The sequence below is a fragment of the Cannabis sativa genome, unplaced genomic scaffold (assembly GCF_029168945.1).
Source record: "Cannabis sativa cultivar Pink pepper isolate KNU-18-1 unplaced genomic scaffold, ASM2916894v1 Contig2, whole genome shotgun sequence".
NCBI classification, from domain to species: Eukaryota; Viridiplantae; Streptophyta; class Magnoliopsida; order Rosales; family Cannabaceae; genus Cannabis; species Cannabis sativa.
Genome location: NW_026870038.1, coordinates 814,214 through 885,975, shown reverse-complemented (window position 1 = coordinate 885,975; position 71,762 = coordinate 814,214). Strand labels below are relative to the sequence as shown.

The 71,762-nt window shown below is 30.8% G+C and overlaps 8 protein-coding genes across 13 annotated transcripts in view; 5 read left to right on the top strand and 3 right to left on the bottom strand.

Annotated features, from left to right (window-relative positions):
• LOC133033007 (IAA-amino acid hydrolase ILR1-like 3) overlaps positions 1-1,988 on the top strand; it is a 3,909-nt gene extending 1,921 nt beyond the window's left edge. Inside the window, exons 3-5 of the mRNA XM_061107520.1 lie at positions 1-237; positions 327-455; positions 1,290-1,988. The exon at positions 1-237 is cut by the window's left edge and continues 78 nt beyond it. Coding sequence (XP_060963503.1) covers positions 1-237; positions 327-455; positions 1,290-1,679 — 756 coding nt within the window. The 3' untranslated portion in view covers positions 1,680-1,988. The remainder of the gene's footprint in view (positions 238-326; positions 456-1,289) is intronic.
• A 17,843-nt stretch (positions 1,989-19,831) lies between these two features.
• On the top strand, positions 19,832-21,735 carry LOC133033035 (heavy metal-associated isoprenylated plant protein 9-like). Its single transcript, XM_061107569.1, has 5 exons — positions 19,832-20,166; positions 20,275-20,473; positions 20,566-20,738; positions 20,971-21,061; positions 21,213-21,735. The coding sequence occupies exons 1-5, from the start codon at positions 20,143-20,145 to the stop codon at positions 21,698-21,700; spliced, it is 975 nt and encodes a 324-aa protein (XP_060963552.1). The 5' UTR covers positions 19,832-20,142; the 3' UTR covers positions 21,701-21,735.
• A 6,535-nt stretch (positions 21,736-28,270) lies between these two features.
• LOC115717247 (heavy metal-associated isoprenylated plant protein 28) lies at positions 28,271-30,156 on the top strand. Its single transcript, XM_030646218.2, has 2 exons — positions 28,271-28,511; positions 29,702-30,156. The coding sequence occupies exons 1-2, from the start codon at positions 28,385-28,387 to the stop codon at positions 30,007-30,009; spliced, it is 435 nt and encodes a 144-aa protein (XP_030502078.1). The 5' UTR covers positions 28,271-28,384; the 3' UTR covers positions 30,010-30,156.
• A 14,829-nt stretch (positions 30,157-44,985) lies between these two features.
• Positions 44,986-49,909, top strand: LOC133033014 (uncharacterized). Of its 6 annotated transcripts, none has more exons than XM_061107527.1 (6): positions 44,986-45,104; positions 45,506-46,254; positions 46,728-48,196; positions 48,292-48,471; positions 48,642-48,822; positions 48,890-49,909. In XM_061107527.1, exons 2-6 carry the CDS (start codon positions 45,525-45,527, stop codon positions 49,687-49,689), a joined length of 3,360 nt encoding a protein of 1,119 aa, XP_060963510.1. In that variant the 5' UTR covers positions 44,986-45,104; positions 45,506-45,524; the 3' UTR covers positions 49,690-49,909. The 6 variants fall into 6 exon arrangements, with proteins under 6 accessions (XP_060963510.1, XP_060963512.1, XP_060963514.1 ...); XM_061107529.1 differs by having other exon boundaries at positions 45,022-45,104; positions 45,506-46,248; XM_061107531.1 differs by having other exon boundaries at positions 45,025-45,104; positions 45,506-46,248; positions 48,896-49,909.
• Positions 49,910-53,315: 3,406 nt separating this feature from the next.
• On the bottom strand, positions 53,316-55,567 carry LOC133033013 (constitutive photomorphogenesis protein 10-like). Its single transcript, XM_061107526.1, has 4 exons — positions 55,326-55,567; positions 54,501-54,574; positions 53,996-54,143; positions 53,316-53,827 (listed from the first exon to the last, which is right to left on the bottom strand). Exons 1-4 carry the CDS (start codon positions 55,537-55,539, stop codon positions 53,727-53,729), a joined length of 537 nt encoding a protein of 178 aa, XP_060963509.1. The 5' UTR covers positions 55,540-55,567; the 3' UTR covers positions 53,316-53,726.
• A 9,541-nt stretch (positions 55,568-65,108) lies between these two features.
• Positions 65,109-67,135, top strand: LOC133033010 (peroxidase 5-like). The gene is made up of 4 exons (XM_061107523.1): positions 65,109-65,495; positions 65,577-65,768; positions 65,855-66,020; positions 66,086-67,135. Exons 1-4 carry the CDS (start codon positions 65,280-65,282, stop codon positions 66,496-66,498), a joined length of 987 nt encoding a protein of 328 aa, XP_060963506.1. The 5' UTR covers positions 65,109-65,279; the 3' UTR covers positions 66,499-67,135.
• LOC133033011 (nascent polypeptide-associated complex subunit alpha-like protein 2) lies at positions 66,691-68,441 on the bottom strand. The gene is made up of 4 exons (XM_061107524.1): positions 68,231-68,441; positions 67,993-68,098; positions 67,303-67,421; positions 66,691-67,197 (listed from the first exon to the last, which is right to left on the bottom strand). Exons 1-4 carry the CDS (start codon positions 68,324-68,326, stop codon positions 66,847-66,849), a joined length of 672 nt encoding a protein of 223 aa, XP_060963507.1. The 5' UTR covers positions 68,327-68,441; the 3' UTR covers positions 66,691-66,846.
• Positions 68,442-70,083: 1,642 nt separating this feature from the next.
• On the bottom strand, positions 70,084-71,090 carry LOC133033012 (RPM1 interacting protein 13-like). Its single transcript, XM_061107525.1, has 3 exons — positions 70,732-71,090; positions 70,503-70,589; positions 70,084-70,418 (listed from the first exon to the last, which is right to left on the bottom strand). The coding sequence occupies exons 1-3, from the start codon at positions 71,041-71,043 to the stop codon at positions 70,263-70,265; spliced, it is 555 nt and encodes a 184-aa protein (XP_060963508.1). The 5' UTR covers positions 71,044-71,090; the 3' UTR covers positions 70,084-70,262.
• Between the last annotated feature and the right edge of the window lie 672 nt (positions 71,091-71,762).

Here is a 71,762-nt window from a genome sequence, read left to right as displayed (position 1 = left end):
GGTGTTGCTGAAGCAATATTTGGAATGCATGTCGATTTCACATCACCAACTGGAACCATAAGATCTAAGTCAGGACCTCTCTTAGCTGCTGTAAGTTCATTTGAAGCAAAAATAATAGGAAGAGGAGGCCATGCCGCCGAACCCCATCAAAATATAGATCCGATCATTGCTGTTTCGTTTTCAATTTTGGCATTACAACAGCTTGTGTCAAGGGAACTCGATCCCCTCAGCAGTCAGGTACATATTTGGTTTCTCTCCAAACTCGAAAGCATGTGTATGTATGTTTTTTTTTGTTCATGTTGTTTTGATACATTGTTTTGATGAAGGTTCTATCAGTCACCTTTGTTAGAGGTGGGACTGCAAACAATGTAAGTCCATCATATGTTGAATTCGGAGGTACACTCAGAAGCCGCACAACTGATGGTTTGCACCAACTCATTCGTCGGTTGAAAGAGGTACAACACATCCTTAATTCTTCAAGTACTTTAAGGCCCCGTTTGGCTCGGCTTTTAAAAGCTGCTTTTGGGCTTCTTAAGCTCCAAAAACACTTCTTTTGCTTTTAGCTTTTAGCTCGAAAAAGATTTTTCAACAGAAACCAACTTAAGTAGTTTTCTCAGGACCTAATTCATACGATTCATCGTTAACTCAGGCCCGGCGGGTTAGGTCTGTGCTTAGGCCCACTCAAAGCCAAGGCCCAAAATTTTTAGGGATAATTACATAAGACACTATTTTTTTGTAAAAAAATTATATTTTTACGGTTTTTCATAGAAACAACAACAAAACTACATAAAAATAACATGAAAATAATATTTAAATAACATTAAAACAACAACAAATTAACAAGAGTATAACATAAAATGACTGTATTTTCTGTAAATAAAATAAAAAAAATCGTGAAAATATTTAAAATTCCGTGAAACTGTATTTTTGTAATTTTTTTTTATTGTTTTTGTGTATTTGTGAAATAATCTCAAATTTTTATGTAGAATATTTTTTCATTATAAAAATGATATTTTTGAAATTTTTTGTAAAAATAGGTCCAATAATACTCGCATTTTACTTCAGATAAAACACACACTCAACAAATTTTTTGAGCCCATTATTACTCTGGGCCGGCCCTGCGTTTACTCAACTCATTGTCGAAATTGGTTTTGAATTAATAACAAGGCGAGCGAGTTTACTCATTTTCGAAACCCAAATTGCATCTGCTGGCCAAGCATGTCTAAGAAATCATGGTCAGTTTGAAGAGTTGTTGTCTCATACATTTGTTCCGTTTTTCGCTCTTGTAGGTTATGGAAGGGCAGGCTGCGGTGCATAGATGCACCGCGTTTGTCAGCACTAGAGAAGAAGAACATCTATTGTTACCTGCTGTTGTGAACGATGAACGGCTACACGAGCATGTCAAGAGAGTTGGAAGCCTTTTGCTTGGTTCCGAGAATGTGAAAGATGACAAGGAAGTTATGGCGGGTGAGGATTTCGCCTTCTACCAAGAATCAATCCCGGGAACCATGCTTAGCATTGGAATCAGAAATGAGGAAGTGGGTTCGGTACACTCGCCCCACTCGCCTTTTTTCTTTCTTGATGAAGATGTTCTTCCAATTGGAGCTGCATTGCATACTGCCCTGGCTGAGCTTTACTTGAATGATCACCTTCATCAACCATTAAAGGAGGTTCAGTAAATATTTGAGTGAGATTTGTTTTACCAGTGAGGTTCCATGTTTGATTTTTAATGGTGTTTCTTTCTAGTATTACTATAAACAAATATATATAATATATATAAGTCAGTATTCAATAATGATGTTATTATTTTTAGATCTTAAAAAAAGAAATTAGAATAAAGTTATATTATTAAAAAATATTTAATGAGTCATTAAAAAATAATCTATAAAATTAATAATGGTTTTTAGAATAGTTAATTAGGATTTTTTTCTCTCGAACTTTGATATGTATTAAATTATGTTTTTTTTGAACTTTTCAAATCGTTAAAATTTTTTCTCTAACTATTTAGATTGTTAGATTTAAGAAAGTTCAAGAGACACGATATGGTACACGTAGAGATAAAATTTAATAAATATCAAAGTTTAGAAAGTACAATTTAGTATATAGACAATCATCGCATTAGTAAAATTAAATAAAATTAAACAAAAGTCTTTTAATCTAATTATTTCAATAATTCGAGGAGAATTTTTAAAAGCTTGAAAAGTTCGAAAATACATAATTTAGTACATATCATAATTTACAGAATAAAAATTCTAATTATCTTAATAAAAAAAAATAATCTCTATTTTGCTTAATGGGAATATATAATCTCAATAAATCTAATTATAAATAAATAAATAATTTGTAATATATTGTTTCTGATTTTATATAATAAAGTGGTAACGACAAAATTGATGAGGAAAACGACAACAACTATAAAATTGCACACGAAAAAAAACAACAAAGGTCAGAAAAAAGATAAAATATTTATTTATGTTTGAAAACGACATTTTCTGAATAAACGACAAATTTTAAGTGAAACGACATTGTATGAAAAAGACAAAATCATAGGAAAACGGCATTAAGTATAAACACAACAAAATATTGGGAAAACGATAAAATCACAGAGAACAATGTATTGTGGATGTTGTAATACTAATGAGTTAGATCAATAAATTGTGATTAAAAGTTTAAGTTAGATATAAAAAATTGTGATTTAAAAATGAATAACATACATTCCAAGTCAAAAGTTAACAAATTACTTAAATTATTGGGTTTGTTTTCATTAATTTTTCAACATAAATACTTAAATTATTAAATTTGTTATCAGAGCAAGTTTAATGGACGTTATCCTTAAAATAACTGTCAGAAAAAATTCAAAATTAATCTAATGTGAAAGAAAGAAAAATCTATCATATCTATTCATTTTAATCAGTATGGCTACTATCCAACCACGATACTCTTTTTTTTTTTAAGAAATTCAAAATAGTGTACAATATAAAAAGTAAGGTTCAAACTGTATATTTCATACTCTTATAAAATAAAAAAAAAAGCACATATGCAACATACATTTTTTATACTTTATTTTTGACATGTTAAATTATTTTACAGAATATCATAAATAACTACGATATACACTGTTATATAAAATAAAATTAAAATTAAAATAGAAAACACAAAACACAAAGTACACCATTTTTTTAGAATTTCCCTAAATCATATATATGCATTGAACCAAGTCATCACTTTGTAAATCATCCTTCACCTAACCCTTACTCCTTCCCATACACCCAAATGATCAATGTTTCATTTAGAAGGTACAAATAATATGTTAGACATATTAATTCTTGACCAAGATGAGAAATATTTTATTTGACCAAAAAAGACCCATCAAGAAACAACTCTTTATGTCTCTATAGCAAAAAGCCAAAAATAAAAATAAAATCATGTCATATTCAACTTATACATGAAAAGATAACATATACAAAGCCATATTCATGCATGAATGTATACCCTTTTTATTAGATAACACACCAAGTATCACAACTACAACCCTTTTTATCATGTTGCCTTTGAATTATAACCAACCCATCCATGTCTTTTTGCTCTCTATTTTCAATCTCATTATCTCTCAAATATATAAAATCAAATCTTTCATTTCTGCTAAGTTCCTTGTATTGTTCCAAAAGAGAAAAGGAAAAAAAGCATATAGTAAAATTTCAGACTAGATACTTGCATGGGGGACCCTTTTATTCAATTTCACAAAGGTAATGAAGAAGCTAGCTAGTACTTGATAAAGTAATATCACTAACTAGTATATATATTATAAAATTAAGTTAGCTGAATAATGCTAGATAGTAATAGTTTTATTGAGAGCATTGTTATTGGACATCAATATGTCTAGTAATATTATGAGGTGATGACTTATAATTAGTATTAGTTAGCAGTTTTCTATAATCTTTATTAAAGTAAAATAAGTGAAACTCTTACACCAACATCGATATTACATCTCACAAGGGTCTTAGATAATATGAGTGTCCTTTAGCATTTTTCTTTTATTTATTATGGGTTAAAAAAATGACTGTTTTTACTAATAATTTTTTTTGGATAGTTTTTAATCGCAAAAAACATTTTATTGTAATATTACTTTCACCCACAAATGTTTTTGATGTGTACAATAATTTACATATTTTTAATATCTTTAATCATATATTATTTTATTGTGATTAGATGTAAGTTTTTTGTATTATTGTGAAAACCAAAAACAATGGAGAGAGACAGAGAGAATCACTCAATCTAAATTAGATTGGCACTAAGTTTTATTTATATTGCTGAATTACAAGAAGAGAAAGACTAACAAATACAATAGAAAGTTGTTACAAACTAGCTGAGCAAAAACAAACTAAAATTAACCAACTGGTGTGCTCTTCTTGTATTCCAATAACATCCCCCCTCAAGTTGCACATATCAAGACCATGTGTTAACTTGTTCTTAAAGTGATGAAAAGGAGTTTCAGCCAGTGATTTTTGTGAAAATATCAGCAAGCTGATGTGTGGTGTCCACATACCGTACATCCAATTCTTGAGCTAGAACTTTGTCTCTTACAAAATGAAGATCCACTTCAATATGTTTAGTACGAGCATGAAATACAGGATTGGAGGCTAGAGATCCAACTCTTAAGTTATCACACCAGAGTATGGGACAATGCTGACTTTGGAAACCAATTTCTTTGAGCAGGGATTAGATCCATACTAGTTTAGTTGTGGCTAGAGCAAGAGCACGATACTCAAATTCAAACTGCTTCTAGCCACTACTATTTGTTTCTTAGAGCACCAACTCACCAAGTTTTCACCAAAGTAAATGTAATACCCTAATGTAGACTTTCGATCATCATAGCAGCCAGCCCAGTCTGCATCAATAAACTCTTGTAAATCAAGTGTTGTGGCTGGTTTGAATTGCAATCCTCCATCAAGAGTGCCTAAGAGATACCTCAGAATTATTTTACACGCACTCCAATGATCTGAGGTAGGGGTCTACTAGAATTAGCTTAATCAATTTACTGCAAAAGCAATATCGGATCTGGTCATGGTGAGATATTGAAGTGCTCCTAACACATTTCGATACATTGTGGGATTCTTCATTGGAGTACCAGTGTGTTGAGACAATTTTGTGGTCGAGCACATAGGAGTAGGTTGTGACTTATTTGATTATCAACAAAAAGAATTTTGGTAGAAAATTGCAGGCATTTTTTTGGTTTTGTCCAGCCCTAAAATCGATTCCCTCACCCTCTCTATTTCTCATCTCTTCCAAATTGTTAATTCTTAAAAATTCATGTTGAATAAAGTTTGGATTTGTGATTGTTGGTGCAAGTTTGTTGGAAAAGCTTGAGGTAATTGTCTCATCTGAATTTCTAAGTTTAAATGCAAATTATTGTGATAATTTCTTGTGCTCTTGATGTTCAAGGTGATTGAATGTATGTTGTAGTGGATTGAAGTGAAATTGATGATTCTTATGCTGTTTGAACTTGTAAAACTATGGGTTATGCATCTAGAGTCTAGCCTACCTTAGTGAGTTTTTAAAGTTGTGATTGTATTAAAAATCTGAATATTGGTTCTATTTTGGTTGTTTTCAAGCATGAGTTTTAGTTTTGGTGTTCAAGCTCTTGAATGGAGAATTTTGATGATGCAGCTCAAGTTTTGAGCTTATCTTGATTGTTGTTATAATCTGATTTTTGGATGCATAGTTTGTTGAGGATTAAAAGCTTGATTTATGTGTTCTAATGCCCTGCTATGATAATTATAATCCATGGAGTATGAATTTGAAGTGTATGCAAGTTTTAGTTGGGATCCTTATGCATGTTGGGCTAAAAATTTGAAATTGGAATGGAGATTTCTGGGTTTGGAAACTAGGCACCACGGCCCCACTCATTGGGCGTCGCGGCCCGCCTTGTGGTTTCTGGGCAAATTGATGTCGAATCTTGTTTCGAGCATAACTTTTTGATCCGGACTCCGATTTGGGTGTTCCGTATATTGTTGGAAAGCTCGTTTCGAGCTCTATATGTTTGGCTAAATTTAAATGCCAATTTTATAATTATGTGAGAGTGGATTTAGGGATTAACCCTATTTTATGAATCTCGAAAATTGTGACTGGGATTACCAGCACTTGGTCAGGAGCACCCAGAGATTTGGAATCTCCGTAAGCAGGCGCCTCCAGTTTTTTGGGAGGTTCGGATGCCATGAAGGTCGAAGGGTTCACTGCAAAAGAAAGAATCTTGAATTACATGGGCGTTGTCAAAAATGACTGCGTGACTTGCGCCACCTTTCAGTTCTAGAAAGACGCACTCATGTGGTGGAAGTTAGTATCCCTCACCCAAGACATCACTACAATGACCTGGGAAGAGTTTCAGGATTTGTTCAACGCTAAAATTACGATAAGGCAGTCCGCAGTGCTAAGCGGAAAGAGTTCACTGAATTGGTTCAGGGAGAAAATATGTCAACAATAGATTACACAACAAAGTTTGACTGTTTAGCCAAGTTGGCTTCGAGTATAGTACCCACAGACTTCAGTAAGAAAGAGAGATGCCTGGCTGGTTAAATGCAAAGATAAAACATGATCGTGTAATTACTACAAGTGATACAATGACTTATGTAAAATGGTTGTGAAGGCTCTTCGAGCCGAGGGTGCCGTGAAATTTCTTCAGGAGTTTGAGAGACTCCAAATATTGGTGGGACCACCACTCTTCCTACTTCTAGATATGGTAAGGATGGTGGTGTTTCCACTGTTGATCAAAAGAGGAAGACTTTTCAACATATGATGGTTTGGGAAAAAAATTAAGAGGTTCTGAGAGAACTAAGGTAGAGGTTGATGTCAGGGTTATTCTTATCCTGAGTGTCCTCGTTATAAGAAACACTATCCTGGAGAGTGTAACCGGAAAACATGTTTCCAGTGTGGCATGGTTGGACATTTTAGAAAATATTACCCTTAGATAAAGCGGGAGGAACTAAAGCTAGAAGCAAAACTCGTACTTGCTCGAGTGTTTTCCATCAGAACATGTGAATAGATATGATACCAATACGAACTACCCATTTCAATTGTTGTGCTTTCTTAAATTGCAGTCGAAATCAACTTGGGAGCTCTTCCTTCTTCTTCTGAAACCATAACTTACGCTTGCTTTTTGCTCTTGACCGATCTTGACTTCAGACAAAGGAATCTTTTCATGTTGGTTCTTCCTTCTAATGACTAGCTTATCTATGATTCTTTGTTGCCAGATGAAGCAGCAGGCATCGGTCCATAGAACCTATAAAAAAGAGATGGTTGTAGTGCAAAGTATTGTGCATCTAGGTCACTCAACTCGCTCACAACCCCGTCCCGTTGTGGTATGGAATAATTGAATTATAGATCCACTTGAGTAGATTTGACGTCTATGTTTTCTTACCCATGTTGAAGCATACTTGGTAATTTTCGTTGGAATTAAAATCCTATTGTGGGCACATATGTATAATATATATGCTATTATAAAGTATGATACAAAATTAAGTGACCAATTATGTTATGGGTATCAAAAGAGTATTAAATTATTATGAAAATAATGTGTAAATACCATAAGTTAATTTATAATTTATTGAGGACTCAAATTATAAATACCCAAAAATCATTCTAAGATGAGTCTATAATAGGTAGTGGTCCCTTAAGAAACACTAGGGTTTCTGTATTGTCTCATTCCCCATCAGAGAAAATACCTAAGAAATAGTGTTTTCATTTTCTTCTTTTTTAATTTAGCAAAGGATGTATAGATTTATGATTTAAGGGCTCGTTTGGAACGTCGTATTGTATTGTATTATATTGAATTAGATTATATATTATATTTTTATATAATATTATGTTAAACTTTAATTTATACGAAAATATATATTATATATTTAGGTGTCCATAAAAGTTAATACTTCATATAGTTTTACATAAAAATATTACATAAAATACAATTCGATATAATGTAATACAATACAATACGACCTAATACAACGTTCCAAACGAGCCCTAAGAGTTTTCTATATATTAAAGCACTTTTAAAAACTGTAGGAATTTTAAGATAGGATTTTACTATCTTGCCCCCTACACCAACAAACAAAACCAATCAAGTATAAGGTCAATTTCGACCTTTCCCTGTTCAATGACTTTTCAAAGTCAGAGAACCCAAAACGACAGCGTTTTGTGATTGAACAAAACCCAAGGCTCGAGAATCTTCTCAGCCACTTTCTCTCTTTCTCTGTCTTCACTTCGAAACCCTAGCAGAGAGTTTCTCTCTGAGAAACTCGAAGCTAGGTTTCAATCTACCCAGAAAAACAAGCCCCAAACACTATACACAGATCAGATCTACAATGATCTGATCTGTACACACCCACACACACAAATAGAAAAGGATTAGGGATAGAAAACACCAGAAATTTCCCGAAGTTCACCAATAAAATTGGCTACGTCTCCGTTTGAGCTGCTCCTCGAATTTGAGAGCTCGATTCCACTATCAAGATGTTTCAATCATACAACCATGAAGATTCCAAGTCACAGGTAATAATTTTTTGACTGGTAATCTCCTTTAATACATGTATTTTGTGTTTAATCCCTCTCTCTCTCTAGATCTAACTCTCTTTTGTGTTTCTGTGCATGTACGAGCTTGGATTCTTCCTTCTTCAAGTGTTCTTACTCTGGATCTTGAAGAACTCACTCAACCACACAGATCTGGTTGTTGCTTGAGGTATATATAGATCTAGGGTTTTATTTGTTGCTTCTGAATGTGTTAGTTAGGTAGTTACAGAATGTAGTTAGAAGTGGATTTAGCCAAATCCACTCTAACTACTTTCTGTTAGGTTTATTAGAGACCGAAGGTCAACTTAGGGATTTGCATGTATTTCCTTTTCTGTCCTTTGTGTTTATGTTGTATTTGGACTTAATATCAGTGTAAGTGGAGGATTATTTTTTAACAATTTCCACCTAATCCTTCACTGAGCTGATATTATAGTGGTCGAGTCAATTCAGAGGGTCATAGCTCTGTGATCCAAAGGATCACCTTATCCCTGATCCAACCCTATTAAGTTTAAACAATGTTTAAACTTAGATAGGGTGATCACTTTAGTTCCCATGTCTGCAGGGTTCTCTTCTGTAGGCACCTTGTCAATGTTTATGTGTCCCTGTGTCACTTTATCTCTGATGAAGTGGTACTTTATTTCTATGTGCTTGGTTCTGTCATGGAACATAGGGTTTCTGCATAGGTGTACACAACTCTGGCTATCAGAGTAAATTACTGGTTTTGTGTCTAGTAATCTTAGCTCTTCTAGGACTCCTTTAACCCATATGCTTTCTTTAATGGCCTCTGTAGTTGCAATGTACTCTGATTCAGTTGTGGATAATGCCACAACAGGTTGTAATTGGACTTTCCAACTTACACAATTCCCCCCTAGTAGTAATATATAGGCTGATGTAGATTTCCTACTGTCTCTATCTCCAGCATAGTCTGCATCACTGAAGCATTCTATTGCTGTGCTTCCTTGTTGCTTTCTGTACTTGAGTCCCAATTTAGTTGTCCCAATTAGGTACCTTAGTAACCATTTCATAGCAAGCCAGTGTGTCTTACCAGGATTTGTCATGAATCTGCTAAGTACACTAATAGCATAAGCAAGATCAGGTCTAGTGCTTACCATTAGGTACATAACAGATCCAATAGCATTAGCATAAGGAATTTTACTCATTTCCTCCTTCTCAGCTTTGCTCTCAGGGCATTGCTTCTTAGATAGTGTGAACTGTGTAGTTATAGGTTGGCTAGCAATTTTAGATCCCTTCATTGAGAATTTCTCAATAATCTTGTGTATGTAGTCTTCCTGATTTAGAATAAGTGTCCCTTCTGCTCTGTTTCTCTTAATAGAGATTCCCAAAATCTTAGTAGCTTCCCCTAGGTCTTTCATTTCAAACTCAGTCTTGAGTAGGCCCTTCATTGTGTTTACTCTTGCCCTTTCTTTACTGATTATAAGCATATCATCTACATACAGAAGTAGATATATGACTTTATTAATATCAGTACCTTTGTAGTACAAACAGTGATCATAGTAACTCCTAGAAAACCCCAGTTTTAGCATAAATCCATCAAACCTTTTATTCCATTGCCTAGGAGACTGTTTTAACCCATACAGTGACTTAACTAGCTTGCATACATAGTTTTCCTTCCCTTTTTCAATATATCCTTTAGGTTGTCTCATGTAGATCTCTTCTTCTAGTTCACCATGTAGGAAAGCAGTAGTAACATCCATTTGGTCAATTTCTAGGTTGAATTGAGTAGCTAGACTTAGCATTATCCTTATAGTCTTGTATTTTGCAACTGGTGCAAATACTTCATTAAAATCTATACCCTCTTTCTGTGTAAACCCTTTGGCCACTAACCTGGCCTTGTATCTTATAGGTTCATCCTTAGTTCTGCCTTCTTTCTCCTTAAATAGCCATTTACAGTCCACTATGCTCTTATCTTTAGGTTTAGGCACTACAATCCAGGTTCTGTTCTTCTTAAGAGATTCCATCTCTTCATCCATTGCACCTTTCCATTTCCTGGAATTTGGTCCTTTAATGGCCTCTTCATATGATTGAGGTTCATTATTGGCCATTTCCAATTCACTCATAAAGGCATATGCAATGTCTTCATCCCAAATATTAAAACTGTACTTAGGATTAGGTCTTGGTACCCTTCTGCCCCTGTCCCTGACTAATTGATAATCCCCCAAGTCTTCTTGAGTGCCTTCATCAACAATGTCAGTGTTGTCTTCATCAGGTTCCACTCGAACACGGTTCCTGTGTTCCACTCGATCTCGATCTCCCCGGTTCTCGTTCTGTGTGTTCACTGTTTGTTCCACCTGAATAGATCCAGTTCTTTCATTTTCACTATTACCTGCATTGTTAGTGTCTTTTGTACCTGCATTAGGGTTAGAAGAAATAGGCAAACATGGAAATACATCTTCTTTAAATATTACATCCCTGCTATTAATAGTTTTAAAACCTTTTTGTTCCCAAACCCAAAGTCTATATCCCTTAACCCCTTCTGGATATCCCAGAAAAACACATTTCATAGCCCTAGGTTCTAATTTCCCAACACTTTGATGTGCATATGCTGCACAACCAAACACTCTAAGATTTGAAAGATTAGGAGGTTTACCAGACCATTTTTCCTCAGGAGTTTTGAATCCATTTGCACTGGATGGACTCCTGTTAATTAAGTACACAGCTGTTAAGGCTGCTTCTCCCCAGAAACCTTGTGATAGTCCAGATTGCAACAGTAAGCATCTCACTTTGTTGAGAATGGTTCTGTTCATTCTCTCTGCAACTCCATTCTGTTGGGGTGTTATTCTAACTGTCCTGTGTCTCTGTATGCCATGTTCTTTACAGTAATTGTTAAATTCATCATTACAAAATTCTAATCCATTGTCAGTCCTTAGAGTTTTTAATTTTTCATTTGTTAAATTTTCCACAAGTGTTTTCCACTGTGTAAATTTAGAAAAAGCCTCATTTTTATGTTTTAACAGAAAAATCCAAACTTTCCTTGAAAAATCATCAACAATAGATAAAAAATAGACACAGCCACCATGAGTACTTGTTTTCTCTGGTCCCCACAGATCAGAGTGAACATACTCTAGTATTTTCTTAGTGTTGTGTGTGCCAGTGGAAAATTTCAGTCTATGATGTTTTCCAAGTACACAACACTCACAAAAATCAAGTTTACATACCTTGTCTTTACCTAGTAAGTTCTGTTCACTCATTAGTTGCAGTCCTTTCTCACTGATGTGTCCTAGCCTCTTGTGCCATAGCATTGCATTTGAGTTATCAGTGTTGCTGTGAGCAGTGTAATTGCAAGGTACAACTGGTTGTCCTTTTAAGTAGTATAAGCCTCCATCTTTGTGTCCTTTCATGATAGTTAGAGCCCCTTTACTTATTTTCATTTGGCCAGATTCAATTTTGCTAACAATGCCTTGGTCATCTAGAACACTTAGTGAAATTAGATTCCTGGCCAGATTAGGAACATATCTAATTTCACTTAGAGTTCTGACCATTCCATCATGCATTTTAAAACTGATAGATCCAGAACCTTGTATATCACAAGTTTGATTGTTTCCAAGTATAACTCTGCCCCCATTTGTTTTCCTGAAATCAAACATGAAAGCTTTATTATTAGTCATGTGGAAAGTGCAACCAGAGTCAAGGATCCATTCATCTTTGATGGATGGTCCAACTTGGTACACTTCACCACTTTCATATCCAGCAGTAACATTAGCATCATGCATATCAGATTTAGGTTTAGAATTTGAGTATTTAGAATCTCCCTGTCCATGTGGTTTTTGTTTGTTATTTCTTTTCAAGAAATAACAATCTCTTTTAAAGTGCCCAGGTTTACCACAATTGTAACAACCATTAGTTTCATCAGTATTTCTTGTGTTTGAATTTGATCTGCCTCTTTGATATCCTCCTGGTTTGTTTGAGTTTCTTCCTTGACTTCTGCCCCTGTTATTCCAAGGCTTTCTTGGACCTGGTTTGCCTCTACTCAGGTTGACTTCACCATTTGAATGTCCTCCTTTCTCTGTTCTCATTTCTAAGTCTTTAGATTTGAGTGCAGAGATTACCTCTTCTAGGGTTATAGATGTCCTTCCATACTTAATAGCAGTTTTGACTTCTCTGTAGGATTCAGGTAATGAATTTAGAATAATAATGGCCTGGTTTTCATCACTTAGTGCCTCATTTTCCCCAGAATTTGCAAGTTCAATATGCATCCTTAAGAATTCATCCAAATTTTGATCAAGAGATTTGGATGAACTCATTTTAAACCCAAAAATCCTTTCCTTCAAGAAAATCTTGTTGGTTAGGGATTTCTGTTGAAACTGTTCTTCCAGTTTCTTCCAAATCAAGCGTGGGTTTCTTCCTTGTCAATTAGCCTGATAATGGCATCTGATAAATTGAATATCATGATTCCTGTTGCAGTTTCCAAGTATTCTTCTTGCTGAATCTTGGTAGTCCCTTCTGGCCATTCTATAGGGTCATTAAGTACTCTCAATAGTTTCTGTTGAGCCAAGAGTGACTTAATCTTTCTCCTCCAAATCCTATAATCACCAGAACCATCAAATTTGTCAATGTCAACCTTTAAATTGCTCATAATTAATGAAATTAAGTAAAATCAGATGAAATAGATAATAATAGGCAATTCAATTGTAAAGATAATTATAATGTGTCCCAGAAATCTTGTGTTAAAGATTTTAAGTTGATCTGGTTGAGTTCTTGAATTTCTTGATTGAGTTTCTTGCTTCCTTGCTTGAGTTTTTCCTTCCTTCTTGATTAGTTTGAGTGTTGATCTTTTCCAGCTTTAACCAAGCTCTGATACCATTGTAGGAATTTTAAGATAGGATTTTACTATCTTGCCCCCTACACCAACAAACAAAACCAATCAAGTATAAGGTCAATTTCGACCTTTCCCTGTTCAATGACTTTTCAAAGTCAGAGAACCCAAAACGACAGCGTTTTGTGTTTGAACAAAACCCAAGGCTCGAGAATCTTCTCAGCCACTTTCTCTCTTTCTCTGTCTTCACTTCGAAACCCTAGCAGAGAGTTTCTCTCTGAGAAACTCGAAGCTAGGTTTCAATCTACCCAGAAAAACAAGCCCCAAACACTATACACAGATCAGATCTACAATGATCTGATCTGTACACACCCACACACACAAATAGAAAAGGATTAGGGATAGAAAACACCAGAAATTTCCCGAAGTTCACCAATAAAATTGGCTACGTCTCCGTTTGAGCTGCTCCTCGAATTTGAGAGCTCGATTCCACTATCAAGATGTTTCAATCATACAACCATGAAGATTCCAAGTCACAGGTAATAATTTTTTGACTGGTAATCTCCTTTAATACATGTATTTTGTGTTTAATCCCTCTCTCTCTCTAGATCTAACTCTCTTTTGTGTTTCTGTGCATGTACGAGCTTGGATTCTTCATTCTTCAAGTGTTCTTACTCTGGATCTTGAAGAACTCACTCAACCACTCAGATCTGGTTGTTGCTTGAGGTATATATAGATCTAGGGTTTTATTTGTTGCTTCTGAATGTGTTAGTTAGGTAGTTACAGAATGTAGTTAGAAGTGGATTTAGCCAAATCCACTCTAACTACTTTCTGTTAGGTTTATTAGAGACCGAAGGTCAACTTAGGGATTTGCATGTATTTCCTTTCCTGTCCTTTGTGTTTATGTTGTATTTGGACTTAATATCAGTGTAAGTGGAGGATTATTTTTTAACAAAAACATATATTTCTGGAGGGTTTTATAAATCTTAACAACTTGCAAGTATTCTCACTGCAAATACAATAAATTTCAAATATTTATATATGAATCTAAATTAATCATGTATTCACTATTGAGTAATTATTAGGGCAGGACAGTGCGAGATGTGTCTTTTGCCCCATTTACATCTCTATTAATGTATTCCAACATTGAACACTTTTGTTTAGTGTATTTTGATTATTAACAAATGTCAAACTAGCTAACAGCCTAATTAATATAATATACAATTACAAGAGTTTTGTTTAAGGTATCTCATAACATATATATTTTCTTTATAATATATAAAAGATGAATCTTTGTACCTTGGTTTGTAGTATTAGGAGACAAATTACAAAAAGTGAAATTCTAGCTAATAATTAATTTTCTCTCATGTGCTCTCCACATTACATTTTTTGTTCCTTAAATGCTAATATCTTCTTTCCTAATATAAACTATAAAGAATATAAATTAATTGAATCTGCAAAAACATTCTGTCTACTACATAATTATTCAATCAATCAATTTTTTTCTTTAAAAAATATATAGATTTGAGGAGATCTCTCCACCCCAATTATAATTTATGGTTGTTCCATACATATATAATATATAAAAGAACAATTTCATAGAAAAAAAGTAGCCAATAAAGGTACCACCTATGCATATATAAAGAATCAAGATATATATATGATATATATAAATACAAATCTTACAAGATCACCATGTTCTTCTACCTTCCAAAGCTCAAAATTTGATCATATATTTCTATTTAAATTCTTTTTTGGAAATATGATAATTCTACCACAAATGACATGTCATTTTCTATTATAGACCTATATTATACTTGATGATTCTTCTAATTAGAAAAAGAAGCCAACAAGAGCAAGACATATGTCCTTATATACTTTTTTTTGCTATTATGACATAATAATACATTTCTTTTAATTTCAAATATCATTCATGATCTTTAGTATTAGGGAAGAAAAAAAAGGCCAATAATAAAGTAATGGGTGGTTGAGTATGATTACTTAACTTATATAACAAAGCCAAGTAATTATGATCTAGATTCTCATTAGTCTCTTAACCGCCCATACTAACAATAGTAGGGACCTCATTCTTTGATTAGAATCTCTATTAATAAGCTTAACTACCTTTTTGAGAAAGAAAATAATTAATTACTACTATTAATATTCCTCAAAAGATAGAAAGATATATATAACCAATATATACTAATAGTCAACCTATATGTATGCATATTGATATTCTCTTGTGGTGTGTTTGAGTTGTATTATTGTTACTTTTTGGCTAGACTTTGGTTTTAACCTTTGCAAATATACAAGGGTATATAGTAAATAATAATTGTTGAGTTGGTGAAAATTGTTTGTCTGAAAAGAAAAAAGAGATCAAAAATAGTGGTTGAGAATTGAGTTTGAGATTATATATATTTTGGACCAAAACTTTTAGAGCAATGAGCACCATTGGTGGTGTTACCGGGTGTCACAGAGCCGGCCCTGAAATATAATGGGTCAAGAAAAAAATATTTTTAAATTTTTATTTAAAAAAAAGTGTGATACTTATTAAAAGTAATAAAAAAAAATATGTAATTTTAGAAGGAAATCTTTACCTTAGGTAAAGACCTAGCATGTCTATGCCCAAGATTGGGCCTGAGATGCTCGATACTATTACGAGGTGACATCTCGTGAAGGATTAGCGATATTGTTATTAGACACTAGTAGTACCTATCATCACTTAAATATGATACATTACAATTAATTAGTAATATTTCATAAAAATTATTATAGTAAATTATATGAGATTCAATACTTAATTACATCAATAGCGATATGATATATTGAAGAATGTTAGACACAACTGGTACCTTCAATATGTCTTTATAATATGAGAAATGTTAAAAAGTATCACTGTGCTTAGTACCTTTCTCGGTGTCATACTATTATTAGTGTAATTCAGTATCAGATTTCATATAATTTAAGAAAATAATTTTTAAAAAATATCACTAACTAATCGTAAAATACTTATGAAAATATTTAGCACCACTAATATTTAATAACAACACTCTTATAATATTTATCAAATTAAAATAAATGAAACTTCATTTTTAATTGAACTAATTGTATTGATGCCACTAATATCCATATATATAGGGAAATTTGATTTTCTATACTTACATATACCTAATATTTTATTTCTAAATTAATACATATCACCATTGAAAATATATGATCACTTTATCTAAAACCCAAAAATACCCCTCTCAAATTTCCATACTTTTTTTTAGTGCAAAAACATAAAATAAAAAAAAAATTGGTAGTCCGATGGGGTCCGATGGTGGTCCGATAGTCACCTGATGCTATTTTTGTATGTACAAAAACATAAAAAAAAAAAAGAAATTGGTAGCAAATCTGGTCCGATGGGTACGATGGGTGGCCCGATGGGTGGCCCGATGGGTGGTTCGATGGGTGGTCCGATGGGTGATCCGATAGGTGGTCCGATGGTGTAAATGGAGTGATGTAAATGGGAGTATTTTAAAGATATCATAAAAATTGTCATATCCTACAAATATTAGTTATTATTTGTTTAGAAATTTTTTTTTAACCAAATGTAAGCATAAAAAATCAATTTTCCCTATATATATATATATTTTATTTTAATACTTTTCATTTAATAATGTCCCTTCAAGCTGAGTCATTCTCACGTGTAATGACCATAGTAAATTGGGCCATCTGCCTCTCCTCCTTTTTCCAAATTTACACTAAAGGATAAATCTTTTTAGTTCAAAATTAGTTTATTATATAATATCAAAACTTGGGAAAAGCAAAAACCTAATAAAGGATGATTTATCTTCTTTAGTTTTCTTTATTGGGACTATGGTTAGGCTTTGAGATTGAATTGACAGAAAGAAATGAGATATATATACTTGTATATTATCTTATTGTTAAGTTGGATAAGTAACATATTCAAGGAAAAAATAAAGAATAAAAATAGAAAAAGACCATTTGAAGCTTTTATGATGCCCTAAAAAACAACAAAAGGAAAAGGGTTTTTTAGCATGTTTAACCTTTCTAAAATTAACTTTTGTTTTTGACATGTTCAAAGATTATTTCACAATTGATTGATGAGAGGGAAGATTTGTTATTGTATTTATATTTTGGGTTTTTCTCTTTCTTCTTTTTTACAACTTGTAAATTCTACATGTCATGTTAACTATATCATCTTTTTATCCACCATGAGGACTTTTAGTAAATTTGAAAATAATTACAAAAATTCTTATTTTTAAGTGAAAACATTGTTCCCATAAATTTTATATATTTTTATTATTATTCTACATAGTTTTATTTTGACCTTAATGCTTTTTTTTCATCTCTATAAAATTTATATTTTTTATTATTATCTTATATAATTTTATTTTTATATCTCATTAATATCTTTTTAATAATTTTTTTTTTGTTGCCACTAAAAATGTGACTACACCTCAAGAAGGAAAGAGAAAAATCATTCTATATTTAAAATATTTTGTCACTATTTTGCATATTCAAGAAGTTACTTGATAGATTTTCTTTTTAAAATGACTGTATAAAGAAAAGACATAGCTATAATAATTGAAAAGAAAATTATTGAAGGGAAAAGAAAAAAGAAGAGAGAGATTATTATTATTAAGCTTTGTAAATATGTGGTTGCAAACCCATGTGAGTATCTTTTGTAAATGTGTGGATCTCCACCTTTCATCTATCCCAAAACTTGGTTGGTTTTGCAATGTGAACTCCTTTGCTTAATTAACGATTTTACTTATTAAAACTACTTTTCCAATAGGGCTGTACAGAAATTTTCGTAAACCGCCCAACCCGAATAACCCGACTAAACCAAACCGACAAAACCGAAAAAAAATACAAACCGACATAACTTGACAAAATTCTAAACCGCCCAATTAAATTCTAAATTGATTGACCCCAAAATGCCCAATGAACGCCCAAACCGATTTAACCCGATTAAGAGTTTTTTTTTTTTTTTTATATATATATTATATAATATATAATAATATATAATATATATTAAAAAAAACCCAATCCCTAAATTGAATTTAGATTTGGAATATTATGTATTTAATGTTATTAATTTTTATTTTAGTTGAATGCGAAAAAAAAAAAAAAATCCTAATTCGGTTTGGGCGGGTTAACCCGCCCAACCCGCCCAACCCGTCGGTCGGGTCCAGAAATTTTTTTTTTTAAATTGGGCAGTTTGCATGCAGAATTTTATAACCCGATCTTTATATTGGGTTGGAAAATATATAGTATAAACCGACTAAACCGACCGATGTACAGCCCTATTTTCCAATAGTTTGTTTAAAAACAAAATACATTTATAATATTATTATTTTACTTATTGAAAATTAATCGTACATATATATATATCTAAATATATATAATCCTCATTCTATATACAAAGAAGAGAATTAAATTGGTACTTGGGAATTCTCAAAATTGAGGATAGAACTCAAGGTAGCTTGAATAACAAGTAAACTTTGAACAACTTATATATGAGAAATGCTATTTAGTACTTTGCTGGTTATCATATCACTATTTGTAATTAAGTATTGAGTTTCATATAATTTAATATAATAACTTTTAGAAAATATCGCTAATTATCAATAGCAAAATGCCATTTCTAAAAGGTATTAGATAATCGGTACCTTATAGCATTAATTGCTATCGAATACTAATAGTGCCCAACACCTTCAGGGGTGTCCTACAATTAATTAGTTAGTTATATTTTTTAAAAGCTATTTTTTTAAATTATATAGACCCGATACTTAATTACACCAATAGCAGTATAATTTGTTAAAATTCATGCATGCATTATAGCATTTCTCATTTGAGAATTACTAAAAGGCACTATTAGTACCCAACAAAGCACATTCAATGACGTCTTACGATTAGCTAATTATATTTCCTAAAAGCTATTTTCTTAAATTATATATATATATACCCGATACTTAATTACACCAATAACAGTATGACACTGAAAAGAGTATTAAATACCATGCATGCATTATAGCATTTCTCATATGAGAATTAGTGTTTACTGTCTAGCACCATCTTCAGTGTCATGCCATATTGGTGTAATTAAGTATCGAGTTTTATATAATTTAAGAAAATAATTTTTAAGAAAATTGTTAACTAATCATAAGACATTACTTATAAAAAAATATTAGGCACTACTAATACCTAATGACAATATTCTTCCATATATATATTCAATGTCATCTATATGTGGCAAAACAACAACTACTTACCAATATAAACAAATTACTAATTAATGAATTGATTAAAAAATTAGTCATAATTTTTTACTTTCTCCCTTTTTTTCTTTCCTTGGAACTAAAGGTATCCAGGTTGTCCACATAGGAGAGGATCTTACACATGTGTGAACACTCTCCAAACCCCTTTTCAATCTCTCTCTCTCTCTCTTTCTATAAATTTGCCACCCCTAACTCCATTTCTTTCTCCCTCTCTTTTTTTACTAGCTAATTCAGCTTTTTGGAACTTGAAATAATATCCTCAAAAAAAATATAGTAATAATAAAATAATAAACTTTTCTTTTGTATGCTTATTAGTGGCAACACATGTGATCAAGAAGAGGAATAATTTCACATAGTTTTCCTTTTCATGTGAAGAGAAAAACCTCTCTAGTAGTATAGTACACTCCATATATATATATATCCATATCATTACATATATAATTCTCTCATACATTTTTTGTGTTCAAGTTTGATCAGTTATAAAAGGTTATTACATTATTATTGAAGAAAAAAATAATGGGTGAAGAAGCTAAGCAACAAGTTAGTGTTTTTTTTTTTTTTTTTTTTTGCATATATTTACCATTTTTTAGAATTTTCTTTTTACTAATACCAAAATTATAATTTCTTTAATTTTGAATATATTTTCAGGAACAAGCTAAAGAAGAAGCTAAGCCAATTGAAGTAATTGAAGAGAAGAAAGAAGATAAAGAAGAAAAGAAAGTAGAAGAAGAAGAGGCTAAACCACAACCACAACCACCACCACCACCATCTCCTTTTATTTTGTTTATTGACTTACATTGTGTAGGTTGTGCTAAGAAAATTGAAAGGTCTTTAATGAAAATTAGAGGTAATTAATTAATTAATTAAAATTAACATAATTTTTTTAGTTAATTAATTTTTGATATAATTATTATTTATAATATATTTTGGCTATATTAGGAGTGGAGGCAGTTGGTATAGATTTTGGTAAAAATGAAGTGAGTATAAAGGGAATAGTGGAGCCTCAAGCAGTGTGCAACAAAATCATGAAAAAGACTAAAAGAAGAGCTAAAGTGTTGTCCCCATTACCAACTGCTGAGGGTGAACCTATGCCTCAACTTGTCACTTCACAGGTATATAAATATATATAATAGGGCCGACCTTGAAATTAAATGGATCATTGAAAAAAAAATACTAGCTCTTATTTAGGGTAAAATTAATGGGTCGTTTTAATTTTATTTTTGGATTAAGTAGATTTTAGATACAGGCCTAACCTGTATATGTCTAAAACCGAGCTTGTATATATTTATATATTAATTTTATGGAAATTAATTTATTAATTTACAATATTAATTATTACTACAGGTTGATGGACCAGTTACTGTTGAACTTAGTGTAAATATGCACTGTGAGGCTTGTGCAAACCAACTTAAGAGCAAGATACTCAAAATGAGAGGTAAAAACAACAACAACAAAGTTTATTGTTTTTTTTTTAAAAAAAAAATTAAGAGTATATTGTGATAGTGATTTTTTAAAATTGCAAGTGTGTAATGTTTTAGTGCATATTTTATGTATAACGATATAATTTTTTAATTATAATAATGTAGGAGTTCAAACAGCTGTAACTGAGCTGAGTAGTGGGAAAGTCATAGTAACAGGAACAATGGACGCAACCAAATTAGTGGAATATGTTTACCGACGCACAAAGAAACAAGCCACTATTATCCCACAGCCTCAGCCTGAACCCGAACCTGAACCTGAACCTGAAAAGAAAGAAGAAGAGGCTGAAAAACCACCACCATCGAAAGAAGAAGAAAATAAACCACCACCACCACCGCCGGAAGAAGAAGTAAAGAAAGAGGAGGAAAAACCACAAGAAGATCAAGATCAAGCAAGTAAAGAAGAAAATAAGGAAAATAATAATGGTGAAGATATGATGATGATGATGAACCATAATAATGGTGGGTATGGAAGTGTTGATGAAGAGAATATGAAGAGAATGATTCACTATTATCAACCTCTTTATGTTATTGAAAGAATCCCAGCTCCTCAGTTGTTTAGTGATGAGAATCCTAATGCATGTTGCATTTCATAATAATAATAATAATAATTATATATAATAATAATAACAAAAAAAAATAATTAAGATGTACAATGTATGATGAATATTATTACTACCACTAATTAATTATAATTATAACCAGTACTTGTGATGATAGTATTTTTAATGTCAACAAGTTTGGTGGGTAGTAATGAATAATGGTTAATTATTAATTAATTGATTTAATGATTAATTAGAGCTATTATGATTATTGTTATTATTAATTATGAGTGTTATTTTGTATATTTATTAAATATATTTTCTTTCTCTATTAATTTGCAAAGAGTATACGTACCAATTAATATTGTCTTTGTTTGTTTGATTCATGTTAATTAAGAGAATTTAATTTGAATATTATTAAAGTTTAAATTAATTTGAATATTTTATATTTCGACCAATTGATTCATACTACTAAATTTAAAATGTGATAATAATGAATCTTTGGGTATACATGTGTAGTGTAATTATATAAAATAATAATAATAATATGAAATATTAAATACCAAACTTTTTCTTTATATATTCTCTTCTTCAATTTTTTAGTTTTAATGGTTTCTTTATATTTTCAAAAGAGATATATATGCATGCAATGCACTTTTGGAGAGAAAAAATTGTTTTTGCATAGTCAATATGAAAAATTAATACTATATCCAAATTAATAAATAAGAACCAAATTGTAAACATTATTATACCTTATTCTATAATAATAATAATAATAATAATAATAATAATAATAATAATAATAATAAATAGATGAAATTTTCAAAGCCCGAAGATTTTTTTTTTTTTACAGATAATTAATTTTTATTAACTTTCAAATTTTGCTACTAAACAGAAAAGTGTAATTTAATTGGAACATCTCTCGTACTAAACATACGGTATGGATACAAATTAAAAACTTTTGTAAATGAATGAGTATACTAATGTTTAATAAAAGAAATGGAAACATTTTCCAAACAAGCAAGGATTTACACTTTAATAATTTGACAAAATAAAGAAATCATATTAATGAGGCTTTATATCGCTTGTACGTACCACGACCAAACAGTCAGTTTCAAGGGTCACAAACTAGTAACTACTATCTTTTTTGTTTGATCTAACTTAGCGCCTCCCAAACTTTAATTACCTCAACGAGCTCAGATCGGGGGCAACCCTACGGAAGAAGCGAGTGATGCCTTCAAACAAGAAACCAAGCTAGCTCATTTCTAGCTATCAAAGAATTTGAACAAAGTATATATATATATATATGTACAATTACAAATGCACATTACATAATTAATCAATATAATAAAGTAAATTAATGACTGATCCTTCATGAAAGCCTTGTAATAAATTACATGTAGTCCTATATGATATAAAAGAGTTTAATACGAAAATTGAATCAATTATAGCATATATTTTCAGGTGTATTAATATTCAAATTTTACTATATATAATATTCGTAAATGTATATATATATTATGGCGGTGATTGTGAATGAGACATTTCGTACGTACACTGAATTAATATTAATATCTATACATCAAGTATATAGTTGTAAATATTTGGCAAAACGTATTATCGTGTTGTGTTTGTGTTATATTTTATGTAATTCATTTCTATATTTCGTGTTAAGCATATGTCGAACTGTTTTTTGACCCATATCTAGTTTTCTCAATCCAAACTCAACTTGTAAAAAATTATATCGTGTTTGTGTTGACCCACTTTAACTTATTTCGCTATTATTAAAGTTAAAGGAGAAAAAAAAAATGATAAATTTATGTTCTATTAAAAAACTTACATACAATATATATAATTTTTTTATATATATATATATAATAAAAATAAAAAAAATTAAAATATTAAGTTTTATTTCATTTTAAAGAAAATTTAATTTTTTTTTAAAAAAAAAATAAATCACTAAATATATATTTGGGAAATTTTCTCAAATATTATTTTTTAACTTTTTTTTCTTCAAATTTACAGTTTGGGTTTTTCAGGTAGTTTTCCCGGTAGTTTCTATGTGGGTTGTTATACGGATTTTGGTTGCGATTTAGGTTGCTTCGTTAGTTGTTATAGGAGTTTCTATGTAGAATTTTGTATTATTTATAATTTTTATTATGTTTAAAAAATGTTTTTTATTGAAAAAAAATCACATTAAATTACGTGTCAAATTCATATTAAGCGGGTTGTGTAATGTTTGATCTATTTTTATTTGGGAAACTTACAAAAATACTGAAATTTGGATTAACTTTTACAAAAATACTATCACACGGAATTTTTTTTTAAAAATACTGTGTTTTTATAAAACACCAGTAAAACACAAAACAGAACAACTCAAAACAATAGTATAACAACTAATTAAAAACACCAGTAGAACAACAGTGAAAACTTAACACAGTATACTGTAGTATGAAACTTATAAAAAAAACACAGTAAAAAAGTAAAAAAATACTGCCTGCACAGTATAAAGTCGTGTCGCTTCATTTTTAAGCAACGTCTAATTTTCCCAACCCCAACTCATAAAATTTATGTCGTATTCGTATTCATATTTGTGTATTGTGTTGATATCCATTTTGCCACTCTTATAGATGAGGCTAATGTTGATGGGTGATCCTATTAATCATCAATCTTTTTTTATTATTAAATTTATGTTAGGTTGAAATTAAATGAATACAATTTAAGTACACAAAAGTTAATGATCTTCAATTCTATATGACAATTTCCTATTATATATAATATTTTTTTTAATTATTGTATCCGAAAATACATGTTAATACTAAATATTTTTTTTTTAAAAAAAAATATGACGATATTTGTTATAGTTGTAACATTATCTTAATTAAATTTTTAAAATTTAATTTACCACGCACATGTTTAAAAAATTTCAAATATATTTTCGACACTATAAATTATTTAAATTTTTTAAAAAAATTTACGGATATAATAATATTATAACTATAACACAACGTGGTAAAATAAATTAAAAAAAAAAAAAAAACACTCTACAAGGTACCAAGCAAGTGACCACTGCCACTATCACACTGTTGATTCTATTATTATTATTATTATTATTATTATTATTATTATTATTATGGTGTATATATATATAATGTATTAATGAGTAGAAATGAAATGAGGCCAAACCGACCTATATTATAAGCTTGTTGGTACACCATATCCATAACAAGCCCCTTTCATACCTAACAACACATAAAAATATGCTGAAGGGTCTCTAGCTGTACTGTGTTGTGTTCCAATAAATATATAAAGACATAAAAAATTTACAAAAGTTTTATTTATCTTTTCTTTGCAGTGTCATATAATATATATATCTATTATAAAGTTTTCTGCATGCATGCACTTTTTTATATCTTATCTTTTTCTTATACTAACAAAAGCATCTAGCTAATTTAACAATTTTATTTTATTTTTTATCATCCAACTAAGTAATCTTAACAGTGTTGTGATATGACAAATATATATAATAATTAATATATACGTATATATATATATATACACGTAGAGGTGGTTTAATATTATTGTTATTGGTTAGAGAAAAGTCAAAAGGTAAAGTGAAGAGATTTCTTCTATTTATAAAAGTTTATTAATTGTCATGCCCTGGAAAGTTATTGAAGTGTATTTTGTCCTCTAATATATTTGCAAACAAGAAATTTATTAGTGTCAAATTAATGATCAAGTAAATATGGTAACGAATTTAAGAAAAAAATTATTATAAAACTTATCTTTTCTAACTTCTTGTATCTTAGATGAAATAAATAAAATAATAATGAATGGTGTTAGATGAAAATAATAATAGGTTTTTGTTGATTTATTTTGAGTGTAAAAATTAAATAGCAGATATATATTAGTATAATAATATAGTAAGAGAATTACTAGTATATTTTTTAAAAATATAAATATATGATGATATAAAAGAGTATATATGTTTGTGGTTGTGGATGTCACATGTGAGAATTAAAGACAGGATTAAAATCTGACGTAATTGGTGTGGGACTGATATATATATATATTTATATAATTCGATTCTTTGGAAGAAAGAAAGAAATAATAATATGTTATATATGTAATGGTGTGGGTTTCACATGGGAATAATTATATAAGACCCTATATATATACCCTACACCTTCTTCTTCTTCTTCTTCTATTTAAATTAATTCAGTTGAGATCTGACTCATCCATATATATAAAAGCCAAACAGAGACCATATTATATAAATATATATATATATATATATATATATATATATAATAAGTCGGCAGAGTTACTATATGACATCTTCACTTGTCTTTTTGTCTCTCATAATTAATCATGCATCAAAACCTTCTTATATATCTATATATATTTATATTTTTGTATAATTAAAGATCACAGTGACGAGGTTGTGAATCGGAAGAAAAAGATGGAAGCTATATGTGTATATATATATATTATATATATATATACTTAATTTGTAAGTTTATATATGTGTGTGTAACATGTCAAAAAGAGATAATATATATGAATGTAACTCGTCAACTACCTTTTTTCCTTGATCTTTTCTTTTTTAAAAAAGAAACCATACATATTATGCCAAATTCTTTGATTTAATATATCCAAATCAAATAGATACTTTTTTTTTGTATGAAAAAATAGAGATATTATCTATATATGTATAGTTTAGTTTGACTAGATTGAAATCTACATATATATACAAGTATCATATTTGTGGATCAAGTTTTAATTAGCTCCCTCAAAAACTAATTTTAATTAGTTCATGAAAACATTCATATTGTAATAGAATTAACCTATCTATACACAATATGGTATAACATATATTCACACCATGCCATTATTAGTCATGTAATACTTTTAATTAAGTCATGACATCCTCAAATATTAATTTATAGTGTGTAAAATTTGGGATTATGTCTATTTTTATAATAGTTTCTTCTAATTTAAGTGTGTAATATTTTGGTACATAATTTAATAAGTGCAAATATTATTACTCTATAATATATGCTTGAGTGGGTCATAATAAAACAGTTAAAGCAGTTTCAATAGGAGCACAAAAAAAAAGAGTATTGTTATTAAGTATTAGTAGTGTCTAATATCTTTCATAAATTATATCTTGCACTTGGGTAATGATATATTTCTTAAAAATTATTTTTTTAAGTTACATAAGATCTGTTATTTAATTACACCAATAGTGATAAAATACTAAAAAAAAATATTAATACTATACTTTTAGGAAGCTCCTATCAATAACAATTTGAAAAAATATATATTTATTTAGCATTAATCTAACCACAATATTAATTACTTCAATTACGATGACACATAATTATCTTTCTCTCTCTTCCACCTCGTCTCATTTGGACATAAGCATCTCTTTGTGGCAAATGCTCTTATATAGTAATGAAATTTATAGTAATTAATTAGTTAAGTGATGAAAAAGATGGTTCTAGCTAAGAGAATAGGGAACCAAACTATATATACATGATGATATTAATATAACTTTGTAGTTTGTATAGTATTAATAATACAAATTTAATTGGTCTCTATGTTGAAAGTTATTATGCATGCATGTGCATGTTGGGTTCACCAATGGTAGCCTATATATGTAATAAAATGATAATTATGCTTTGAGTACCAAATGAGTATAATATTAAACAAAATTTTGAATATTTATTGTACATCACTATGGGAAACATCATCATCATCTTACATTCATACTTTAAAATTCTAAATTAAATTATATATATAAACTCATCAAGTTCCAATGTTTTAATTGATAAAGATCTAACTTCTTTAATAAGGAAAGGGTGAAAAACAGCCCACATGGGATCCAAAATCAACATCTATTAGTTTATCCAAATCCCATGAAAATGACATTGATTAAATATACACTAATTAATTAGAGAAATGTTAAAAAGTTTCCTCGACGTCATATTATTATTGGTGTAATTAAGTATCAAATCTTATATAAAAAAATAACTTTTAGAGAATATCGCTAACTAATTGTAGGGTGTCACCTATAAAAGGTATTGGATACTACTGGTGTCCAATAGTAATGCTCAATTAATTATTTTGTTATGAGTATTGATATTAGGCATCACTAGTATTGTCTAGCACCTTCTAGACGTATAATTAATTTATATGAGACCTGATAATTAATTACACTAATATGATATTAATATGTAGGAGAATAATAAGCACCAATACTGCCTTAAATAAATAAAGTCTTGCTGACACAACTATGCACTTTGCCAAGTCACAACCCTCAACCCTAAACCCTCTTTTGATTATTAACAAATTAAATCAAACATTAATTATAGCTATAACATCCTCAAATTAAGCTTTAAGTAAATAATTAGTGTAGATATTATTAAATTGAGAAAAAATATCAATAATATTGGTCAATATACATGCATGCCAATGTGGTACTTAATAAAGTTATCAACTTTTTTCTTCAAAGGATTCCTATAGATCAAAGTGACTTAAGTTCTCATTCAATATTGCCTAGCCACACAACTCTATATAAAGCCATGAAAATAATCCATTACCACAATGACAATACAAAAACCTAGCTAATAACAAGAACTAGAAGAGTGAATTTTCAAATATTGATTTTTTATATGCTATAATTACTAGTTGAGAAATTATAATATTAGATATATTTATATATTTATATATATTATGGCAAATTTGCAAATAGTTCCAGCTTACAAAAATAATGTGGAGGCTCAGTATGTGGAGATGTTGGTGCCACTTTATTCTTATGGATGTGAGAGGAAAATTAAGAAGTCTTTATCTCATCTCAAAGGTATTTTTTCTTTCTCATAATAACTTATTATGATTAAAATAATTTTTAATATATACTTTTGAATGATCATATATATATATATATGATGCCAAAAAAAAAAAAAATCTAAATTTTACATATTTTGTGTCAATTCTACTACTACATTTTTATTATGAAAATTACACTACTTATGCTTTTTTTTATCACTTAAGTTTTTTCATGGGAATTATATTAATTTACATTTTTTTTATTGTTTCTCTATGCCTTTTTCTTCAATTTGAGAATTTTCATACATTATTATTTTATTAAGCTTGATGAGTAAAAGAATATGATTTTTCAGAAATTAAGTTTGAAAAATTTAGGTATGATTAAACTTAAATTTTATTTATTAAAAAAATCATATTTTTATAAAAGATCCTTTTTTTTTTAAAAAAAAAATTCTTCCTTTGTTTTAATCACCCAAATTGAGGAAATTACACTGTATACCTATTTTACTTTATTTTTTTTAATTCTTACCTTTATTTTCATAATTTTTAAGATATACCCACTTTTATAGATGATGTCTCCATTATACCTTTTAGGTTAATGTAAATTATGTGCTAGACTTAAGAAATCAAGCCTTTTTTTTTTTATTGGGAAACTTATAAAAATACTGAAATTTTGGTTAACTTTTACAATAATATTGTCACACAAAAATCTTTTTAAAAATATTTTGTTTTTATAAAACAACAGTGGAACACAAAATAGAATAACTAAAAAACAACCATAAAATAATAGTGAAAACTTAACATAGTACACAGTATTTTTGAAAAAAAATTCCGCCCCACAGTATAAAAGTGAAAAAATTAGAAATTTCAATATGTGGTGTAATTATCTCTTTTTTATTTTTCTGATTATTGATCTTGATGAAATAGGCCCAACATCTAAAATGAGACCCTTAAAGAGCAGCTATATATTGGGCCAGAAGAAAAAGTTATTTGATTTATCCACTTTTTAATGTATATAATTGGTTTATACCATAATTATTTTCTTTTATCATTTTATAAGATTTATTACTAATAAACCACACCACCATATATTTCATAGAAAAGTTGGTATAATAAACTTTTAATTATAAATCTATTGGTATGATTCATAGTTTAAAAATAAAATGGCATTTATGAGATTGAATTATTTTTTATTTAATTAATAATTAATATTAATGATGACAGGAATATACTCAGTGAATGTGGATTATCATCAACAGAAAGTAACTGTTTGGGGAATATGTAACAAATATGATGTGTTAACAACTGTAAAGAGCAAGAGAAAAGATGCAAGATTTTGGAACCCTAGCGAAAACGTTGACTTTTCGGAAGAGTCAAAGTTGGAACCAATTTCTTCACAATCTCCTTCTTCAAATAATCATGACTACATCTCTACTATTTCAATGTCCAAACCTTCTTTGGCTCTCACTAGGGTTAAATCTTTTAGTTGGAAAGCAATGAAGAAAGTTTTCACAAGATCTCACTCCTTTTAATCATAATAGTAATTTAAGTGTTGTTTAATGACAAAAGAGAGTTTTTCAAAGACTAAGAAATGAGTGTAAATTTGGCCTATTAATGGACTTCATCTCAATCTTAGTTTGTACATATTTTGTCTCAATTCAAGTATTAATTTATAGCGAGTTTTGTCAGGCATTTTGTTACAAAATGTATTGTAAGCTTTGTTTTATGTAATTTGGTTTTTATTTACTCTATTTTCTATTTATGAAATGTAACGTTCCTGATTCAAGTCTCCATTGAGTCCTCACACCCACGGAATGAATGACTCTTATACACGAGTACGTCCCTCTGGCTGCTTCGTGGACTGACGACTGACCCTACAAACCAACACGAGTATTTCCAACGTGCTTTGTCCTCACTCGCACGCTTACTGGGAAAACTTCCCAGGAGGTCACCTATCTTAAAGTTGCCCCAAGCTAAGCACGCTTAACTGTGGAGTTCTTTCGAGAAGGGCTACCGAAAAACAAGATGTACCTTGTTTTGATATAGGTAGTATCAATCAATCCATTTAAGCTCTCTTCAACTGTGTAGTTCCATACCTATACAGTCTCAGAATCATCCCACTTGACATTTCCCAGGCGGTGTGGGATTGTACAGCTTATCCGGTATTTCCCCTTTACGGATCACGGGACTACTGACTGTTACATGAAAACATCTGATCAATCTAATTATTGATTCAACGATTATAATTGAACAAAAAATTTTATTGTAATTTACTGAAGAGTTATAATGAATTTGATCAAGTGTTTTTTTTATCCCGAACATCTATCATTTATTTATTTTTATAGCATATCATATGGTAAGTTATAGATTAAGAAATTTGCACCCACTCTAAGTATTTGAGTATTAGCTTCTTAAATTAATTAATCACTAATAATAACAAGAAGGAAAACTATTCACATAATTCATACATGTGATTTGGTTATATGAAGAATTAGGTAGGATTTGACCTATTGAAAAATCACATTGGATTCTTTTAAAGACCATATTATATGGTTGATCAATATAAATCTTATAAGACAAGTCTATAAAATTAGTTATATATTTTTATAAAAAGTGGAGCAATCCTTTCTTAGAATCTTCCCTTTATATTACTCTCTTAAGTATAAGAAATACATTGTTCAAACGTACAAAATTGAAGTTGTTGTGTTTGAAAATGTTGCCATAAGTGCTCCCTTACCAATTATCTTTACTTTTTTCTCTAATGTCAATCACTAAATTATTATTATTATTATTATTATAAATTATAATAATATTATTATTTGTAAGAATTATTATGATTATTATTATTAAAGCTAAAGCTATATAGCTAAGTAATGTGAACCACAAAAAACAGATCACATGGCACAGTTACAAGTGAACAGTATCTAACTTCATTGTTTTGTTTTTTTTTTTTTGGGAAGCCGCCAAAATATATAATAATAATACCTATAAATATCCAATAGTTTTGTGCCACATAAATGTTAAAATAATAATATAAAACAATAGGGTGATTCTACAATACACTCCCTTAAAAGAGATATATGCACTCTCTACTTATTTCGGCATCTAAAAAAAAATTTAGTCTATTTTTTTTTTCATATTCTTGCACTCCCTTAAAAGAGATATACTGATGCACTCTCTACTTATTTCGGCATCTAGAAAAAAAATTTAGTCTATTTTTTTTTTCATATTCATGTACGTTATAGCTATTTAAGATATCCTACAAAATTTTGAGAAATTCGGAATAATTTACAATATAGAAAACAATGTTCAAACAGTCTATTTTACACGCATATAAAATAAAATAGTCACGCGTGCAACACATTACTTGAACGTAATTTTCAGCGTGTTAAACTTTTCCAAATTTCTTAAAATTTTGCAGGATGTCTTAAATAAGTATAAGTTACATGACCATGAGAAAAAATTTGACTAAAAAATTATTTCGGATACTAAAACAGATAGAGATGTATCGGTGTATCCCTTTTAAAATGGGTGCATTATAGAATTTCCCAAAATAATATTACCTTTCAATATAAGTAGGATATAATTTTCAGGAATGTGACCGTTAATTTTCTATTATAATTTCTTAGTTATTTTTTATGTTTGAAAATATATGTCGGAATATTTTTTTTTTCAAATTTTTATATGACGGTGTTCGTTATGGTTACAACATCATAAATTTTTTTAAATTTTTGAAAAGTTTCAAATAGTTAATTTACAGTACTGAAAATAAGTTTAAAGTTTTTTGAACATACATGGTAGACTAAAATATTAGGAACTCCATTATCGGTACTGTAAACTATGTGAAAATTTTAAAAATTTTACAAAAGTGATATTGTAACTATAACGAATATTACTATGAAAAAAAATTGAAAAAACATATTTTGACATGTAATTTCGAACATAAATATTGACTAAAAAATTATAATTAATACTCATCTATAATATTTTGGACACTATAATAGGACTTTTATTTTAAAAAAATAATTATAATTATTTCTTAATATTTTTATTAATTGTATAAATTGAAGAGAGAGAGAGAGGAGTGTGCATAAATCAATCCAATTCAATGACAGTCGGTCAATTCAATTACAACCGACCACTAAATATTAAATGTCTAATTATGATCAGATCGGATTGGATGTTATTTTTCAATATCCAATTGGATCGGATCGGATATTAGATAGGGTGTCCAAATATTCAATACATCCAACATCCAATCGAACTAATTAATATTTTTATTTAGTTTGGATGAGTAATTTAATTTTATGTTGTTATACGTTAAAAAAATAAATTTATATATGATAATTAACATTAAAATTTTATTTTTTTTTTTGGGATTGAATGGATCCAATCTAATCCAATAAATATTGGATCTAAAATATTGGATGGATCAAATCCGATTTAAAAAAATACTAGGTCTAAAATACTAGATAAATTTAAATTAAACCAATAGATATACATGAAATATATCCAATGAATAGAACCGATCAAATCTAACATCCAATGGATGTTGTATCGATTGGATGACTGAAATAAATTTGATCGGGTCAGATAGTAAAAGCTAACATCCAATATATAATTGGATCAAATTTGAATAAACTTAAAAACATTGGATATGGTCCAATAAACATCTCTTAGAGAGGAACAAAGATTTTGAAAAATTATTGCTCAATTATTCTGATAATTAAGGATAAAACTGAAATATGAAAATAACACACAACATATATATATATATATATATAAAGGGGGTTAAGATAAAAAAAATTGTTCAATAATTGCTTAAATAATCTTATAATCTAATCATTTGAAACTATTATTTTATTTTTATTTTGAGATAAATAAACTAATCATTTTTTTTGCAGATGTATAGTATTAGTAATAATAATAAAAAATAATAAATTGATTTTAATAATAATAATAAGTTGCCTTACCTAACAGATAGAAATAGGCCAACTTAGGCTTATAAATTTGGACTCATTTCATTACATAACCAAACCAAACCAAACCAACTTTCAAAAACTCAAAAGTTGACCACTAAAAAAGCTTTAAGAAGAAGAAGAAGAAGAAGAAGATGATAATGGTGGCTGTGGTTGCAGAGCTTCTAGAAGAGTATTACACAGCAACACTGGCTAGAGTAACACAGAGTCTTTTATCATCATCATCATCATCATCAACTCTAACTACTTTTCATGGTTTTGCCAGAAATTTTCATTCTCATTCTCAATCTCAACACTCATCTAATTCTTTCATTCTTTACTTCTAATTAAACTACTTTTGATTACATATTTATAGCCTTATTTTCTTTTCTTGTAATAATTATTTATTCATAATTAATAATATGGTTTCATTTTCTTAATTTACTTCTCTTCATGTGGGATTTTTAGTTCATTAGAAATTGTTAATGTTTTGTGTGATTTTTTCATTTTTTTTTTGGGGTGATGAATAATTATCATATGATCATAATGAATTATAAATATATGATATTGATGTATTTAAGTTAGGTGATTCTTTAATTGAAAAGAGCAAGAAAACATGTTATGTTGTGATTAATTTGTCAAAGAGAAAAATGATGAGAAATTATTAGTGAGAGAGAAAATGAAAATAAATGACAAATTAGTGGGGACCAATTACATCTTTCTCTCTCTCTCTCTATCTTCTATTTTTATCTTCATTTTCTCTTAAACATTTTGTTTGTTTCCTTAGAAAAATTACAGAGAACTATTAGTGGAAGGCAATAATAATAAAACATGGCTTATGAATAGTTAATAAATTAATATTCATCCAATTCATTTGTGAGGCTCTTATGCATTCACATTTATAGTTCAAGCTTTTCTTATTTTAGTATTGGAATGTAACTGTAGAAAAATTGACTTTATGTTTGATTTGAAAGAAATTAAAATGGAATGCTTACAAAAATTATTCAATGTATCTAAAATTGAAGTCAAATTTTGACAAATTTTTTAGGTAGAAAAAATGAAAGAAAATTATCAAAATATATATACTTGTATATATATATATTTAAAGTAAATGGAAATATTTATTAATAGGTTAATCATATAAAATTTATTATATGAAAAAGGTTAGGTGTTGCGGAACATAATTACTTGAAATGTGAAAATATGTCTAGTGTTGCTTTGGAAAAAAATTATCTCGGGGTCAAGTGGATGTGCCGGAGGGACCTCTTCTTTAAGAGCATTAATTGTTGTAGGCGAGTATGAACACCAAAGGAGGGTCAATACTCGTGTAAAGAGGCATTTGGACAAGTACTGGCCGTAGGAAAGTGTCAATACTTGTGTGACAAGTTTGGTGAGGCTCCTCCTTAGACAAAACCTACCATATGCGAGTATTGACCATGGGATAGGGTTAGTACTCGTGTAGCTTGATGTGTGGCTAGTGCTGACCCTATGTTGTTGTCAGTACTCGTGTAATCCTTTTATACTTGGACATCTTGAGTTATTTTTGATAAGTCCTTGATGGTTGGTAGGTAGACATTCTCTAGGATTTTGAGCTTCAAAACTCTAAGATTTCCTTAACCATAAGCTTACAAGTACTGCTGCAAAGGGATGGTCAATACTCGTGTATGAAACTTGCACATCTTTGTCATTTTTGAAGTGATCATTGATGTTGGAGATAACCATTTGACCACTATTCTTTTTGTCTTCACCTTAGGGCGAGTACTGACCATTCTTGAGTGTCAGTGCTCATGTGATATACGAGTACTGCCTCTTGGGGAGTATCAATACTCATGTAGCACCATTTACCTATATTTCTTGTGCAACTTTGACTTTATAGTAGTATTCTTAGATACATGTTTGTTGTGTATTATGACAAGTAGTTAATATATTTAGCAGTTAGTAGTTAGTTTAGCTTCTGGTTTTACTAAACTACCCCTGCACATTAGTTAAGTTCTTCATTAAATAGTCTTAATTAATTCCTATTAAAACTAACCATTTTGATGTAATCATTCTTACATGAAATAAAGAAGTAATTTAATAAACATTCTCTCTCTCTCTCTCTCTCTCTCTCTCTCTCTCTCTCTCTCTCTCTCTCTCTCTCTCTCTCTCTCTCTCTCTCTCTCTCTCTCTCGCTCTCTTGTGTAAACACTTGGTTAGTACTTGAACGTGTGTGTGTTCTGTGAGAGCCATAAGGCTCTATTCTCGATTATGGTGAGTGGTGTCCCTGTCATGTGTGATCAGATTGTAGTGCTTGGGAAGGTTTCAGTTACAACAGGTGGTGTCAAAGCTAGGATTGATTGAAGGTGGATCTTGGAGCATTCAAAGAAGAATCTTGATCATGCAAGAAGGAAGATCTTGATTAGAGAAAGTAGTTCCAAGACCATGTGATCAATCGAGTAAGAAGATGGAAAATTCAAAATTTGATGTAGAAAAGTTTACGGGTAAATATGACTTTGGTTTGTGGCGAGTCAAGATGAGGGCCCTTCTGGTTCAGCATGGATTGCAAGTTGCATTACTGGGTGAGTCGAATATCCTTGAAGGACAAACAGAGAAAGAAAAGCTAGAGCTTCTTGAGAAAGCACATAGTGCCATAATCTTGAGTCTAGGTGACAAAGTCCTTAGGGAGATTTTGAAGGAGATCATAGTTGCTGGAGTATGGTTGAAATTGGAGAGCTTGTATATGATAAAATTGCTGGCAAACAAGTTATTTCTCAAACAAAAACTACATTCTTTTAAGATGATGTCAGGGAAAGACATTGAAGATCATTTAGATGATTTCAATAAGGTGATACTTGATCTTAAGAACATAGAGATCAAGGTAGAAAATGAGGATCAAGTCATCATAGTTCTTAGTTCTCTTCCCGAAAGTTATGAGCACTTTGTGGATACCATGATGTATGGTAAAGACTTTTTGACATTAGAGGAAGTTCAGTCAGCATTGATGTCAAAAGAAATAAAGAGAAAATCAGAACTGAAAGAAGAAAGCACTAGAGATGGCCTTTTGATTCGTGGAAAACCATTCAAGAAAGAGAATAAGGGTGAATACAAATCAGAGAAAGAGAAGGCATGTTCAAAATTAAAAGAAAAAATGTTTTGTATGTAATTTGACCAACCATCTGAGGAGAGACTGCCCGATTCTGAAAGATTACAATCAACAAAAGAATGGAAATGTTGACATAATTTCTGATGGGGATAATGATGGATATGATAGTGCAAGTGTAATGGTGGAGCAAGGTACTTCCTAACTGTTATTGATGATTTTTCTAGACATGTATGGATTTCCATCTTAAGGAATAAGAATGATGCTTTTAATAAGTTTAAAGAATAAAAAACCCTACTAGAAAACCAAACTGAAAGAAAAATTAGGAAGTTAAGAACAGATAATGGATTGGAGTTATGTGTGGATCAATTTAACAATTATTATAAATAAGTTGGCATAGGAAGACACCTAACCGTGCCAAGAACTCCACAACAGAACAGATGAATAAAACCATCCTAGAGAGAGTTAGATGCATGTTACTTTTCTTTGGTATGCCAAGGAATTTTTAGGCAGAAGCTGTGATGACAACATGCTACCTAATTAATAGATGTCCATCTTCGAAAATTAAATTCAAAACTCCAATTGAAGCTTGGACAGGTCACGTAGCTAGATATGAACACCTCAGAATTTTTAGTTGTATTGCTTATGCACACATTAGGCAAGGAAAGCTGGAACCTAGAGTAAGAAAGTGCATCTTCTTGGGGGTATCCAGAAGGTGTTAAAGGTTACGATGATGAACATTGAGTCTGGTAATCAACAAAAGTATTTTATTAGCAGAGATGTAGTTTTTGAAGAGGATAAGATGTACAAGGATGTAATCAAGTCCAGGCTAGAAAACTATGGTGCTAATGTAGATGATTTCTTACAGTTTGAGGTGGAGATACAAGGAAAAGAAAAGGATAACTAGCAGGAACATGCTATTACAGAAGAAGTTTTGGATGAAGAAAATGAACTTGAACCTAAACCTGAAGCTAAACCAGAAGCTGAGCATGAAGAGCCTTTAGATGACACTCAAGACTATCAGCTCACCAGAGATAGGAGTAGAAGAGCAATCAAACCCCAAATAGGTTTGGATTTGTTGATATAGTTCATTATGCTTTGAGTATAGAAAAACTAAGCATAGATGAACTAAACTCATATGATGAAGCCATGCAGTCAGAGAATAGTGTTGAGTGGGGGAGGGCCATGGACTTGGAGGTATTTTCTTTAAAGAAGAATAAGACATGGATCCTTATTAGGAATAAGGAAAATAGAAGTCATAAGCTGCAAGTGGGTTTACAGGTACAAATAAGTCATTGAAGGTGTTGAAAAGGCTAGATTCAAAGCAAGATTGGTTGCTAGAGGTTTCACTCAAAAAGAAGGTATAAATTATAATGAAATATTTTTCCCTGTAGTGAAACACACTTCGATTCGAATGATACTTAGTCTAGTGGAAACTGAAGATATGGACCTTTAACAACTTGATGTAAAGACAACCTTCCTTCATGGTGATCTAGAAGAAGAAACCCTAATGAAGAAGCCTAGGGGCTATGAAGAAAAAGGAAAAGAAGACCATGTATGTCTGCTCAAAAGATCTCTTTATGGTTTAAAACAGTCTCCAAGACAGTGGTACAAGTGTCTTGATGTGTTTCTCATTCAATGTAGTTTCAAAGAAGCTTGTATGACAGTTGTGTTTACATTAAGAATGAAAAAGTTATTGTCTATCTTCTTCTTTATGTAGATGACATGCTTATTGCTAGTAAAAATCTAGAAGAGATCAACAAGTAAAGAGTTTGTTGAGCAAAGAATTTGAAATGAAAGATTTGGGGAAGGCAAGGATAATTCTTGGAATAGAAATCACCAGGGACAAAAACAAAAGAAGTCTAAAGTTGTCACAAGCTGGTTACATTTACAAGTTACTTGACAAATTTGGATTCTCCAATTCAAAACCAATGTCTACTCCTATCATTCCACAAGTGAATCTGTCAAGTTCCCAATCTCCCACAATAGAAGAAGATAGCAGCTACATGGATAAAATTCCTTACACAAGTGTGGTTGGTAGCATTATGTACGTTATGGTATGCACTAGACCTCACTTGTGTTATGACATTAGTGTGGTAAGTAGGTACATGGGAAAACCAGGTGTTGAGCACTAGAATGCAGTAAAATGGCTTATGAGGTATCTCAGAGGCACCATGGACATTGGTCTAATGTTTGGAACTGATGAAAACAAATCATGGGTAAATGGTTTTGTGGATTTTGACTATGCATGAGATGTTGACTCGAGAAGGTCCCAAACATGCCATGTTTTTTAACTTAATGGCTGCACCATAAGTTGGAAAGCAAATCTTTAGTCCATAGTTTCCTTATCCACTATCGAAGCAGAATATGTTGCATGCACAGAAGCAATTAAGGAGGCTCTTTGGCTAAAAGGACTATCAAGGGAGCTAGGCATAGACCAAAAATAACTACATGTCTATTGTGACAGTTAGAGTGACCTTTATCTGAGCAAGAACCAAATGTTCCATGTAAGGACTATGAGGCTTCATTTTATAAGGGACATCATTTTAGAAGGGAAAATACAACTCTACAAGATTTCTACAGAAGAAAACCCTGCTAACATGCTCACCAAAGCACTTGCAACAACAAAATTCAATTACTGCACCCAACTGCAGAATATTGTATAACACTTTATTGGTTCTATGTGTACTTACTATTACCATATGTAAACTACTTGTCAAGGTGGAAAACTGTTGTGTATTATGACAAGTAGTTATAGTAGTTAATATATTTAGTGGTTAGTAGTTAGTTTAGTTTCTGGTTTTACTAAACTATCTATGTACATTAGTTAAGTTCTTCTTTAAATAGTCTTAACTAAGTCCTATTAAAACTAACTCTTTTGCTGTAATCATTCTTACATGAAATAAAGAAGTAATTGTGTAAATATTATATCTCTATATATATTTCTATCTCTCTCTTGTTCAGTGCTTAAAAGTGTGTGTATTATGTGAGAGCCATAAGGCTCTGTTCTCGGTTATGGTGAGAAATGTCCATGGCATGTGTGATCAGATTGTGGTGATCGAAAAGGTTTCAGTTGCAACAATGTTGGATTTCTTCTCGGATTAGAGTTTTAGGACGAATAACCCTATCTCAAATTTACGAAAAATTCTAAGCCTAGGTTTGAAACCCCAAGAAGTGAGTACTGACACTAAAGAATGGTCAATACTTGCAAGGCATTTCCTATGTGCCATGTGACACTCAAATGGGATGCCATGTGGTCCATCGTTCGAGTTTTTTCCCGTATAGTCTTTTTTTTTTATCTTGGTCAAAGTTTTAATGTTTAACTTTTTGATTTCTTAAAAAAAATTGGGTATAATGGAGATCAACTTCAAAAATCCTTAAATCTAACTACGCAACATCAAATATGATTATAACTTAAGTATTTTCACTATAAATATTTCCTTGTTAATCATGTAATTTTGTTGCACATATCCCTTTTATGTATTAGCCATACATATACTTTCACCTACATGATATGAACAAACTTAATAGTAAGAAAAGAGGATTGTACCAAAATACATATAGAAGAAAGATGTTTTGTTATGAGAAAATAACTTTTTATTGGTTATAGTGATAATAAACTTTTATTTTATAATATCTCTCTTCAACTTTATCAACTCTCAGTTGTTTAATTTTCTAAAATATGTTGTTCATTGTGATTTTAAACCTGATAACATACTCTCAGTTAAGAGTTGAAATGAATCAATTCAGAACCGATCCGACTATGACCCAATTTACATTAGTTGATGATCTGTCTTGCCCTGTCTTGCTGGATCATTTATCCAAATCGGATCTCATCTAATCCGATTTATCTCAATCAGATCATATCTAGATTTCTAGATCCATTTTTTTTTTATATTAAAACTTATATAACTGTATCTATTCTAAATTTTAACCCAACAAAATAAATTTATCAATTTTTTCTCTTCAAATTTTTTTATAAAAAAAAAAATACAAGAATTAGCACACGAATACATTATGTATACTAGTTTGATGTTACATGCAATGCACGTATAATTAATTTTCTTTTTAATTAGGTTCAATTTGTTGATGTTAAGTGCAATATATGCATGTAAATTAAACTAATAAAATTAAAAATATAGTTAAAAATATCTACAATATTTTAAGTATTTTAAATGTAAATATAAATTTTTTATATAAAATATCTATATAATTTTTATTTAAACTAAGAATTTCGTCATATAGCCACATAGATTGCCAAGAAACAATTTAACTTATTATATAGAACAAAAAAATTTAAATGTTATAACAAATTAAGTAAATTTTACAAATATAATTTTAAAATTATTGGTTATAGTTAGGATTGTTTTTTTCTTCATATTTATATAGAGTAATAGTAATATATTTCATTATTTTAGTGATGTGGGACTGGTGTATGTTTGTTCACAAACTATTCAGTTATTGTTATTTAAAAGTTAATTAAAAGTAGATAGAAATTAATAAGTAGAGTGTTTAATAGAGTAATGTTAGTTTTAGTTTTTAGTTTTAATAAAAAAAATGTTTATTTAATCCAAAAACCAAATAATAACCAAATGAACCATAATGTTTTATAAAAAACATAAAAAATAAGTAATTGATCAATAAATTATAAGATTGTAATACACTCAAAAACACACATTATTTATACACAATAATACTTATTCCACAATTTATATATATATATATATATTTTTTTTAATCTTCTTAATCCACAATTTAAACATACATTAAACTATGAAAACAAATAAATATACATTAAACTATGAAAAAGATCAAAAATGAACTAAAGAAAAAACAATATATCAAACATATAACTAAAAAAAAAATAAACCTCAACCAAAAATTGTTTTCTTATTCTTCATATATTGTTCTTATTTCATTGTAGCTAGCATCAAAGAGAATATAGGCATGAAAGGTGAATACCATTTTACACTTTGTATTTTGTAAAATATATTGATTGAACTTTCCATATTATTAAATGTCAAATTACACTTTATATTTTTCAAAATAGCATAAAATAGTACCCTAAGTTGATTGTATTTTTTAAAATAGTACAAAATAGTACTTTAAACTGATTTTTTGTCAAGATAAAATTTAATAATAATAATATGATCTAGAGTTGTTATGAAAAAACTGGGTACATTAGTTGACGCATCAGTCTCCACCCTCTCCAGTCCCCACATTAAAACTCAAATTAGAAGCCTAAAGGAGACCAATATGAAGAGCCAACAACTCCGCCACGACCACACAAAATTCACCAACACAACCAATCGACCACACCGCCCACACAACGCCCTCTGCATCACGAACTACCCCTCAAAACCAGTAAAGCATCTCCAAGGCGTTACTGCCGCATCAGTTGACAGCACCAACACCTTGGGTTTAGGAGGAACCCACTTGCTACCAACACCAGCGACCACCCTCGACCCTGACTCATAGCAACCATGCTCCACCGTCTCACGCCGAACCACCCTCCCTCGCTCCCCCAGTTGTTGCTGCACACCAGAAGAACTAGGAGTAAGAAACTCCTCTAAAGCCACAGCCGCCAGGTCAGCAATGACATCCAAGCTTGATTGTGTATTCCCACACAACACCGAGTTCCGATCATACCAAATCCACCACCACACCATAGCTACCATGGCGAACTTATCTCAATCCAAGACATTAAATAGCCACACTAGGACTCAGAAAATAGACCATGTCTACACCGACAAAGCTGCCCCCACACCCCCAAATAATGCCAAACCAAAATCAAAGGAGAACAAAATACTAACGCGTGTTCTAGGGTCTCAACCTTCTCCCCACACCTCTCACACACAGGTTGACTAGTATTTTCCACCTAATAAGCTGAGAATTCATTGGAAGAGCCCGATAAATATTCGCCACAAAAAGATTTTAACTTTCTGCAGCACTCTTAAAGTCCACAGGCCATTCCACCATGTGGTTAAATTCATTGAAGAACAACCCATCTCCTCTCTCACCAACTCTAAAGCTAGAGCATAACCACTGCGTACTGTATAACACTCATTGGAATCATAATGCCAACACCAACGGTCCCCATAAGCATCACTTGGTAACGAGATACCAAGTATTACTTCTACATCCATCGGCAAGAATACATGATGTAACGCTGGTAAATTCCAACAACCATTAACAGCAATGAACTCCTTAACTAACCAATCCACCCCAGGCTTAGGTGTTATAGGACGAATTGTTCTAGGTCGCGGCAGCCAAGAGTCTCGAAAAGCCTCAATACTTGTTCCGTCCCCCACAAACATCCTCAACCCCTTACGCAGTAGCTCCAACCCCCATACTAAACTTGACCACAAATGGGAAGAGCTATTTTCTATCCTTAGCCTCCAAGATAGACGAGTTCAGGAAATACTTATGCTTCAGAACACAACCAGGTCATGAATTAGGCTCTTAAAGCAATCGCCAAACTTGCTTGGCCACGATTGCTTGATTAAACAACTCTAAATCTTTAAATCCTAACCCTCCCTTAGACTTAGGCTGACAAACACTCTCATTTCACCCACACAATTTTTCTCTTATCACTGTTAGTTCCCCACCAAAATTGTAATATAATTGAGCGCAAGTTATCATTTGTTTTAGAAAGGAAGAAACATTCAATTAAGCAACCAAACAAATCATTACAATATAACAGAATCGGTTGTTTCATTGTTAACTCTGCTTATCATTTGGCTAATTCCACCTTCTCTGCTCCTGGTCCTTCGAATCCTGCTACCTATAAACGTTGGTGGGCCTCGGTTTGGTCCTCCAATATCCCTCCTAAAATTAAGCATTTTGTCTGGAAAGCTTTCAATCACATCCTTCCTTCCAATCTCAACCTCTTCCATCGTAAGTCTGCCCCCTCCCCATACTGCTCTCTTTGTCATTCTCATCATGATTCCAACACCCACTCTCTCATTCAATGTTCCAGAGCAGGTAAAGTTTGGAAAAACTCATCCTTTTCTCAGTTTTATTTTAATAATAAAAATTGTGATGTTAAGGAATTTATGCTCAGAGGATTTTATTGTTTTGCTAAAGATCAACTTGCTATTTTTTTTTGGGTTTGCTTTGGGCAATTTAGAATAACCGAAACAGAGCTATCTTTAGTTCTAACAGTACCACTGATTTCAACTTGGAGAATTCTGTCAGTTGTTATTTGCAGGATTACAGGGACGCTCAACATTGCATTTCTTCCCCTTCCCCCAGTTCCCACCAGCCTCCTACAAGGCTACAAGTCCCCAGTAACATGTATCATCTTAGTGTGGATGCAGCCCTTTCCCCATCTTCCAACAAACACGGGTATGGAGCTGCAGTCACTGATTGTCAGGGTTCAGTAGTTGCCACTCTTTCGACTCCTTCAATTTCAGGGCTCCCTCTGATTTTTGCTGAAGCTGAAGCTCTCAACGGGGCGTTGCTTTAGTGTCGTGTAGTTCGTTTGCCTCTCGCTGTTATTGCTTCCGACTGTCAGAATTCGGTTCATCGTCTTCAGAAGTTCTCTCCGGATCGTTCTGATCTTTCGGGTTATATCGCCACGATTGTCTCCTCTTTGTCTTCTTTTCCAGGTGCCTCAGTTCATTACATCCCAAGGACAACAAACACAACAGCCCACGACCTTGCTCGAGCAGCCCTTGGAACGGACAAAGAGAAAATTTGGAACCATTTATGTTCCTCTCCTTGAAGATCATAGTCTCAGTTTCTTGTTTTTCTTTAGTCTTTGATCTTCTTTTTCAAAAAAAAAAAAAAAAACTAACTTGCGCATTGTTTTAACTAAATTTCCTCCGTGTTAAATCTTCTTAGTTTATAAATGTTATTTTTCAAATAATAATTATCACTTTGTCCATAAAAAAAAATGAAACAATTTATGATTTATTTGTAATCTAAAAGTTATTATAGGAGAATTAATTTATGTACCATTTTTTAACTTTTTTTTTTTAATTTCTATGTGTGTTCCTATGTGAATTATGATTACGATTTAAATTGCTCTATTAATTATTATGTTGGTTGCTATATGAATTTTTCGTATAAATAATAATAATAAAAAAACTGATTTAAACAATAAAAATTAAAAAACCTCATTATTATTTATTATATATGTAGAGACCAATAAACTAAAAAAATACATATTTTTGTTTTTATTTTATGCAATAACTAATCAACTAATCAAAACATTTTCAACCATTTTTGCATTGAAAATAATAATAAAAATTATAAAATTTCAAAGTAACATTTTTAAAACAAAAACTAATCAACTCTAATTAACGGAATGATTTCCAAATACTATTAAAAAAATAATAAAAAAAAAATTTGATAATATTAAAGAGAATGAGAAAATAAAAGGGAATCATTTGTGATTTATCCGAAATATCGGGGTAATGTTGTAAATAGTTATAAATCAAAGGACCAAAAAGCAATTAATTATAGTTTGATCATCTTCTTTGGAGAAGTAAAAGACGCAATTGACACAGAAGAAAACACTGCCACCACTCTCTCTCCCCTCTCTCTCTCTCTTGGGTTCTTCTCTTCTTCACTGCTCTGATCTTTGGTACGTATTTATATTTTCCGTATATATGTAGTTATCGATACAATCGTTGTTGTTCTAGTTCAATTTTGAGATTTTTGTATGGAAATGTGTTAATTTGATTGGTAATAACAATTTGTCATATTAAGCTTCGATTATCGGTTTTAAATCAGTATTTTTGTTTGAATTTCGAATCTTTTTTGGGGGGTTTGAATGATTTTTGTTACTTATTGTATAGAAATTAAAATTCAGATGAAAAAAATTAAAATTAAAATTTAAAATTGATGTGTTTTGGTTCTTATGGTGATAATGGAAGATCATAATTTTGGATAAATAACTTCTAATTTAGCTGCTTTAATCCTTTCAAAGTATTGATTTTGATGCAAATTTTATTGGGGTTTGATTAGTTTTTGTTTGTTGTTTAGAAACTGAAATTGAGGAAAAATGATGGGTTTTGGGCCTTATGGTGGTAATGGAGGTTCATATTTATCACCATCATCCTCAAGTTTATCAGCTTCTGCACCACCTTTCACTATTGATCGTTCTGGTCCCAAACCTACTTCATGCCCTCTTATGGATTTGGCTGAATCATCTTATCCTGGTGCTGTGAATTCTTCTATGCACAATTGGCTCCCTTCTCTTGCTCCAACTTCAGAACCCCATTTCTTTCCCAGTACTCAATTGGAGCACAATTCTGGTCCATCTTCAAATGCATATGGTTATGGAGGCTCACCGCCTGTTGAATCTTCGAATTTGAGTACCCATTTGCCTCATTTGAGCACCACTGTCTCTGCTTCAGTGGATGGATTTTCATATGGTCAACCTTCAGACAGTGCGGGGGCGACTGGTTTTGTTGAAGCCAAGCCGTATTATCCCTCATTTTTTTCATCTTCAGGCCACAAAGATAGTGGTTTGAGGAATCCTGATCAAACTAGTTATGACTGGTTATCTACTTCTTCTCGGGTTCCTAGTGCCTTGGTCGGGTATTCTAACAGCGATCAACCTGTGAAGTTTTTGGATTCGTCGTATGCAGGCCAATGGGGTGACATGTGGAATGGATTTGCAGAATGGAAGCAGGGCAAACAGGGACAACTTAATGGAAGTTTAGGAGGCTCCAAGGAAACTGGCGTGCCTGTTCCATCGATGTATGAGAATTACATGAACCAAGGTGAAGGTATACACTTAAATGTAGAATCATATTCATTGTTAAGTTTACATTATAACTCAATCTATAATGTGTTTTTGGAAGTTTTCTCTATTGCCTTTCTTTATACTATTCTTGAAACTTTCACATGGATGCCGGTTTCAGAATATTGAACTAAGACTGTAGATACATGGTTTAATGTTGTGCAGTCATTTCATTTTCACTTTAGCAAAATTTGTTGGAAACTAAGGCAGAAACATAAAGAAGTGGATGATTTTCTCATACTTCCTAGACTCCTTAGAACTATGTTTGAAATCACACTCGCAAATCAGCACATTGTACTTCCTTATTTTGAAATCTTGAACATAGTAAATAAAGTAGCCTTAGGTTGTTGTACTTCTGTCGTTCATATTGTTGCTTGTGCTAGATTAACATACTAGCTAGAGAATTCTGTGATGCAGATTAACACCGTTCGTTTTCTTATTTCTACTATTATGTTGCAGAATCTCATAACCCGAAGGTCTTGAACAGAAGTGAAGAAGTGTCCCGTGGCACCAACTTCCAAGCTCCAGAGACGCATAGTGGATATATGAATTTGGATATGATGTTAAATCTATCCTCCACAGGGAAAACTTCCGATTTCATGCCTATGGACCATTCAAAACCTATCTTGGGATCCTTTTCAGGACTTCAAGAGACTCATCCAGAGTCGACATCCTTTATATTTGGCACAAATTCTGGGAACCATCAAATTCCTTATGGAGGTTCGAATGAGAAGCGCTTGAAACAGAAAGTTAACAGTAGTGCATCTACTGTGAAGTCATCCCCTGTCCTTGTCATGGGGACTCCGACAAATAACATTCCTTTTAAAACAATGAATTTAGGAAGTAATACAACTCATGCAGTTGTGTCCAGCAAAAAGGCATGTGACATAAATGATCCTCATTCACAACTAAGTTTCGGAGGCAATCTTTGTTTTGATTCAAGCCGATTTGACGATCCTATCACTTCACGATCATTTTTTAGTAAAAAGGATGAGACACTAAACAAAGAGTGTATCACTAACGATCCATCATGTCAAATGCTGAAAGTGAAATCTGGAGTTCAAACTTCAAATGTAAGTCATGATGGATTCAATTTAGACCTTAATGCCAATGAAAGCATCAATAGTGTTGCAGATTCATCTGAGAGTGTTGAGCATTTTTATCCTCCTGTGGACTCACCGTGCTGGAAAGGAGTTGCTCGTTCTTCTCCTTTCGTTGCATCTGAGGATGTTACAGAAATGAGAAAACCGGAGAAACAGACATTCCCTCTCAATACTTGTGATAAAGTTTCCCCCGAGAAAGCAGTGGAAAACATAAAGTATCATCAATTTGGGTGCTTGGAAAATTCTTCAGAGATTCCTTTGAACCTATCTTCAGCTATAAATTCAGAAACTAGAGAAAGACAATCAGATGATGTTGCAAACACCAACTATTGTTCAGAAACTAAAGTGATTAAGCACTCTGATGACAACAACGAACATGGAAGGTCCATGGGATTCCCTGACTCGAAAACTTTTCAGGCCTCAAAACAAGATTTTCAGGGAGATGGATTGACATCTGAAAATAACAATGAAACAGTGCAATTCGATTCATCATCTTTACGTTTTCCTGTTGAACATGTTAGTTCTCCTTCTGACAAGGATGCTTCTTCTAAGCTTACCAAATCAAATGAAGGACAGTCAACTCCAACAGTTGATGTTCTAATGCTGGTTAATACGATAAGCAACTTATCAGAATTGCTGGTGTCCCATTGTACAAGTGGCCTTTACAATTTGAAACAAAAAGATCTCGAGTCTGTCCAAAGTGCGATTAATAATCTTAATGTGTGTGTGTCAAACAATTCCGAGAAGATGATTCCAACACAAGAGCCAACTTCTTCCGAAAAGGACACTTCTGACTATCCCAGAGAACAAAATGATATTCATAAGGTAAGATACTTAACAATTTAATTTATAAGGTTTTAGTTTCGGTCAATACTTCGAATTTCTACTATGTTTGTTGGCTGAATAACTTTTTCTTCCAGGGTGTTACTGAGGACAGCCCAAAATTGACCAAAACCATAATGCTCAAAAATCTGTTTGACTGTCAGAATTTCAACAAGGGGAAAAGTAATTTCTTGTCTAATCAGAAAGATGATGAAATGTTCGATTCTGCTTCTGTGAAGGATGATTTAGACATAGAGGATGAAGATAAAGCTACCCAGGTACTGCGCTTTTAGTTTTTTCTTGTATAGAGCAACCGAAGAACTATTTGTTGTTTCTGTTTCGATATGATGTAAATGAATTCTAATTATAATTCTTGCTTATAAGGTTGCGAGTAGGGGAGCAGGTTTTATGAATCTTTACTTTTTAGTCTTCTATAATATTTTTGTAGGCTTTAAAGAAAGTTCTTGCTGAGAATTTTCCTGTCGAAGACGACGAAACTGAGCCTCAAACAGTTTTGTATAAGAATCTTTGGCTCGAGGCTGAGGCTGCTCTTTGTTCCCTTAATTACAAAGCTCGTTATAATAGGATGAAGATGGAAATGGAGAAACATAAGTTGCCTAATTCTATAGGTAAAAGTTTTTATGAATCTTCCATTGCTAAATCAATTGTAACAAAAGTATGACTATTATTTATTAGATGCAGGTGAAAATACCACCGCTGCTACAGATGTGAAGAAACCGTCAAGTTCTGAGGCATGTCCTGATCAAAATGCAGTTGAATCACCTAAGGCCGAGGGTAGTCCAGCCGCAAGAAGCCACAGTTCTCCTGTCTTAAGCTCCGATATCCAAGCTGATGATGTGTTGGCTCGATTTCATTTACTGAAGTGCCGTCATGAGAACTCGAATTCTGATACTGTTGCTAATGTGGATAAACCATCAAGTTCCCAGTTGTCTTCTGAGTCGACCAATGCTGTCAAAATACTTGCTGACACACATGAAGAAAATGTTGGAAGCCGAAACCCCGAGAATTTATCTTTACTGGCTTCTACCATGCGTGACACACTTAACCCAACTAACAAATTTGAGGCTTCTGTTCTGGCCAGGTTTCATATCCTCAAATCCCGAGTTAACAATCATAAAGAAGCATCACAGTCACCAGATATTGTTAATCTCGGATTTTCTAGTGAGAATCGAGAGTGGCCTTATATTGGCCAAGAGGCTAGAAATTCAGATGTCCAGCCCAAGGCTTCTTTGCAGCATCATGCTGCTGACAGCACCGAAGGCCAATTAATCGGGAGCGATTTCGACATGCTTGTGAACGATGATTCTTCCACTCAATCTGATCACACTAACAGCAACAGGGTTCAGAATGAGAATTTGCTTTTTGCAGGTTGGCTCGATAGGGTGTCATCGGATTGGGAACATGTAAGGAAGGAGGAATTCGGACTGCAAGTGGGCCCCGTCCCTGCCACCACTGCTGGTGATTATTATGAATGATGCTGCTGTTGCTGTCATGGTGGGACTGTCTTGGAAAGTTTATGCTGCTATAATTTTTGTGCATAGTATTTAGAACTCTACTTAGATTTCCACAACTTGGGGTGTTTTAATCTTAAAATAATTGATTTGTTGAGACCTGGAACTTACTCTCTCTCTTTGAGTATCTTTGTTAAGACCTGGAACCATATGAATGCTATTATCTATGTTTATATTATCAAAAGTTTCAATCTGTGGATTGTATATATATATTATCTGATTTTTATCATAGACAACATAGTATTTGCACGTAGGGCAATGCTCTTTAGGGATGGAACACAATTTTCATATTCTTTATAATATTAAACCCTACTGATTCGATGCAAAACGAAGAACCTTATTAAGCTTGAGCGATAGTTTTAGTTGTCTCCGAGCCTCGAGCTCTTTCGAGACTTCACTTGGGTCTAACCCTTTGGCCCGATTGACTACATGTTCAAGGACCCTTTGGAAATACTTGGCTTCTCCAACCAATGCTTATACACTTCATTGTTTGTATAGTTTATTCATTAGGGTTTGGATATGTATCCTTCATGCATATACAATATATAAATATGTGAATCACTTTAGAGGAATAGACATGAAAAGAATGACCCACATTTACAAAGAAGAAATAAGATAAAAAGAATGGTGACTATTTTAAGGCATAAGATTAGTGTGTTTCACAAGTAAAATTGTCATATCATATATTAAATCAAAGCGTAATAAAGAAACAAAAGTGGGAGATTTTCTTAGATTAAATCACACACAAACTCTTTACAAATTAACTTGACTTATACAAGTGTTGATTTCAGATATTTTCTCTCAAAAATACAAAGATTTCGATTGTTTTGTATATCATATATTGCCCTTGTAGCAAATAACACACCTGTTATGAGATTCTTCTTCTTCTTTTTATTTTAGGGCATTTTACAAAAATATTGGATTTGGGGTAATACTTTTCAATTTTACTGCCACACGGCAGAATTAACATTTATACTGTCCTCCTTTTTTTTTTCTTTTATACTGTCAATACCAAAACAAAAGTATGAGGCCTCCATCTTTGACAATCACAGACATAACCACCACAACAACACCAGGACACCGGAAAATAACCATTAATTCCGACAAGAATAAACAAAAGCAGTAAAATCGACGTCAATAAATAATCATGGCAAAACAACGGTAAAACAACACTAAAACAATCAAACAAAACAAAAGAAAAAATGATTAAAAAAAACAAACAATCTGCTGCACAACCTCAACACCAGATGCAAAATCAACTATATTTGCAAGTCTATTCCTAGAAAATTATAAAAAAAAAACTACTAAAACAACACTGAAAAAACACAAAAACAAATGAAGCAAATATAACTACTAAGAAAAATATAAAAGAAACACACACCTCAAAACTCTCTTGTGAGTGAGCTCGTCAAATATATTTATAGGAGAACCAAAAGAAAAAAACCACAAAAATAGCCAAAGAGAACGAAAAAGAAATGTATTTATAGCCTCCATCTTCCACACTCACAGACATAACCATCACAACAACACGAGAACACCCAGAAAATACCTATTAATTCCAGCGAGATGGAGCAAGGGCAGTGAAATCGGCATCAAATAAATAAATCATGAAAAACAACAGTAAAACAATACTAAAACAATACTAAAACAAAAAAAACAATAAAAGAAAAAAAAATGATCAAAAATTAACTATGTTGTGCACATCCTCAATACTAAATGCACTATATTTGCAAGAAAAGTTCTAGAAAATTAGAACAAAAAAAACCACACTAACTCTTATATTTTCAAAAAAAAAAACATAACTAAGAACTTCAAAAAATTAAAAAAAAAAAAAGAAGAAAAGAAAAGAAGATGAAGAAGAAGAACTGAACATGAAAAAAAAAATTAAAATCATGAAAAACAACAGTAGAACAATACTAAAACAACGGTAAAGATGAAGAAAAAAAAACTTGAAGAAGAAGATGAATATTAGAACATGGGGGTGAGATTTATGTGAAAAACTAGAAGATAAAGATGATGAAGAAGATGAATAGTGAGAAATGGGAGTGAAATTTTTAAATCTATTTAAATAAAAGAAAAAGAGTGAGACATGGGGTGTGATTTTTAAATTTATTTAAATAAAAGAAAAAGTAAAACATGTCACTTTTATGACACATCCCATCAACCTTTTCATCAAAATAATAATTATTAAATTATCTCAAAAAATAATAATTATTAAATATTAAAAATAATAAATAATAACTTTTATATCCATTAAAATAAAAAATTAAATAAATAATTGAGCCCATGTCCCAATCAATCAAAAGAAAAAACAAAACAATAACATAAAATTGTTGGCAGCCGAAAAAAAAGAAAAAAAAAACAGTATAAAAGTTAATTTCGAAAAAAAAAAAAACAGTATAAAAGTTATTTTGGGCGTGTAACAGTATAAAAGAAAGAAAATGGGAAAACACAGTAAACTGTGTAAATTTCCCTTATTTTATCCATAATAGTCTGTCATTATTAATATCAATATTGGTAGAAAATAAATAAGCATGATTTTTTACTACCAAGCCGCACACAAAATTGATTAGGAATTCAACTACAATGCTGTAAATTCGCGTGTGTTGTTCTGACTCGATCCATATTTGTATTTTTCCAATATGGGTCGTGATGTGTCGTACTTTAAAAAAAATATAGGTCATGTTGTGTCGTGCCACCATTTTCAAAGAGTAGGCCCGGCACGGCTCGTAAGCATAGTATTTTCGTGTCATGCTCGGATTCGTGTCGTGTTTTGCTCGTGCTGACTCGTTTTTCTTAAACATATTCAGGCTCGAATTCGTGTTTTACTTTTTTATATTTTTTTACAATTAATGAGTTAATTACACTACTATATATATCTTATAGTTTCAATTATATTTATGTAATTTTTTTATAATATTTTACAGACAATTATATAAAAAAAAAATAATTAAAATTATTAAAATTTAAATATTTACTTATAAAATTTTAAATGTTTAGTGCGCTCTATAAATAAATAATATATAGTATTGCTTTTAATTTTAAATATAAAATTATAATAATCAATATTATATTTAAGTTTTATTATTATTTTACTTTATAATTGACAAATACATATATTATTATTATTATTATTATAATTATTAAATTATAGAGTTTCTTAATATTTCGTGTTGTACTTTTCGGACTTGTCGCACCTTTCGGGCTAATCTATTTGTATTTATGTGGCGTACTTTTCGTGCTTCTCACATCGTGTTGTGTTTTATCACATATTTTCCTAACAGCATTGTGCCAATTTATAGCATCGTGCTAACTCATGTCTAAACTCATATTTTTTTCGTACCTGGTCATGCTCATGCAAATTTCGTGCCGTTTTAAAAAATCTAACCTATATTTACAACACTAATTCCCATAAGCTACTTTAGTCTCCCTGGCCAATTTTTTTTTTTCATAAATTGTGCTAATATGAAATCTGTCATTCCTTCCAGCCATCTCAATATCTGGTTTTTAGAAACTCTCCTATCTTGAACCTTTGTTTGTTTGATATTTTCTTTTTCAAACAAAATATATGAACATTACAAATCAAGTTTAAAACACAGGAACATGTTACATGTATAAACTTGGGGAAAAAAAAACTATCAATTCCTTCATCATATATTATACAACAAGTTTATCTTATGTTTGCTATGGCTTAACAATCAAATACAAAAGCTGCCCATAGTAAGCTTATAACAGGTCCTCTTCGAGACAGGACAAATCTCCAAATGCACTTTTCGAGACAGCGCCAATCTCCCAATTGAACCAAAGTTCTATTTTCTCATTCCATATTCAATAATAACTACACAATTACATATTTATAGTCATTCACATCCTTTATAAATTACTAATATGCCCCTACACTATTTCATAGTGTAACAATAGGGTTGTGAAATCTTTAGTCTTGTAGTAAAGAAGTACTTAAATATCTACAAAATTGTTGGATACATGCTCTTATGTCGAATTTACTTTGCGAATCGCAACGTCCATTCTGCAGCAATTTTATCGTGCTTCGCTTTGTCTACCATGTATAAGTGTGCAATGCCAGGAACAAGAGGATTATTACCTATAAGAATGTGAATTTCATTTCAAGTAGATTAGTAAGAACATGAGGATTTTCGAGATGTCAAATATGCAAACCTCACTACAAAGTTTAAGACCAAACCACAAAAGAAAAAGAACACAACTAAAGCTATAGAAATAGATTAAAGATTGAGCAGTCCCGAACACTTACATGGGTCGGGATCGGTGAAAATCTTTCTAATTGCAATTAACACTTTTGTAATTGTTAAAGCTGGACTCCAACCATCCTTCAAGATCTCCAAACTAACATTCCCCACAGAATCAACATCGAAGTGGTAGATTCGGGTTTTAAACACAACCTGAAAACCAAATCATTTACCAAGTTAAACAATTTCACCAGAAGATTACATACAAAATGAGTCCTAGTTTTGTTCTTATGTTCAATACAAAAAGCACTCTTCTGAAGAAATCACATACAATCAAAAACTGAGCAATAGGACACTAATTATGTCTCACTGCATTTTCTTTCTGTTGTCCTTTAATCACACAACTGATAAGTTCAAAGAAAAATTAGTACTCCTTATTAGTCTCACACATGTTATTGTCTTTCATTTGTAATTTGCATTGTTGTCATTTCATACCAAATTAACAAAACATTACTAAAAGATGTTTTATCTTCAACAGATAGAACAAATCATCAATAGGGAAATAAATACCTTTGGAGGTTTAAATGGATAATCACTGGGAAATGTGATGTCGAGAAAATATATACCGCCTTCATATGGAGTCCCTGAAACATAAACACACTGTAAATACTGATAATTAATCCCAACTGAGCAATGGTAGCATTGATCGAAAACTAAAACGCTCTTACAAGTTGCGAAAGGAAAACGAATAAACAAGGTACCAAAACCCGAAGTAAGAAGCATTGCATAGAACTGGAAATTTAATATTCCCAGCAACAAAATTTCAATCCATAAAGATTGTAAGCAACAAAATCATAAACCAAAGCACAAGGCAATGGTTTCTCTTGTTTATAAACCTGTATTTAAAAAGCTCATACAAGATAACAACATTCCCATTACTAATAATATAATCAGATATGATTTCAAAACATTAGATTACCAATGCTTAATGATTATTTTCTTTTATTGCAAATTGAACCCAGTTATTATCAAATGAGAGAAAACAAGTCAAACAATTTGCTTCAAGCAAGCAAAATCGAAAAACACACTCATTAAGTTGAACTAATAAGATTTTTCTAAGATTAAGTTGAAAAGAACAATCATTGTTGGCTTGGCTGTAAGTGATAACAAAGATTTACATATGAAAAAGATTTAGTCATTATTCCTTAAATTTCAAAGCATATGAAATCTATTTCTATCTTTCTCTATAATTGTAATTGGCTCTTCAAATTGAACCATAAAGAAGAAAAAAAAAACAAGTTTGATCATTCAAAAAAGTGAGCTGAAAACACAAACTGAGAACAAATAATCAAAACCCATGTAAGGAAATAAAGAAAGAAAAGAGAAAAGAGAAACCTTGGGGACCAATAATGGTGGCGACCCAGTGGTAGAGATTGTCGCCTTTGGTGCCAGCAGAGCAATCAAGAGGAGGATCAGTGTTGAGCTCAGCCATTTCCCTCTGAATCCGCTTACCGGAAGCTGAGACTGAGGTGGTGGATACCCAAGTGGAGGCGGAGGAAGAAGACGATGCAGGGTGGGATGACATCATCACCATGCCTCTCTTGCTCATACCTCAGTTTTTTCAATTGATGATTATAATCGTAAGATATATAAAAAAGAGATAATTAGATAAAGTATTATTATTTTTTTACATTTTTTTAATAAAAATAAGACGAGTTATATAAAAATAATAATTGTTTATAAACAAAAATTAGAAACAGAATTTAAATAATATAAATTGAAGAATAAATAATTAAAGAGAAAATATATATATAAAAAAGAGCAATTTGCGGCGAAACCTCCTTATGTTTTGATTTTTATACACTTAACCCTCTTATTTTTATTTTTGGTGGCAAAACCCCCTTATGTTTTAATTTTTATACACTTAACCCCCTTATCTTTTTTTTTGTGGCAAAACCCCCTTATGTTTTAATTTTTATACACTTAACCCCCTTATCTTTTTTTTTTGTGGCAAAACCCCCCTTATGTTTATTTTTCTTTGCAAATTTGACACGCCAGTTAAATATTACCGTTAAATATCAACTGGATCACCACTGTATACACTTTTGTATAAGTAACGGTAAAACCTCGAAGTCGATACAGTAGTAATTCGGTTAGTATTTAACGGTAATATTTAACTAAAACTTTAAATTTGCAAAGAAAAGTAAACTGAAGGGTTTTGCCACCAAAACAAAAGATAGAGGGGTTAAGTGTATAAAAATTAAAACATAAGGGAGTTTTGCCACCAAAAAAAAAGATAAGGGGGTTAAGTGTATAAAAATTAAAACATAAGGGGGTTTTGCCACCAAAAATAAAGATAAGGGGGTTAAGTGTATAAAAATCAAAACATAAGGGGGTTTCGCCGCAAATTGCTCTATAAAAAATAAATAAATATTTTTTTACTTGCAAAGTTAACTAGCTTTAGTTTATCGAGTGTATGTTCTCAAGTTTATTTGAGCAAAGTCTGTAAGAGAGTTCAACCCTTAATTTATAAGATTCGTGAGATATTTATAGTAAATAATACTCTTAAAACTTTCTCATGAAGTTCAGTCCATAGAAAAGGCAATCTGTTGACTAGACGGATCGAATTTGGATTGATCTGGTCAACACCGCGTACACTGATTGTGGACAATATTTAATCTGAATTAATTGCATAATATTTATTATATGAAGTTTTTCTTTTAATTATGATACGATATTTTATTGTGATTTGACAACTGGAACTTCCTTAGTTGTGTACAGGATTAAGAAGGGAAAGCGGAAGGGTCTTCGAGGAACTCACTATCTCATTTCTCCGGTGTTGTGGTATCGGACATGTCTTCCGGGTACGACTTGCTGAAGGTGGAAGGCTTTGTGAGTGTAGAACTAAGATACGTTTGTTCCTGGAAAGACATATCTAGGTGGGCTTGGCCCACTTCACCTTTGTTAATTAGGATTTCCTTGGCATGTACTAAATCATACTCTTGTTAAAAATTTATCCTAAATTATTGAAATTATTAAATGTAAAGACTTTTATTTAATTTCAATCAATTTCGCTAATGTGACGATTGTCCATGTACTAAATCATGCCCCCCGAACTTTAATATTTACTAAATCATACCCCCCCTGAACTTTAATATGTACCAAATTCTGCCATTTAAATTTGCATCTACGTTAGACTTTCTTTAGTAATATTGAACAAAAGTTCTCAAATCCAACAATCTCAATAGTTCGAAAAGAATTTTTAACGACCTAAGAAGTTCAAGGGACATTATTTGGTAAATGTCGAAGTTCAAGGGACAAAAATTCAAATTAGCCTTAACAAAAGTACATAAAAATATATTAAAATACCGTATTTTTTGTAAATAAAATTATAAAAATCGTAAAATATTTAAAGATCCGTACAACCGTATTTTGTAATTGTTTTTATTATTTTTGTGTATTTGTGAAATAACATTGGATATTCACTTGTGATCAGATCGGATTGGATGCTATTTTTAAATATCCAATTAGATCGGATCAGATGGTGGATAGGGTGTCTAAAAATCCAATCATCCAACATTTAATCGAACTAATTAGTATTTTCATTTAGTTTGGATGAATAATTAGATTTTATATTGTTATACGTAAAATTTATATCTATTCTATATAAAGTGTGCCTATATAACTAAAATTCTTGGTTTATGAGAAATTCATGGCTGACTTTTTATTTTTATTTAATAAAATAATAAAATATTATTTATATATAATAAAATAATAATAAAACAAATCCTATTAATATTTGAACTGATATTTAGCATATTCTAACTCTACATATAATCACAACTATAACTCTAGAAATTAAAAATATATATATAAAATAAATTGATCATTAAACCGCATATACAATTAGTTTGTTGAGAGAGATCAGGAAAAAAACAAATTATAAATGGATTTTTTTTTTACCAAATCATCCCCCAATTTTTAAGATTAATTTTTTATTTTCTAACATTTTTGGATTTTTGTCTCCTTATTGAATCTTTTCAAATCTGCATTGTTTCTATCAAAATTAATGAGCTCACATCGTTGTTGTGTTATACGGAGACTAAACTATGCCATTTGTTATGTTTAACCTTCACATCAAAAAACATGTTGTTATATTCTATATTTGGATTATGTTAAAAATTTGATCTTATAAAGAATACGTTTAATTAGCTTAATGTGTTTTACTATGCAGTATATTCATATACAGTCTTTTTTCTTTTCTATCTTGGAAAGAATAGTTAATAAATATAATATATAGCTTTTTTTTTTGAAATAATATATAGCTTTTTTTCACTCTCTCTAATATGAAATAACAAAAAAAAAAACTGAATTATCCATGCGCGTTGGGTCCACATGAGTCAAAAAAATCATAAAATTATCCTTTACAAAAATATACACTGATATTTTTTAAAACTTTTTTTGATGATCTTAAAAAATATTATAAAAATAATATCAAAACAAAAAAAATTACTTACCCTAATTTCGTTTTATCTTAAGAAAAAAGAAAATTAATTTTCTAATTATTTTTTTTTTCACTGGAAAAAATATTTTCGTGTACTGGTGTCCAATTAATGGATTATACTGCAGAGGTGTAGTTTTAAAAAAATAAAATAACTTTACTTGTCTTTCATAAGTAAATTTTTTTTTAATTAAATTAATTATGTACACCATGTCTAATCATCTTAAATGAAAATAAATAACTATTTGCAGGAACATCGCCGCTTTGTTGACACTACCATATTCGATTTATACACAAAAAAAATGGACAATCCAGTTATATGCAGACTCGGTTAGAATGAAAAGTGCAAAATAAAAAATTATACTATTATCTCTGTCGAAGCAAATGTTATCTTCAATTATCAATAATTTAGAGATTAATTTTTAATTTTCTTTTTATCTTACACACATTGTGTTTCCTTAAGTATTTGAACATCAATTTTTAGTTTATTTTTGGATTAACCTAAGAACATATTTAAATTATTAATTTTTTAAAACACTAATATACTGCATTCGGTATTTACTTTTTATTTATATTAAAAATAAAATGGTTTATTAGAAAAATAAAATAGTTTATGAGAAATCCATGGGTCACTTTTCATTTATATATAATAAAATAAATCCCATTAAATTCAAAAAAATATGATCGGGTTTTTGCTGTTGTACATCTACGATTAGGTTTTTTTTAATTATTTATAGTATTCCTTTTCCTATTACAATTTGGACATTCCCATGAGATCACACATAATATTCCAATCCGCACTTCACTTTTTTCTTCTTCACAACTTAATGACAAAATATATAAGTAATAATAATAATAAAAAAGAAGCGTGACTTTTATCAAAGTTCACAAAACCAAGCATCAATGGCGAAAAAAACCCAACAAAGTTTACAGCTAATAAATTATTCTAAGTGCTCGGCATATGCATTAGTTTCCAGGAGCAAAGTTTTTTAAAGTTACGTAATAATTTACATATATGTTGCAAACACAATATACAAAAAATAAAGAAGAATATGGAAGAAAGAAGAGACCATTATTCACATCTAGAAAGGCAGTGGAGATAATAATAGAAACTTTTCATTTTTTTTTTTATCATTTTTTTTCTTTTTGAGTAAAGATAAATATGAAATTTTAATCGCATAAAGTTTTATTTTAATCAAATATAGTAATTTAAAATAATTTAATAGTATTTTGTTATAGAATACTATCACTTTTTGTTAAACATGGTTTTCACTTTTTGTCGACACTACCATATTCAATTTATCAACGAAAAAATAGACAATCCAGATATATGCGGACCCGGCTAGAATGAAAAGTGCAAAATACAAAAATTACACTATTGTCTCTATCGAAGCAAATGAAGATTGAAATCCACCAATGACTATCATTAGTTTTCTTATCTACAATTTTTAGACAAATGTTATCTTCAATTATCAGTAATTTAGAGATTGATTTTTAATTTTCTTTTTATCTTACACCAATTTAAGTAATGTTTCTTTAAGTATTGGAACATCAATTTTTAATTTATTTTTGGATTAACTTAAGAACATATTTAAATTATCAAGCTTTCTTAAACACTAATATATTGCATTCAGTATTCACTTTTAATTGACAACATTATAAAATATAATATTTAGATACACATAATACTAATCTCACCTAATAATTAATAATATTTTTTCTTTAATTTTTAATTGTATCACTTTCAAATAACATAGAAAAAAACTAGCATAAATTTAGTATACGTGCCTCGCACGTAGTTTTTTCCTAGTATATATATATATATGAAAATTAGCATTAAAATTTTACTCTTTTTTTCTTGGATTGGATGGATCCAGTCCAATCCAATACATACTGGACCTAAAATATTAGATGGATCCAATCCGATCTAAAAAATATCAAGTCTAAAACATTAGATAAATCCAAATGAAACAGATAAATATATATGAAATACATCCAATAGATAGAACTGATCCAATCCAACATCCAATGGATGTTAAATCGATTGGATGACTGAAATTAATTGGATCGGATCGGATGGTAAAATCTAACATTCAATATATAATTGGATCGGATCTGGATAGACCTAAAAACATTGAATATGGTATAATGAACAACCCTATAAACTTCAACAACATAATTTGTTGACAAGCTCACAAACGTTCTAACTACGTAAAAATCTTAATTTTAATATTTATTTAAACTATTTGAAATCTCCATAAAAATTGTTGATATAATTGCCAAAAAATTCGATCAACGCTTATATTTATTTTTTTAACTAATGAAAATATTAGTTTTAAGATTGCAAATTCACATTTTCATTAATTTTTATTAGACTATTATTTATGTAAAAGTTTGTTTGGTACATCATATTATATTAATTGCATTGTATTATATTACTATTATTTAATATAATATTATGTTTGGTATTAGGTTGTGCAAAGTTATAATATATTTTTAATAAACTCAACCCCAATACCAACACCGAATCTAGATCGGGTTCGATGTCTAAATTCGGGTCTGGGGTCCAAGACAGGTTCCGATATGGGGTCTGGGTCCGAGTTTTGGGGTTCGGGATGTAGGGTCCCGAGTCTTGAGTGTCCCAAGTCTAGGTTCGGATCTCAAGTCCCAAGTTTGGGTCCCGAGTCAGGGTCAAGGTCCCGGGTCGGGTTCGTGCCTAGGATACGGTCTTGGGTCTTAGTCCCAGGTTCGAGTTTGGGTCTAGGTTCGAATTCGGGTCGGGTTAGGTTCAGATCTCAAGTTTGTATCCAGGTGCGGGGTTTGAGGTCCGAGTCTGGGTTGACACCAAATCTTTTATAAATATTATAATATAAGTTAATACAAATCATTTATTATGTATTAAATAATATAACTTATATTAAAAAATTTTGTCATCATAATTAATACAGTAATTATTTTATCTAAATATAATATTATTTATTATTTAATTAAGACTTTTTTTGTATAGAATATTGCACTGCTTAATTATACAGGTGATACATCAATATATTATTTTAATTAAATAAATAACATGTAACTAAATCGGTATATTTGAAATGATGTTTATAAATATTTTTTTTTGAACACATGTTTATAAATATCTTTAAATCTTATGATGATCACACCCATTTTACAAAAATAAATAAATAAAATAAAATAAAAAATCTTACGAGGACACACAAAAAGATAAATATTAATATCTTGTAAATATTTGTTTGAAAACTTTTTGTATTTTTAGAAGATAATCAGAAATATAGATTAAAAAATAGATCATGAAAAACGGATCTAACAGAAAATATTTTTTTAAGAAAAAATTCTTTAAAAAATTTGGCCGTTTTAAACCTTTTTATTTTTTAAATTTTGTTTAAAAAAAATCAAAATATCTAATGTAAGTTTTGTCACTAAAAATTAAAACAAAATTCATTGATATCTTTCTTACTAGCCGTTCATATATCTTTTTTAAAAACAGCCAATCACATCTTTTTATAATTATTATTAATATTTTTTTTTTAGATTTATAATAAATTGATTGTTCTTCCGATTTTTAATTTAAACTTTTTTTCTAATTATTAAAATTTAAAAGACATTACACGTGGCCCATTATTTCATTAATCCATGGCTATATATATGATATAAGATAGCTCACTTTAATTACTAAGCATATAATCGAACAAGCCTTATAATAACTAGCTAATAAGAGAGCTAGGGTTTCAATTAATTAAGCTATATAATCAAAGAAGAAAAAGAAGGGAAAAGAAAGAACAATACTATATGATGGAAGTACGTAGTTTCAAATGCCCATATTGTGGGAAACTACTAAAATGTGCTCTAGGTCTTCGGATTCACATCGAAAAACATAATTATAGCAACAACTACGTTGATTTAGAACCATTATCATCGTCATCGTCATCACCATCGTACAACTCTAAATTTTGTGGAAGAAGTTTCTTCAAATCACAAGCTCTTAATGGACAATTAAGGATTTGCAATGACAAAGTTATTAAAACTAAGATCAGAGTCAGAACCAGAACTAGAAACAAGATTCATCGTAAACATGTCTTATAAAATAAAAGCATTACTAGCTAATACTACAAGAAGAATATCAAGTTTGATGTTATATGTAATAATTAATTTTGTTAGTGTTGTTTGTTAATTAGTCTCATTTTATTACTCAAATGGGTTGGATTGGTATTAGTTGAGATTTATTTAGTCTTTAGTTATTAATTGTTAGCTTTAACTGTTTTCTTTTGTTTTCTGTTAATATCATTCTTTATATTCTGTTAAATGTTAGTAATTAAATTGTGTTATCTTTATAAATTTATAAATAGAAGGTTCTTTCTTAGTTTTTGTAATCAAAATGAATTAAATATTCTTATTGATAATTGATTTTTTTTAAAATGATACTTAATAAGTTGTTGGCCCATGGTCTGACACCGAAGCTAAGTTGATTCATATTTAGACCATCTTTAATGGATAATATAAATTTTATAGCAAATTTAGCTTGAAAACTTATTCATTATCATATTTGGTACAAATTTTATAGTTGTAAGGTACAATTTAACTTCCGAAGTCGAAATAATCATTAAATTTTGATTGAAACTATGTATATAAACTTCTTAAATGAAAATGAAAATGTTAGAAAGCTTTTAGCTAATAAAAATTATTAATTGGTAACAAATCGGTAAATAAATTCGGTGACATTTATTGTGTGGTAAAAATTTGAAGCATGTTGTATTTTATGTTAAATTTAGCCTATACTAAATTTCTTATAGCCCTATTGAAAGTTATTTTTATAAAAATATGCTAAAAATATAACAATACACTACTTTTATAGTGTTTATTAACAACATAATTATTTTCTACCTCTCCATATTTTTCTATTCTTTATTCTCATTAACCCTTGCTTTATATATGGAACAATTATCTTAATCTACAAGCAGAGCACAAAGTCAATTGTTTAATTAATTAGATGAATAGTCTTTTATTATAACTTAAATTCTAAAGTAAATACATGAAGTTTGGTGGTTGGAATTGGAAACTTGTGACTTGTGAATCATTTATTTAGTTTTTATGCTCTTATTTTAAATATTGGACTTGGTAGTAATTAATTTTAAAAAATTTATATAGACCAAAAATTTAAAAAAAAATACAAAAATACATTAACACGGAAAAAAATTATTTTTATTCTTTGAACTTTTTTATTTACAAAAAATACATTTTCAGTAAAAATAATAAATCTTCTTTTTTTTTTTTTTGATCTTTTCAAAAAAAAACATAATAAATCTTTTTTTGATTATTTTTATAATTTATTTATAATTGTTTTTTTAATTGTTTTATAGTTGATTTGTAGTTGCCGTAAAGTTGATCTCTCGTTTTTTTAGCTGAACAAAATGTATTCATATAATTTTAAAACTTTACAAACATATTTTTATATATTAAAAATTTTAGAACATAAAATTATAAATAAAATTTAAAAAAAAATAATATTTTTGAAAATTCTCCTTTCATTTTTATGTAATATTATTGGAAAAAAAATCTTGTGAAAAGCATTTGTTTTTTGTCTAGTATTTTAACAGCACTAGATACCATTGAATAGAAATTTCATTATTAAAAAACAAAAAAACAAAAATCATTTTCTATTTTATATTATATTTCATTTATTCTATATGTTGGAATGTAGGAAATATATATCAATAAGTCAAAAACATTCACTACTGGACTCCCCAAAAATTAAGTTTATTTATGAAAATATTTCTTTAAAAATACCCTTTTATAGTGACTCAATATCAGATTTTCTAACCACATCCATGATTGCCTTTCACAAAGGTAATTAATTTTGTAAAGACATGAGATTATTGAACATTTACGTTTCTTTTAAAAATAGAAATAGGTTTCTAAATTAATACAATCTAACAAAATAATTATTGGTTGTTTATTTACTAATCCATCATTATATACAAAGCTAAACTACCAACATGTCTCATTTCAATTTAAAGATCATTACTATTAGATAATATTAAGTTCCTAATATGACCACAAGTGTCCTTTTACAAGTAGTTAGATTAGATGTTTCTTTTCTTATCTTACTTAAAACCCGATAATATGATCGGTCTTGAATTTTAGTGGGTTATAAGAAAAAAAAATATTTATAGTACTTTAAAAATCAGTAAAAAATGTCTATTTTTTAAAAAGAGAAATTTTTTGAGAACTTCTGGAGTAGGTGAGCCCTAAGTACGGGCCTATTTTGCTTATGCCAAGGGTCAGGTTGCCTGATAATGAATTATGGTGTTAGGCACTTTAACATTTTTCGAATGTAAAAATATTACTATTAAGCACGATTGGAGCATAACGAATACTATCTCGAAATGTGAGTGTGTCACCTTATTCTTATAAATAAATAATTAACTATTTTTTATAATAATTATTAAATTGTGTTGTAAGAATCTGATACTTAATTACACTAATAGTATATAGTTCCTAACAGCATGTATTTTAGCATTTCTTGTAAAGCATTGGATACCATTGGTTCTTTCATTCACTCTTAAGTCAACTTAGTTTGACTTAAGTCCATTTTTATTAATAATCAAATCTTACTTAATGACCCTTTAATATGATCATATAAGATTATGTGTCGTCCGACATTAAACCAAACTCTTGTCCTTACTATATTTTTTACTGATTAAATTACAGTGACTTTCCAGCTCAATGCCTTTCAACATATCACTATATATATATACACAATTATATAGTAGCAAACCATTGTTGAGTGTTGCTCTTATAACTTGTGTCATAATAACAAGTAAAGAAAAATGAGTTTTTCACATACCATAACTGGTTTCTCACTTGTTATGATATTGTTGTTTAAGTTTCAAAGTGTTCATTCCCAACTTCAAGTTGGGTATTATAGCAATACATGTAATTTGGCTGAGATTGTAGTTAAAGATGAGGTTATGAAAGCTTTCTATGCTGATACAGGAGTGGCTGCTGGTCTTTTGAGAATGCATTTTCATGATTGCTTTGTTAGAGTAAGTAACCTTTTCTCCTTTTACTTCCTTCATTAGGTTTCGGGTTTCGATTACACTAACTATGAACTAATACAATTACAGGGCTGTGATGCTTCGATTTTGATCGATTCGAATGCAACAAACACAGCTGAGAAGGATTCCCCTCCAAATAATCCAAGTTTGAGAGGATTTGAAGTAATAAACAATGCAAAAGCAAGACTAGAAGCTTTATGTAAAGGTGTTGTTTCATGTGCTGATATAGTAGCTTTTGCAGCAAGGGATAGCATACAGTTTGTAAGTTTGGTTTGGATTTAAATTTCATTAGTTGAATGAAAGTAGTTTAATTGCAATATAACCCCTTACTTAATCTGTATTTGCAGAGTGGAGGGCTTGGTTATGATGTTCCTGCAGGAAGAAGAGATGGCAAAGTTTCATTAGCTTCAGAAGCTGTCATAAACTTACCTGGCCCATCATCCAATTTGAATCAACTCACTCAAATCTTTGCCTCAAAAGGTTTCACACAACAAGAAATGGTTACACTCTCAGGTAAGACTAATAGTTTGTTCTTCCTTTTGCGATTCGATGATCTCTTACCCGAGTTTGATGTGCAGGAGCTCATACAATCGGCCGCTCCCACTGCACTTCCTTTAGTTCTAGATTATATAACTTCAATGGAATAACCGGTCAAGACCCGAGTTTAGACTCGATGTATGCAGCTCGGTTGAAGCAACAATGTCCTCAAGGCAACAGAAATCCAAGCTTGGTTGTTCCCATGAACCCTTTTAGCCCTACCGTTGCTGATAACAGCTACTATTCAGACGTTCTAGCACGTCGTGGCTTGTTTTCTTCCGACCAAGCTCTCTTGTCCGATGCAACAACAGCTAGCTTAGTGAATCAATTCGCTAGGGCTCCCTTTCTCTGGACAAGAATGTTTGCTGATGCAATGGTTAAAATGGGGCAAATTGAGGTCCTCACAGGCAACAGCGGCGAAATTCGGGCAAATTGCAGTGTCATTAACACCTAAATAGAAGAGTTATGGAGTGTTTGTATTTAGTGATAGGATTTTGGATTAGCAAAACCTCAAAAGGGGCAAGTGTAATTGTATCAATAAAGACCCTGAGAGACTACTTGAGTGAGTTGAAATAAATGTAAGTAACAATTTCAAATGAATAAGCTTTTATGAGACTTTAATAAATCAAAAATGAGAACAGCATAATAATAATAATAAGGAAATGGAACTAATGATCTCTGTCCACAAAGGGAATATGCAAAATCTAAGCCTCCATATAGATGGGAAACCAATTTAAGTACAATACTTAATGATAAACTCAGAATAATAATTAAACTGCACTAAAAATGTAAGAATGCTAAGTTAAGTGGTGAGCTCCATTATAGCACTAACAATGTCCCCATCATGAGCCTTCAGAGCCTTAACAGCCTTGATCTTTGAAACACCAGCCTGTGTCATCACCAAATCAATGTCCCTAGCCTCAACACCAGTTTCGTCAACCTCTTCCTCTTCTTCTTCGGCTGGGACACCAGCAGCTGGTGCAGCACTGTCAGCTTTGGCTGTCACGGCGCTCATGTCTGGCATCCTGAATTGTTGGGCAGCTTGTGACTGCAACTGAGAGCTTAAATCCTCTATCTTTGCTTCCCCGAATATGATATATGTTTCGGAATGAGGGCTCTTGAAAACATCAGGTTTCGAGATGAAAAATAAGATCTGAAAATGAAACACCACACAACATGAGTTTAGGTGAAAAATTGAGTCCATACTATGTGTGTTCATTCATTTCACCAATGACATGGAAAATAATTTCTTACTAACATTTTTGGTTCTTTTGATGGTGACCCTGCTAACACCTGTAACTGGCTTCATACCGAGCTTCAACATTGCCTTGCGACTTTTCTTCTCGCTTCTACTCTGCTTGGGATTCCCATCTGCACCTGTAAAAATTATCATCCAATATTTACCACAAACAAAAATTAAACCAAAGGAATCATTACAAAAAACTATAATTGCCATAAACCCCTGTTTACAAATCAAGCACAAGACTCCTGAAACTTGCTCAGCAAATTTGTAAAGTCCTTCTGGTGGTATTTGGATAAAAAAATAAGTCTTTTGGGAGAGTTTCGTCCAAAAGGACTTTCAAGAAGTTATTTTTAAAATTATAATAATTTACAAATTCCTCAATTTTCAAACATTTTCAAAAGTAATTTTCATAACAAATGAGGCACAAAATGACATTTCACTCCAAACACAAACCAGATGAAGAACAATGGAAATGGCTAAATCAAACATTTTACTGAAAACACAAGAAACCAATTCCATAATCAAATGCTAATTAAAGCCATGCAGAGATAAGATTCCACCAAAATGAGCAAGAAATCCACGTAAACAAAAATCAAAATTCAAACCAGAAACAAACCCTAATCATAACAACAAACATAATGAAATGAAATCCCTTACATAAAACATATTAATAACAATCAAAGCAGAGAAAATGAGAATAATTACCAGGAAGACCCGCTTCATCATCGTCCTCCTCGTCATCGTCCTCATCATCGTCATCCTCATCCTTATCGTCCTTAACATCCTCAACTATAACTTCATCTTCCTCGCTCTATCAAAAACCAAAAATTCAAACTTGAATTGATGAAAATTCTGTAAACCAGTCCAAAACACGTATATGAAAATGGAGTTGTAATTTTATATATAATTAAATTGTATATATATAGATATATTTATATAAGACCTTAGGAGTGGTCTTGAGGGGTTTCTCGGTGGAGAGGACTTCCTCGGTCAAGGAGTCGGTGGCGGCGACTGGCTCGACGACTGGGGCCGGTGACATTTCGGCGAGGAGTGGATAGTGAGAGAGAATGGATTGGGTTTAGGAGAGAGAGAGAGAGAGAGAGAGTGAGTGAGGAGATAGCTCTTCGGATTGGCTTAACTTTACAATATTATATGCTATGGTTTTATGAGCACACACTAAAAGGGTTTACAAACTATTTGGGCTTTCTTTTTGGCTTGGGCTTATTACGCCAATAAGGGCTTGGGCTTGGGCTTGGGCTTTTTAGGCCCATTGTACTTTTAACCAGCCAGGGTATGGTGACTAGTAGAATGAGAAGATGATGACTAGGAGCATCTTCAAGCAATTTTCTTTTGTAATTTGTAGCATAGGGCTGTTCATCAAACCGTCCGCACCACATCGCACCACAAAAAAAATACGGTTTGAAATTCTTTACGGTGCGGTCACAATTTGAATTTTTCATAAACCGCGTGGTGTGGTGCAGTTTGCAATTTTGAATTGTTAATATGCGGTTCAAACTGCACCACACCGCACATTATAAAAATACCAATTTTTATATTTAGTTAGGTCCAATATGTGAATGTCTAACCGAAAGCCCACTAATTATTGTATTATTGAAACTTATTTTTTTCAGATTTATTTTCAAGCCTTATGGTATTTTTGACAAGTGTTACTCAAGCTTTGTTGTATTTGTAATAGTTTAATTATTGGTGATAGTCTAAACCGTAAAAACTGCACCGCATCGCATCGCACCATTTTTTGCAGTGCCGTTTTCGCGGTGCGGGTGAGGTTTGAAAAATTAGAAAATCCGCATGTGCGGGTTAGTTTGAAAAAATGGTCAAAAACCGCACCACCCGCACCGCGAACACCCCTAAGCATACCCGATATTTAAAGGACAAATACCATTTTATACCCTGTTTTACAAAAGTTACCCATTAGATCCTGTATTTTGTTAAATGACAAAATAGATCCTGTATTTTTCAAAATGGTGAAAATAGCACCTTGAACTTAATTTTTAACAACTTTTTTTTTTAATATAACCAACTTAAAGACCATTCTTAATACGAACCGATACAAAAAATGTAAATAGTTTTGTCATAGCACTTTTAAATCGGATTATAATTAAATTTTATTTTGATAAAAAATCAATTTAAGGTCTTATTTGTACCATGTTAGAAAATACATGGTCTATTTTGTCATTTAACAAAACAGAGGGTCTTATTGATAACTTTTGCAAAACACAAGGTCCAAAACACAGGGTCCTATTGATAATATTTAAATTAACTCTCAGTTATAAATAAATACTTAAGTTTAATTTTTGACAATAATAATACTTAACTTCACAATTATTCTGCAAATTACTGTTTTTTAAGTGACAAAATTTTATTATTTTGTGGGACCTACGCACCTTTTAGGGTAATTTCTACTCCTTTGTTTACTTGAATTTTAAATAGAGGAGAATGTTAAACTTGAGTCCACATTCCACTCAAACCCAAACCTCAAAACAAAAACCCCTTAAAAATCTCTATTTTCCCACAAAGATGATCATGCAGGAAAGTGACATTTACACATTTTATCAAATATAATTCCTTTGAAAGGCTTGTGATTTAGTATGAGTTTGACTAAGTGTTGAATCATTCCCGAAAACTTGAAACTCAAAATTAGTTAGTTTTTTTTTTTTTTTTGCTATAATTTACTTATAAATCCATTAGTGAACAATTGAGGAAATTGTCTAAGGACAACAAAATCATTTTTCTATTAAAAAATCTTAGAAGGAGTCAATGAAATGACACGATAAGTAATAACCGAACTACTTTTAATACCATTAGATATCAGAAATCAAATGTTCTCATATGCTTTCATTTAGCCAAAATGAAACAACCAAACACTCTTTTTCTTTCATATATATGTAGCTAATAATGCCAAAAAAAAAAATATGCCAAAATGACTTGATCACTCCTTTTCATTAGTTCTATTTTTAATAATCTTCTTCTTCACTGAAATCTTGAGGTTGCATCTTCCTCACTCTTCTTTGAAACTTCCATTCTTCTTGCTCTGATGCATGACAATGTGCTGGTTTTGGCTCAGTCCAAGATGAACATGGTGCAGGTTTATCACAAACATAACAATAGCACTGCAAATCAAAACAAATCAAATCAATTAAACACAAATATTGACTCAATTTGGTACCACAAACAATATCAAAATTAAGTTTTACCAATTCACAATAGCTTTCATGAGAGGTTTGGTCAAATGGGTATTTCAAACACAAATGCCTTGAGTGAGGATAATCCCTACAAGCCACCTATAAAGGAAAAAAGCCCAAAATATCAAAAGGGTATCTCTAAAACAAGGGTTTAAACAAAACCCAAGTCGAAAGATTCAATCTTTTTTCAAATATTTTCTCGGGAACCAAACAGAAAATTTGAAGAAAAAAAAAATCAAACCTTTCCCCTTTCGGCTAGAACGGTTAAATCAGGACTACCACCACCACCACCACCACCATCAGCTTTTCTTGAAACAGAAAGATTAGATATATCATTAGATGGATCATAATCTAGAATGAAACACTCCTCAGTCTCTTCAAATCGTTTCACATCGTAAGGATTCTTGAGACAAAGGATGTGTTTTATTGGGGTTCCGGTATCTCCCTCCAATGTCGTTTTGACAAACACTCTCTTCTCTTTCTCCGATGAAGATGGTGATATTTCGATCACCTCAATTGTTTCCTCCATTTTCGATTTTCGGTCTCTGATCATTATCGAAATTTGAATCGTCGGAAGAATTTGAGAGCAAAGCAACTGAACTGTGGAGCGTCTCGTGTGTGTGGCTTTTTAGCAGACCAAAACGACAGTGTTTTAATCCAAACGACAGTGTTTTAAATGTTTTAAACCAAAACGACATTTTAAGACAAACGACAGTGTTTTAAGACAAACGACAGTTTTAAGCCAAAACGACAGTGTTTTAAGCCAACGACAGAAAGTGAACCAGCCCATACTTGTTTAAATTGGGCCTGGGCTTTAACATTATGGGAAATTTACTAAATACCTAATTTACATTACATTTATTGATATTTACCCATGTTATTAAGTTTATTACTTTTTTTACCCATTCTTTTTTTATTTTATTTTTTTTATGGAACTTTTATTTTTATATAAATCCTTAAAATTAACCTTCCGTCACTTATCCAAGATTATTATTAGATTTTCAATGAAAAAAATTGGAAAAAAATAGGAAAATTTACATGGTATACTAAAGAGACGGTATTTTTTACTTTTTTACTGTATTTTTTTATAAGTTTCATACTAGAGTATACTGTGTTAAGTTTTCACTGGTGTTCTACTGTTGTTTTGAGTTATTTTGCTTTGTGTTTTACTGGTGTTTTATAAAAACACAGTATTTTTTAAAAGATTTCCGTGTGACAGTATTTTTGTAAAAATTAATCCAAATTTCAGTATTTTTGTAAGTTTTCTAAAAA

Excerpts from the sequence above, each read along its gene's own strand:
- LOC133033035 (XM_061107569.1), top strand. The coding sequence starts at position 20,143 with ATGGGTGAAGAAGCTAAGCAACAA. Across the intron at positions 20,167-20,274 it reads GTGAAGAAGCTAAGCAACAA|GAACAAGCTAAAGAAGAAGC; the intron begins GTTAGTGTTTTT and ends ATATATTTTCAG. Across the intron at positions 20,739-20,970 it reads CTCAACTTGTCACTTCACAG|GTTGATGGACCAGTTACTGT; the intron begins GTATATAAATAT and ends TTATTACTACAG.
- LOC115717247 (XM_030646218.2), top strand. The coding sequence starts at position 28,385 with ATGGCAAATTTGCAAATAGTTCCAGCTTACAAAAATAATGTGGAGGCT. Across the intron at positions 28,512-29,701 it reads GTCTTTATCTCATCTCAAAG|GAATATACTCAGTGAATGTG; the intron begins GTATTTTTTCTT and ends TAATGATGACAG.
- LOC133033014 (XM_061107527.1), top strand. The coding sequence starts at position 45,525 with ATGATGGGTTTTGGGCCTTATGGTGGTAATGGAGGTTCATATTTATCA. Across the intron at positions 46,255-46,727 it reads TTACATGAACCAAGGTGAAG|AATCTCATAACCCGAAGGTC; the intron begins GTATACACTTAA and ends ATTATGTTGCAG. Across the intron at positions 48,823-48,889 it reads TAAGTTGCCTAATTCTATAG|ATGCAGGTGAAAATACCACC; the intron begins GTAAAAGTTTTT and ends ATTATTTATTAG.
- LOC133033013 (XM_061107526.1), bottom strand. The coding sequence starts at position 55,539 with ATGAGCAAGAGAGGCATGGTGATGATGTCATCCCACCCTGCATCGTCT. Across the intron at positions 54,575-55,325 it reads CACCATTATTGGTCCCCAAG|GGACTCCATATGAAGGCGGT; the intron begins GTTTCTCTTTTC and ends TTTATGTTTCAG. Across the intron at positions 53,828-53,995 it reads TTTCACCGATCCCGACCCAT|GTAATAATCCTCTTGTTCCT; the intron begins GTAAGTGTTCGG and ends ACATTCTTATAG.
- LOC133033010 (XM_061107523.1), top strand. The coding sequence starts at position 65,280 with ATGAGTTTTTCACATACCATAACTGGTTTCTCACTTGTTATGATATTG. Across the intron at positions 65,769-65,854 it reads CAAGGGATAGCATACAGTTT|AGTGGAGGGCTTGGTTATGA; the intron begins GTAAGTTTGGTT and ends CTGTATTTGCAG. Across the intron at positions 66,021-66,085 it reads AGAAATGGTTACACTCTCAG|GAGCTCATACAATCGGCCGC; the intron begins GTAAGACTAATA and ends TTTGATGTGCAG.
- LOC133033011 (XM_061107524.1), bottom strand. The coding sequence starts at position 68,326 with ATGTCACCGGCCCCAGTCGTCGAGCCAGTCGCCGCCACCGACTCCTTG. Across the intron at positions 68,099-68,230 it reads CCCTCAAGACCACTCCTAAG|AGCGAGGAAGATGAAGTTAT; the intron begins GTCTTATATAAA and ends GGTTTTTGATAG. Across the intron at positions 67,422-67,992 it reads TGATGAAGCGGGTCTTCCTG|GTGCAGATGGGAATCCCAAG; the intron begins GTAATTATTCTC and ends TAATTTTTACAG.
- LOC133033012 (XM_061107525.1), bottom strand. The coding sequence starts at position 71,043 with ATGATCAGAGACCGAAAATCGAAAATGGAGGAAACAATTGAGGTGATC. Across the intron at positions 70,590-70,731 it reads TTCTAGCCGAAAGGGGAAAG|GTGGCTTGTAGGGATTATCC; the intron begins GTTTGATTTTTT and ends TTTCCTTTATAG. Across the intron at positions 70,419-70,502 it reads ATGAAAGCTATTGTGAATTG|TGCTATTGTTATGTTTGTGA; the intron begins GTAAAACTTAAT and ends TTTGATTTGCAG.